Source organism: Lissotriton vulgaris, chromosome 9 (assembly GCF_964263255.1).
Source record: "Lissotriton vulgaris chromosome 9, aLisVul1.2, whole genome shotgun sequence".
NCBI lineage: Eukaryota > Metazoa > Chordata > Amphibia > Caudata > Salamandridae > Lissotriton > Lissotriton vulgaris.
In genome coordinates, this window is record NC_141697.1 from 51,074,009 (window position 1) to 51,146,097 (window position 72,089).

The window sequence follows — 72,089 nt, forward strand, 5'->3', positions numbered from 1 at the left end:
CCCTAGTTCTCTTGCAGATAAATTCATTCCCGCATCTCTCAGCGATTTCTCCGCTCACAATCTAAATACCTGCTCACAGTGCTTAGAATCAAATGAGCCAGACAAGGTAGGAAGGACCTATCTTATTTGGGCCCCTGCCACTGGAACAAGCTCCCTGTACAACTAAGACAATGTACGGAACATCTCCTCTTCCGGAAACCGCTTAAGACCTTTCCGTTTACCTCTGATCCTTAGTTGTTGGGTCTTCCCTCACGTGGCCCGTGTAGAGCACAGAAATCCCCTGTCGGGGGTCGTTTCTGGTGCTTTATAAATAAATAAAAGCATTCCAGTGAAGTTTGGTTCTTTCTATTCCCATAAATGTGAGTAAGTAGGACAGAGTCCATACCAAGGGGGCAGAAATACCTATTGGTAATATTTCCCCTACTCCATTACAGATTGCTAGAGAAATTATAGATTAAAAGCGCTTGGAGGCAAAGAGAAAAATATGAGAGGAGTAGGAGGGTGATGTGAGGAGATTGTCTTGTTAAGAGTTCTAGAGTATGAAGGGGTGCGAGTAAGAGACAATTATAAACCTGAAGGGCTGGTTTATCGGTCAGAATAGGGACTGACAGAGAGATGAGCGTAAGCAGAGGAAGTAGAGATTAGGGATATGAGATGAGTTGAAAAGTGTGTGCAGTCAGCAGGAGGGAGTATGCAATTGGAAGTGAGCAATAGCCAGGCAGAGTGCAGTGTTATATAAAGGCATGGATGGGGAAACAAGGAGAAAAGGGAGAGAGGAAGATGAGCTAGGAGGTGGGAGAAAAGGTAAGAGATTTGGTGTAAAGATTGGCTTGGGAAAGGAGGAGTGAGTACAGTGGTAACAGGGCACCTGGCGAGTTAAGAGGCATGGTGAGGTAGGTATAAAAGAAAGGTTGCTCTTTTACCCAACAGTCTGGCAGATGCATCAAAGTAAATACCGGGAGCAAATGGGCAGATTCTCAGAATCTGCACCTTTGCTCCCGGTATTTTTGCATTTGGGATGCATCATCCCAAATGCAAAAATAGCAATTTAAGGAATCTCTAAATTGAGATTCCTTAAATTGCAATTGCATTTAAGGAATCCCAAATTAAGATTCCTTAAATGCAATGCATGAAAGTAAAAAAAAGAGCGAATTCGCTAATGGGGGGAGCAAATTACCATGAAGTTGGACTTCATGGTAATTTGCTAAAACTTTGAAAAAAGCACTTTTGTGCATTTTTCGAAGTTTCATGTTGCGCACACACATGCCCTTAGAGCATGTGTGTGTGCAACATATGTGCATAGATCAATTTCAGGGGTGCAACAGGGTGTCATTTTGACACCCTTGCACCCTTGAAATTGCATGAGCAATTTGCGAATTCCTACTGGTACTCACTAATTGCTCATGCAATCTCCAATACATTCCTATGGGCCTGTAGGCCCATATGAATGAATGGGACAGCATTCCTTAATTGCGACTAGTAATTTGCGAGTAGCATTTAAGGAATGTTAAGGAATCGCTATTTTAATAGCGATTTCTACATGCATAGGCTTTTACTATTCCTAAATAGCGATTCCTTAAAAATCGCTATTTAGGAATAGCAAAAGGCTACGTTGATGCATCTGCCAGATAGTCAGTGGGAATGCTGGATTGTTGTTTTAGCATATTTATGTTTGGATATTGTCATGGGTGCACTAGCTAAATCAGGTCCAGCGGAAAATGGGTGTGAATGTCTTTGGTGGGTGTCTAGACTAACTTGTTAAGGGGAGGTTGGATCACGGGCAGCAGAAGCTCGACTACTAAAATCACTGATGTTTTGTTAAATTCAGTGAAGGCTAAAACTTAAGATACAGGAAAAGTTAATAAGTTTTGAGTCTTTGGAGCTGCACTACCAGAGACCCTTATAGACTGACAAGGCAGCAGTCTGGTAGTTTGAATTCTAGAGACAGTATTTTTTTAAAGAAGATTCTGCATCGTGAGTGGCCAAATCCAACTTTGAGGTGGTTCTGGGTGTGGGTTCAGACCTTCAGCACTCATGTGATAGTTAGATCTGAAACAGTGGAACCAGTGGCATGACCAAATGTGAGAGGGGCCCCCTGTAAAATATCCTGAAGGGTAGGAGGGGGGCGTGACACTCACATTCGTAGGGGCTGAGCCTGAGGGACCCCCTCCAGTATGGGTATGCGCTGCCCCCTGCCCCAACCCCGCCACCGTGCGGGCCTTTGTAAGTCCCCAAGTTACCAAGCCATATGGAGATTTGAATTTATGACTATCTTAGCTCTGAAGTGCTCGAAGGCTGGTTACCGGACACAGCTAAAGCACCAGCTGTGTTACATGAGGACACATTAATTTTTTGTTAAGCACCGGGAGATTAAGTGATTTCCCAGAATCACAGGATGTTCGGCGTCAAGATGGAATTAAGATGGAAGCACCTTAATTCCGCAAGGTTTCTCCGCAGCACACCACAAATTCTGTGGAAACCAGGTCCAGTTGTGGTTTCCATGGTTCAAGAAAACTCTTCTCTCTGGGTGTCAGCTGCCCCAATCACATGCTTTGGGATCCATTCTCCACAAAAGCATAGTTTAAGTGCCCTTCTGATAGTGTGAAGGGACATAGGTGCAGAAAATGCCATTTAATCACATCACCTTACTGCAAACCTTTGAAGCCAGACATTGGGCAATGTTTGGAGAGATTAGCAGGAAAGCGGGCCAATTAGATTCCAGGACACCTTCGGTTCTGCTAGGGGTGGACGATTCGCTGTTAAATAACTCTAATTAAAATAATACACGTAATAAGATATTTTAAAAACCGGCAAGGAGTGCCCATTACCAAAATCCAATGTTTCTATTGATGTTGTCATACTTATTTCCACAATGAGAATTTGAAGTTTAAAATATTTTCATAACAAAAGTTAGAAAAAGAGGGTTGAGGCCAAAATGTTGCCCTCTGCACCCTGTACCTAAACAGGACAGGATATAAGCACAGAACCTTTTTACAGATAAGGAAACACCTTCGGCTTATATCGCTGACCATTATGCAGCTGTTTAAAACCTTTGTACACATTTACAGTTGAGTTACCAATCTATCAATGTAAACTCCAAACCATTTATTATTTTAGGACAGAGGATATGCATCAGATAGCTGACTAGCACACCCCAACTGCTGGAGAGGTAACAATAGTTAGAATTCTGAGGGAACTATAGCAAAAGTACAGATTTCCTACAAGGAGTAAGTTGAGGTTGCACTCAAAACAGGATGATGATCCGTGTTTTGTCAGTATATATATATATATATATGTAACTAGAGTGCAAATGCTAGGACTGTTTTTGCCAAAGGTTCAATATATAAAACATAAATACTTGAGTAGATCTAAGTCATAGGGAGGCGCATGGTACTCTGCGTAAGTGAGCGGAGCGAGTGTGAAAATGATTCAGACATCTAACCTTCAAAGGCACTTAAAAAATGCAAAACCGTGTCAATGAAACCAGTTAACTTTACCCTATTCAGTGGGACATGAGGTTACTGCTATCAAATGCCTCAGAGAAGTCCAACAGGGTTCGGGCGCTTACACGGTTATCACTAAGGGACCTGTAAAGATCACCTGAAACCAACACCAGATTTCATGTGGTCCCACGATCAGAGCGGGAATCAACTGGAGATGAGGACCTCCAAATAGGTCTCAGCAGCAGGTAGACAAGGGAGTCTAAGAATTTAATGACATCAATGTGATGGGAAATAAGCTGGAAGTTGGACACAACTTTAAAATATGCAGTAGGGTTTTTGCAGCAGAGTTGTTGTTGAGTCTTATCGGATACTGTTTGCCTTGTGAACCAGAGTCAGCAGCCTTTAGAGCCTGGCTCACACAGGCTTCTGATGGGAGTAAAAGGTGGATGAACAGTGCAACCTGTGAGCCATAATTAGTACAGAAGTGTCCTATTTTCTTTCCATGAGACTTGAGGCCTTATGAGAAACTGCTGGTCATGTTCTCACAAAGTTCTTGAGAAGGGACATTGGAGTTGAGACCCTCTGCAGATGGACCAGGCATATGTTTCATTGCTGTGCTTAATAAAGTATCTCTCTCAGGACCCTTTCATTCATCTGTAAACATGATGCACAATCTTCCATTCCAGAGTGGTCATAACTTACAGCAAAGGCGCACAGGACATGTGATCCCAATTCTGACCAGAGGATGTTTTCTGAGAACAATGTGTAGGTTTGGTTTACTTTGCCAAACCCTATCAAAGCTAAAGGGAAGTCATTTTCAAAAGTTAGAGTACACTTCTCTACAGATGGCGAGCAGTGTCCTAGGACAAATGGCAGAGAGACATACACGTTTGGAAAAATATCTAAAATACCACTGCATGTACAAAGTGAAGGACAGACAAATACTTAAATAATATCCACATAATCAGACGAGCGCGTCAGGAAAAGTACTGCTTCCAATTTGGAGCAAGGCCAGCAGAAATTCAAACCATGAATGCGCTCCCAGCGCATGCACAGGTCTGTCATATATGGAGTCAAAACAAGAGACGTCAGGCAATCAAGGAAGATTTTAGTTGGCCTGGACTTTGAAGCTCCACATGTTAAAGTCAGCAGCCTGTATTATTGTAAAAAGTTATGTGCACATTTGAAACGTTTAGTCTGTCTTCGTGTAACCCTAACCTGCTACTACCATGTTTTCTAGTTCATGCTAACAGTGCCCCAGGATGTGCCAGCTGCTAAAATTGCAGAATCCTCTGTTTTGGAATTCAAGATGTGAAGTTGTAAGGAAGCTCACTCAGCCAGATGCTGTTTTCATTTTTGTTATTCGTGTAGGTCATTTTGTAGTTCTACTCAGCTCTGCTAAAGTGCTTGCTTGTATACATGGACAGAATTCAGTCCTGTGATCGACACTAGTGACCCAAGTGTATTAGAGTATAAACGTGGGCCCTGCCTTTGTTTTTGGGGAGCTTATCGCCACTTTTGATATCAGGGGATCAAATGGTCAGTTTAATCTGTGATTCGCAGACCAAATATTTTTCTTCGGTCAATAAACACTTAGGACGCAACTAAAACAGGACGTAAAGCTTTAGTCGACAAAACTTGGTACAACTGCTGGCAGTCGTCAAGACGTGACCAGAAGTGGTGACCGGAGCTGGATTAGAAGTGCACTCAACAAGCCCAGGCTCTAAGGTAAAATGAAAAATTTTCAGATGGTCTGAAGACAACCCGGTGTTCACCCAGAAGTTCAGACAATCTAGTGTGACTGGGGAGGAACAACAACGGTTCCCTATGCCTCGGTGCAGAACCTAGTATTAGAACTAGGTACTCTAGTGCTGCTGAGCCAGACCTTCTGCAAGCCTCCTCAGGCTATGACTGAAGGTATGTCGACTGCAAAGGGGTCAAGGGACAAGTGTGAACCTACATTCCTACCTCCCTCCAGGAAGGTGGTGCAGAAGAGTGGTCAGGCCCTACCTCTCTCACCCTGCTCTCCCACCTCTTCCACAGGTATGAGCTGTGGCGAAAGGCAGCAGACTACCTAAAGTGAAAGTGTAGTAAGAAAAAGGTGATCCAGAGAATCTAAATGAGGCAAGGCCCACCTAGATGGACTTCCACCTATATTATGTACTACCCACATAGGAAGAGCATGTGCAAGTTTATAGAGAAGTGGTCAAAGTGAAATGATGAAGATGGCAAATTTAACGTAGACAACTCGTATAAGCTTAAGAAAGAATTAAAGGAATTCTAACATAAACATACATCAGATCAATGGCTGGCCTTTCTAAGATGGTGCGGAGAAACTACTGAGAAGCTGAAGACGTGGCTTTCTGAATAGTCCCACTAGCACCTATGTGTACCTAGACTCACACCTGCTCAGCGCCAGAATACCCTCCTAGGTGATACTGCTCTCTACAAATTTGCATAACATAACAAGTACTGAGTCCAGCACAAAGCCCCGTTATCACCCAGGATAGTCTAAGGCCATAGGGAAAGCAAAGAGCTCGACACCCTGAACGTACGCCCTGCCAGTAGCTGAGCTCTGTACCCTGCATTCCTCAGAACCTGGGTACAGTGATCTGTATTTGATGAAACATTCTTATGAAACTATTAGAAATACATTACACGAAATCTAGAGGGTCAAAAACATTCTCCCAATAATCATTCCTATAAGCCAATAAGCATAAAATATTGAATAGGTCACATTTTATTAAGAATAAAATATAGATGAGGAAATTCGAAAGGTACTCCTGTGAAATAACGCTAGCTGTCAACAAAGTGAAACAAAGTTAACTAACAACTCCAAATAAAATAAAGGTCCAATGGTTGCAATATCCCTTATTCATATTATAGGATGATGATGTTGCTCATTAGTCATCCTTATATAGACTAATATAGAAGTTTTTGTTCACTGCACACATATACTACGTCGCCACACTTTTTCGGTGGAGCACCTTTTAAACTTTCTCATCTATATATATATATTTTTAAATGTGATAAGTCAATATTCACTGAATATCTGCTGGACTTTGGACTGATTGACATCTGGGAATGATTACAAGCAGACGATTTATTTGGACTCTCTAGAATTGTTGTGATGTATTTCTAAATGCCCCAGTAAGGACAATGGTTCATATAACCATTGCAATTACCAGCAGATAATGCTGCTCTGGTTGCTGCCAGGGATGCTCTGGTCAAGGTTATTAAAGTTTGTCTGACTAAAACTGATTGTATCAAGATTAATAATTGCAAGCAAAAGAAGGGGACAATCCTGGTGGACTTCCTCTGTCATTTGGAAGATGGATTACATTGTTCTTCTTGCATTATAAATACCTCAAGAGGAAGGGGGAGCTGCTTTCATTCAGGGGATGGTGCCAACGGTACAAGAACAACTGAGAACTATTTGCATTGGCTGGCAGAACACACATTTGTCTGAGCTGTTTTATTAGTGAATCGCTGAGTGGTGATTCAAGAACAAAAGAAAGTGTCTACTGAATCTAAACAGTCATTGCAAAAACAATCCTTTCTGAAGGACAGTTAAGAGGAGCATTTGCTTCACTGCACATCATCAGTAAGGTTACTGTGAGGCTGATGAACTGAGCCTTCATCTTCTTCGGATTGAATACACGGCTTGGATATGGACTCAGAAAATTACTTAATTCCCCCATTTTGAACCAAGGATTAAATGGACCGGGATTTATTCCCGCTTGTGTACTTCACCCAGGTCAGGAGTACCTTTTTGCGAATTCACTCGCTTCAAACTGAACACCGAGGATCCATTACCTAAAAATTTATATATCTGCCTGCGATTAATTCTTGCTCCCTTACTCCATCCTGGCTAGGAGGAGTACAGCGTTGTGAATACATTCACCTTGGCTGTCTGCAGGTTGCATACAAGTCCTGAGGAAGACCCCTCGTGACACAAATCCTGGGTCGAAATGTCAATGCTTAATCCATCCATGTCCTGAAGTCACTTCACCTTATAAATCATTGTCAAAATCAAGACAGGGTGCAAACTGAATGCACTACACTTATTGTAATAGGACAGATTCTTAAAAAAATATGCCTTGTCTTGATATGTCTATTTGTTAGTTTTTGTGAATATGCACTGAAAAGTGTCACTCCACGTCATTCCACGGTATAACGGTCTGTGTTTTCTGTCCAGTGATTTAACTGTGTTACAGCCATATATTTCATGAGGCATTTAAATGATATATAAATAATACACGTTAAGTATGTCCTTTGTTTGGTGGATGTATGCTAGTCCAAAGAACTCCCTCTATGTCCCTGTGATGAAATATCTATACAATCGAATATACATGTTCTATTTTTTTGTAAATTCTATACGCTGCCTCGTAGAAAACTGATTGTCCCCATTTTAAAGGAAATGAATGTGAACAGATGTCGCCTAGCATATTTAGTACTGCAAAAAATGGACAATGTTTTTACTGTGGCTTCATTAATTGAGTATTTCAAACTGGTTTTTAAATTTAGGAAGTCGCTTTGCTTGAATGAACTGTAATAGTCCAAACACTATGTAATATTGTGCAATGTAAATGAAATATGATTGTTGTTGCTTTTATGGTTATACCTTTTTAGCCGAATAAAGTACTTTTTGACTTTGACTTTGAGTATCCCCACGGCTGAATACTTGAGTCCGTCTGCTGCATCTGAACCAGCTCAAGGCACATTCTGCTGCCACACAAAACCATAGCAGATTGGCTCACTGAGGAGCTTCTACAGCCTACTTTCTTCGGCTCTGCCCTCACCGGACTGCAGCCCCCCTCCTTCCCACAGGTACCACCTCCAGCGAGGAACGTTGAAGTCTCCATCTACTTGATGGCTCTGGCTAGCCTTCTTTGCTGAAAGCCTTGTTCCCAGTCTGGCTCTGTTTAGAGAGTGCAGGTGGTGGTTGCCCAGAGATCCAGATTGCCTTGCCTCCCACCCACCCTTGTGACCAGTCATCGTTCTATAAAAAGACCACAATTTGCACTTTTTAGAGCAATACTGATACTTATTACTTAGAACTTCCTCCAGGAGTCCTTTACTTCACAGCCGCTCTCAAAAGCAACCTGGTAGTTACTTCGTAAGCAAAAGCATGCCTACACCTGGCCACCCATGAACTGGCCTGTATCCGGTTATTCTGCTTACGTCATCCCCACCATTCGGCACGCTCCTGCTAAGTCCCTGCACCAAAACCGACTACACAGGGAAAATATCTGGAACTGCCTTTTTCTTTCTTATCATCTTCCCTATGTATGGGATATGACTGACAACCCATGATGCTCAAACTGTAGCTAAGGTTTTAGAAAAAGTTGCCACTACCAAAGCCTTAGGGTTCATTTGGTATCAATTGAAAGCCAAAAGACTGTTCTTCTGCAAAACTGAAATGTGCTTTATTTTGTCCTGGCTGCCAAGCGCGCAGTATATGTCATTGTAGAATCTAAACGCTGCCCGGTCACACCAAATGTTTCATTAAACATACACGACCAGACAGATCGCATCCATAATCATGTTAAGATGTTATACAGAATCAACGGTGGCCTTAAACTTGACGGATGCTGTGCATGGTCACGAATAAATGGCATATTTGGGAGAGTCGAAATAAACATACTGGAGACAGCTTGGCCATTTTTCATTTTATCTTCATCTTTCTCCATATATTCATCAGGGTTCGCATGGGTTCTATTAACGGCTTTACAGGGAACGAAGTTTTCGCCTTCTTTCCCCTTTACTTTACCAGAAATCGATGATGATGTATATGAAAATAATCATTATGGATTAAAGGGTCTAATGGTGATCAGATGTCTCAAGAAGCAAACAGACTTATTAAAACTGATATTCTTTGAAAATTGCAGTATAAAATAGTGCAAAAGGGAGGGATTGTGGAATTTAGAAATATTGCAGCCATGCTCTGGTTCACGGTTAGGCCAATGATACTAAGTTGTGTCTGTCTTTTAACATGTAGAGCATCTCCTCGTGTGTCTGGCATTGTAGAAGAGAATTCCTGAATTGCTTGCTCAGCTCTGAAAAGTCTGAATGTGGAGTGTGTACTATACCACAATTTCAGTTTCTGCATTTTTATAGCCCTTCACTCTCTCCCGAAGCTGTGTAAGAAAATATGTAGATTTGTGTTCTATTTGTGTGTGCTTAGCTTTTATACTCAAGGGAGGCCAGACCATCCCTTTGTGGCCCAGGTCTATGATTAACAGATTATTTACATATTTTTAAGTAAATATATAGCGCGAAGATGTTCCAGTGTTGCAATTGGTGACAATAAATCTTCTCGGACAACAAACCCAGCATGTGTCAGCCTGTTTTTTAACAAAAGCGGGATTGGAGGTGAGATAGCAAGCGGAAGGTCGGTTCCGCAGTACTGGCACGCCTCTTGATCAGGTGCTCCGCATTTCACCGACGAACCTTTGGACTACGTGCAAGCACTGCACAAATGCGGCGCCCCCCCAGCCAGGACTGTTTAAGGCAATGGGGAAAGAGTAACAGTTGGACTGTTATGGATTTGTTCCGAGAGATGTACTTCACCAAGTCCCATTCAGCTAACGAGGAGCGGGACAAGCTGAAAACTGACTGTGTCAGAGCACAACTGTGTGTGTGTGGGAAGGTCACTGTACCTAACTCACAGAATTCAGAAGTCTGCGGTTCCTGTAAATGAGTGGGATTACACACTGTGAGTCGTCTTGGGCCAGAGGGAGGGGAAAGAACAGAGGACCTCCCCCAGTGATGTCATCAAGTTTTGCCCAATGAAAAGACTCACCTGGTAACTTTACCTGCCCGCAAACATCCGTTTGAACTGTGTCTCTTCAGCGTACCCGGCATTGAAAAAGGCATTACGCCGAAACCGGTCTGCCTAAGCTGCAAAGACGAGAAAGCGCGAAGATGTTCCAGTGTTGCAATTGGTGACAATAAATCTTCTCGGACAACAAACCCAGCATGTGTCAGCCTGTTTTTTAACAAAAGCGGGATTGGAGGTGAGATAGCAAGCGGAAGGTCGGTTCCGCAGTACTGGCACGCCTCTTGATCAGGTGCTCCGCATTTCACCGACGAACCTTTGGACTACGTGCAAGCACTGCACAAATGCGGCGCCCCCCCAGCCAGGACTGTTTAAGGCAATGGGGAAAGAGTAACAGTTGGACTGTTATGGATTTGTTCCGAGAGATGTACTTCACCAAGTCCCATTCAGCTAACGAGGAGCGGGACAAGCTGAAAACTGACTGTGTCAGAGCACAACTGTGTGTGTGTGGGAAGGTCACTGTACCTAACTCACAGAATTCAGAAGTCTGCGGTTCCTGTAAATGAGTGGGATTACACACTGTGAGTCGTCTTGGGCCAGAGGGAGGGGAAAGAACAGAGGACCTCCCCCAGTGATGTCATCAAGTTTTGCCCAATGAAAAGACTCACCTGGTAACTTTACCTGCCTGCAAACATCCGTTTGAACTGTGTCTCTTCAGCGTACCCGGCATTGAAAAAGGCATTACGCCGAAACCGGTCTGCCTAAGCTGCAAAGACGAGAAAGCGCGAAGATGTTCCAGTGTTGCAATTGGTGACAATAAATCTTCTCGGACAACAAACCCAGCATGTGTCAGCCTGTTTTTTAACAAAAGCGGGATTGGAGGTGATATATATATATATATATATATATGTGCATCCGGGTCTGTTGAGGCTAGAATGAACTTGGCTTATGAAAGTGCAGTATAAGACTCTCCTATAGATATGGGTATCCAGCCTGCGAGGGAGGGTAGGGAGTTACTGTACACCAAAGGTGACCTTGCTGTAATCATTGTAGTCACTATTTTTATTTTCAGCATGACACTAACGCAAGAGATGGTCTAAGAGGCCTTGTAGACTGGTTTTTCAACAGTGGCTATTTCCCTGGATTCTAGATGTAAATGTGTTACAAACTGTTCAGGTTTTATATTTGTTTTAGTAAATGATGTCCATTTTGTACACTGTGTCCCAATTTATACACAGTACACAATGATGAATCCTGCTTTGCCCACTTCTTCTGTACACTCGCTATAGTCATTGGCCTTAATCAATAAGAATCGAACCTGTTTATGCCACAGAATGCCCACCACCAGCAGACTTGAATCTGCAGTCCAAATACTCCTGGCTCCGATTCCATCTCGTCACCTGTTGCGCCACCATAGCAAAACTAATTAGAATTTTCCCCGCACATTCATATAAAACGCTGTGCACATACCTGAATGGGCGTTAACACAATCAACACGTGCCCAGTTCATTGCAAACTTCGTTTACACTGTAATTTCTTTTAACATAAAAAAGGATTAAAAACATAAATTCTTGGTGTCCAGTCATAAGTGCATGTAGTTCTACTGACGTAGAATTAAGCATCTTTTCCTACTGATTTTATTCCATATTGTATCTCAAAATAAAAGCTTTTTAGAGGTCTGCTAAAAACGAGCAACTCCCACAGGGCATTTAAGTGCTTTTTAAACAAGAAACTCAGAACTGAGAGAAAATGAAATTTAAATTTGAGTTTGGTGGTGAACAATACTGCAGACTTTAAGAGCTGAATCATCTATTCAACCCCATCGCTACTCTCCACAAAAATGGACCAAAAACCACCGCAAGTACCACATTTACTAGCAAAAATAAATACTAGAGGGGAATGAATAAGCTTGTTTCAAACAAACTTCATCTCACATCGCTACACAAACTTAGACTGGCAAAGCATAAGATGAAACAATGCTGATGCCAACTTTAAGCGTGGAAACATTTCAACATATCATACAAATATATCAAGGCCAGGACCAATTAATTTTAAAATGCATAGAGAAGTATAGAGTGGCAGAATGCGTGAAGTTCTCACAATGAATAAGTGCAAGCAAATGGAGGCACTCCGGGCGAAGGGGTATCACACATTTGTACAAGAGACAGAAGGGCATAGAGGCAGCATAAAAACATGGCCATTTGAAATAGCACGTGGAAGCAGCATCTCACTGAAAAGAGGTGGCTACTGAGCTAACCTTACCCTGACCCAAGCAGCTGACCTACTGTTGGGCTAGCTGCAGGGTCAGGCATTTACTGACAGTGCGATGCCTGTCCTGTCACCAGGTCCAAACACATTGTATCCTCCTGTGGCCAATTTAGTACCTTTAACAAACACAGTCAAAAATACAAAACAATATATTTTCTCTATTCGTCTGGAGGACATTCGATCCGGTGCCTTAAAGTACCACGAAATCTAGGTGACCTCAACCGAAAGCTGGCTTACCATACCCAGGTCTACCGTTTTGTCCAAAAAACACTCACTCTTTACAAAATCATCTAGGAAATCAAAATGACTCCTTTGAATGTGTGACTGCATGTCTTTTCAGATGGGGCAACTGCCTGAATGTTTTTTCACAAAGGGAACATTTAAAAGGCTTCTGTCCTGCATGCACGAGATGATGGCGGTCAAGCTTGGATGGAGATTTAAAAAGTTTAAAGCAAACACCACACTCGTAGCTCTTCCTTGCGCCTCTGTTCCTCTCTGTGATTGAAGGGATATCATTCCAGGGGCCATCAGCTTGGTACTGCTCATCAGGGAAGAAGGGACAGTCATTCTCCAAGGACTGTACATCATCTATGTTCTCTTCCAGAATGGATTCTGCTTCCACCTCCACCTTAATTTCAGCAATCGACTCGGAGGACATGTCATCGAAGTCCGGTGATCGTCTGGGTGAAGAGATGTTGTGGTAAGGGGACCCAAGCTGCATGGCATCAGGCTCATGACTAAACAACTGATTGAGATTTCTGAATTCTGCCTGATACGTTAAAGCATCCAGATGGGGGCCCTTCTCTTTGTGGGTCACCTGATGCCGCTTTAGGTGAGCAGACTGACGAAAACACTTTCCACACAGGGCACAGGCAAAGGGCTTCTGTCCAGTGTGAGTAAGATAATGCCGTCGAAGCTTGGACAAGGATGGGAACGTTTTCTCACACATGTCGCATTTACTCAGGATTTTGAGCCGGCGGCGTCTTTGCCGAGGAGGGCCACGGCAGACGGTTACAGGCACCTCAGAGATGTCACATTCCTCGCCCGAAGAGACATAAATAGCTTCATCTCTGCCACCAGAATTCTGCTCATCCAGTTGGTTTTCACCTGGCAGCACACTGTTCATATTGATACCAAGTTCACAACTTAGAACCTGTTTGGGAAGGCTGAACGGTTTAGGCCACTGACTTTGCCCCATTTCTCGTTTAAACATTTTCCTTTTTGTACCCAGAGTCTTGGGTGCCCCCAGCTTCCTCACACTAGTCGCCTTAACTGCAGAACCATGATCTTTCCCAGTTTGGTCCACTGGCACCAGCTGCTGGTGGCTAGTGGCATGGTATTTCCTTTTTTTCCTAGTACCTGGCTGTATCTCTGGCCACCTACTCCCTGCCACTTTCAAGTGCATTGAAGGCCTCCCCCTTCTGCCCTTAGTCCTGGGGATCAGGTTCATTTGATTAGTGTTCAACCCGTTTCCTTTTCCATCTTCAGCAATGAAGCAGGTGTGCGCCTGCAGGATCTGCTCTGTTTCGAAGCTCTGCTCACACCCCATGCACTGGAATGGGACCACATAGACCGAGCACATCTCACCTGTATCCTGGTTGCAAGGCCTGGATACATAACCCTCCTCAAATGCCTCGTCGTCATCGATTATGATAGGACCAGATGCTTCAGCGACTTTGGCACCCCACCCTCTACGAGCCAACTTTGGTAACAATGCCTTTCGCACATGGACCTGCCTGTGCTTGAACAGTTTACTCTGGACCTTAAAGCTCCTATGGCAAAATCCACACTCAAAGGGCTTGTCTTCCATATGGGTGATCTGGTGGATTTTCAGATGAATCTTCTGGCGGAACGTCTTGTCGCATAGGAGACAAGCAAATGGTCTCTGACCTGTGTGAATGAGTACATGGCGCTCAAGTTTGGAGCGTGAAGGGAAGGGTTTGAGGCAGAAGTCACACTTGAGCACGTTCAGCCTTCTTCCTTGGCTGCGAGGGGGGCGCGACGAAGGGATGCACTCATGGAGCACCCATCTATCTTCTGTTGAGAAAGACTTCTCACAGACGGAACAGTGAACTGGCCCGCTAGCAGTTCGCTGCCGATTGTGGAACACAGACCTTCTGAATGACTTCATCGTGCTCTGGACACTTTCACCATGTAGCTGCTGATGCTTCAAAAAGGTAACTAGACTCTTGAAACTCCTGTGGCACATGCCACACTGAAAGGGCAGCAAATGTGTCTGCTGGTGTCTCTCAAGGTGAACAAGTTGTCTGAATGTTTTCGGACACGTGTGACAGCGGTATGGCTTCTGGCCTGTGTGGATGAGGTAATGTCTTGACAATTTTGAAGGGGTTTCAAACTGTTTGAAGCAAGCGTTGCAGATGTACGGCCTCCTCCTTGGAACTTTATGAGCAGTTGAAATCTGCTGACTTTTTAACATTTTTCACTCCAGTTTCTAGCCCCTTCAACCTCAAAATTGTTTTGCTGTTTGTATCAAGTTTTTCTCCCAAGGCCAGGGATCAGTTGGTACAACATCAATCTTCCTGGAAACACATCAGTTAATGCATGAAAACAGCAAATATTCTAGAGGCAATAGACACATAGTTGATCCCAGAGTGGGACTATTTGTCCCTTATGTGGGTTCCTGTAAAAACATAAAGAGAGATATATGAGACATTGCTAATATCTTGCTTTGTGCTAAACATCCCCTACTCTAGAATGAATAAACTACTGAATCAATACATTCAGAGAGCACCTCTAGTGGTTTGTACTCTTGCAAGAATTGTCCCTAACAAACACAAAAAACACCCAAACCTCGACATAACATTCTAAAATATTGTTTGAGAAAATTCTGAAATTTGTGCAATGTACAGAGGAGATTTTGCTGAACATTTTGCAATAATATTCAAGGATTCAGCATGTTGTGCAATTCTTCTACAAGTCAATGTTGTAGGAAAGAGATCTTCTCCTTTTCTCTGTAGCCCAAATTCAAGAAGACAATTAAAATGGATTCTATCTAGAAGTAGGGTTCACATGAAGATCAAATTGTAGTGGGCTTGTGTTTCACAGGATAACCAAAGTTGTGTATCAGAGCAATGTTAGACTACGCAAGACCTCCTGTACTCCGTGATCTTTTTTTATATTTAGCCATAGTATAGCTCATTACATCACAAAGCAAAAAAACACAAATAATTACAATTAACACAATCCAACATAAATGTAAAAAAGCAAAGCGGACAAAAGCTTAAAATGCACAAACAATCAAAATTAAGCATGAATTAAATTTGTTAACAATAAATAAACACAAGCAATAATCCCATTGAATACAAGACAACACACGTTAGAATTTTAGCCAAGAACGTGGGCCTCCAGCTTTGGTAAGTGCCATCTCCATTTCAGATATGTCTCTCAGCAAGACCCAAAAATCTTTAATACTAGGGCTGTTAGTTTCAATCCAGGTTCGAGCAATACACAAACGAGCACAAATAATTATAATTGAAACCAATAGCCTAGTAAGACAGCCTTGTTCTTCAATTGCTCTCAAATTGATATCCCTTTCAGTCATCTGAATATCATGACCGACTAACGAAGACAAAACATGGTTAATACCAACCCAAAGGTACTCAGCCTTGAACAACTAATAAACATGTGTCTTAAGTCAGCAGCGTACTTCTGACATTTCGGACAGTATGACTTAGGCAAGGGTGGCTGATTCACCGCCCAATTAGAAATAATTTCCGGAGGGTAATATAGTATAAATATGACCCGATGCTGTTGCAATTTCAAACTCACAGATGCCACTGCAACATCTATCGTCTCCAGTGATTCCTGTATATCTTCTTTAATTATAACTGTATGGAAAATCCGGCTTAACTTCAGCGCAATTTGCAACCCATTGTCACTTACATTAGCAAGCAATGCCTGATATATTTCACCTATTTGCCCTCGTCCTATAATCTGCAAGAATGCAGACAAGACTTCAGATGAAAAGGGCATCTGTAATAAACAAAGACCCCGAATAAAATAGTCTCTAATTTGCAAATACTTGTAAAATGTATTGTCCGAAATTCAAAACTCTTCTTTTAAGGCAATAAACGTCCAAAACCCTTGCCCATCGTACAACTGCCCAAGCTGCGTTAACCCCCTACTGTGTCACCTTTTCCCAACAACGTTGTGAAATATCTCTGGTAGTATGGGATTACCCCACAGCCTAGTAAGCACATGTAATTTAGGAATAGAATATGCCCTAGCAACATCCTGCTGAATCCTAACAATGTCCCTGACTACCTTAAAACGAACCCTCTTATAGTAGTAATGGTCAGCTGTTTTATATAACAAAAACCCTGTATCAGGGCAACAGGCTACCTGATACGAAAACCAAGTTACCCCCAAAACAGGTCCTTGAAGTAGGCTTTGGATTCGATCCGCAAATTTGGCCAAAAATACGATTTAAAATCTGGTAGTTTAAAAACCCACTGCTGATATGGCAGCTTAATATACTGTAGTGCTCTCCGTCCACACCGATAACTCCAAATAAAACTACCTACTGCGCTGTCAAGACCTTTAAAAAATGCCATTGGGACCCTCAACTGGATTGCCCGAAATAAATACAAACATTTTGGAAGAATATTCATTTTAATGACATTACACCTACCAATCATACTAAGGGGTAGACAATGCCAGCTAAGCTAATTAGTAACCACTTTCTTGAGCAGCGGTTCAGAAGTAAGTTTAATCACTTCCTCTACGCAGCTGCTAATACATACTCCTAAGTAAGTTGCTGTCTGTGTATTGCCTAATGCAGCTGGAGCCGAGTCAGTATGATAATTCAATATTGTCTGGGTTTTTTTAAGTTTAGTTTATAACCTGAAAAGAACCCAAACCGTTGGGCTTCGAGTGTACTCTCAATGATCGCGTCTTCAGGCGTAGAGGTGTAGACCGCTATATCATCTGCATATGCGGTTAATTTCAGGTTAAGCCCATTAAATGAAACTGGAGAAATCCTAGCGTTTTGCATTAAATGTTGAATAAAAGGCTCAATATATAGGGCAAACAATAACGGGGATAAAGGACAACCTTGACAAGTCCCCCTTTGAACCGAAAAAAATTATGACGAGAGGCAATTGAGCTTAACAGAGGATATGGGATTAATATAAAGTTTCTGTACCACTGGAATAAACTTCTGCCTAAACCAACTACTGTCATTGTTGACAATAAACACCCCCAGTCGACGCAATCGAAAGCCTTTTCGACATCTAGCATCAGCATTCCAATCCGGGATTTTAACTGCCCAGCAACATCAAACATAGCAATAGCGGTGTTAATGTGGGCAGCCGCGTCTCTCTCAGGCACAAAGCCATGCTGCAGCTTTGAAACTAAAACATGTATGACAGGAGCCAGCCGAGATGCTAACATTTCCAAAAAATGTTTAGCATCTGAATGGATCAGTGATATTGGCCTATATGAAGTCATCGTTTCTACAGATTTCCCCTTTTGTAGAATACAATAATATTGATAATGTTCCAGGAGGACGGGGCATTTTCCCCAGCTATGATAGCATTACATAACTCCAAGAAAATCGGTACTAGAATGTCCTTAAAAATCTTATAAAATTCCAAAGGAATTGTACGCTCTCCTGCTGCTTTACCAGTAGGCAATGTACTAATTGCTTACTCGATTTCCTCAATTTCAACATCTCTTTGCAGTGGCTCAGAGAGAAATGGATTCAGACTAGGCATAGCACTTTCCTGAATACACTCCATTGCCATTTGCTGATTAAACAAGCAGAGTCGCCATATAAAGTAGCATAATATTGTTTAAATTGTTCTACTATATCTTTGGATCTAGTATAGTCCGACCCATCTATCCCCTTGATTAACTTAATATTAGACCTAGCTCTTGAATCGGCTATCTGATTAGCCAGTAACCGACCGACCTTTTCCCCATACTCATACTGTTTAGCCTTGAACTTGTGGTAACTGTTTACAACTTTGTCCCTCACATTTCTTTTAAGTTTGGCTCTTGCTTCATTAACCAACTGATATACCTGGTGTTCGCCAGGATCTTTTATAGCAATAGCAGTAGCATGTTTTTGTTCCGAATCTAAATAAAGCCTATACTCCTGTTCCCGTTGACGAAACCCCAGCCGATTGAGCTTTATAATGTATTGCAAAGTAATCCCCCTAACAAAAGCCTTCATGCTGTCCCAAACTATCACTATGGGTGCCGTGCCTAAGTTCATTTCAAAATATTCCCCTAGTATTCCTTGCATATGTCTCACATATTCTGGATTACCCAGCAGGTGCCTTGGGAATGTAAATACTCGCCCTACACCTTTGTTCCCAGTATGAGACCGTATTGTCAACATCACTGGATTGTGATCGGATGTTATTTTGGGGCAATCTCAATATATGCATTTTCAAGAGCCCTACTGTTTATAAAAATCATATCTATTTTAGTATATGTTTTATGTGGGTTGGGAATAAAATGTGTAAACCGGAACAGTGGGGTTTAATTTTCTCCAGGAATCTTCCAATTGGTTAATACGCAACAGATCCATAATGGCAGCCCTAGTCCTACTCATTCTGCCACGGGATAAAGCATTAGTTGTATCTAACTTTTTTTATCTAAGATACAATTAAAGTCCCCCATACAATCAGCTTCCCAGCCCAATCCAATATCTCAGAGCACAAATACACAAAAATATCAGGTCAATCAATATTAGGCCCATAAACTGCACATATTTTGAATTTACGTCCATAAACCAAAATCTGCGATAGCGCCCACCTCCCTTCTGAGTCAGCCTTTGTTTGGAGCACCATAATGTGACATTTTCTCAATTTCAGAATAGCCACCCCTCGGATAGAAGTTGATTGTGAGGTACACACAATCGTGTCATATCCCAGCTGTTCAAAATATTTTCCGTCCTTAAAAGCAAGATGTGTTTCAGACAACCCCAGTATATGTGGCTTAAACACCCGAAGCTCCTCTGCTACCAAACAACGTTTGCCTGTATTATTAAGCCCAGATACATTCCAACACATACATTATAAATCCGACATTTAATAATATTATAAAGCCACACTGGCTGCATCTCCTTTTTTTTACCCCTCCCTTAACTCAACCTTGTGCTCAACCAATTCTACCTTAAATATACTATGGCTATTTATACCCCACCCACCCTGCCCCTCTACCCACCGGTCAGAGGAAGCAGTTATCCAGTACCGGCCAATGAAACTCATCTGACCCTCTCTCTCCCACTCAACCCACCCCCCTGTGCCTACGGAAAGGAATCGCCCCCCTTCTCTGCTGTCCCAAGTTGGCAGCATAGGGAGAGCGCTCCCTCCCCACACCCCTGTAAGATCCGCACGCCACCGTCCCCCACCCTCCCGCCTGTACTTTCCAAAAGGGAAGGGAAAAAAAAAGAAAGAGAAGAATTTTCACGACACTTAATAACAATAAGTAACAGCACTTAAGATCCCAAACTCTGCAAGTATTATACTATTGTAAAATAAGCTTCCCTGTGCAAAACCGGGCGGAAATAATTTCTCTCTATTAGCCCAAGAAGAAGAATTAAAAAAAACCGCTTTTTTTTGTTTGTTATATACTTCTTATTAATGTCTTTAGTCTACAGGCCTATTCTGCCCTCTCTTAACGGCGGCTTGCCATTCTGATAGAGCTTGCTGAGCTTCACTCTCCTCTGAAAAGTAATGTAGTTGTCCATCTTTTAGAATCTTTAACAGCGCAGGCTCTTGTAAAAAGATTTGTGAGCACACTTCCTTAAATGGGTCCATCAATTGGCGTAACTGCCATAGTATATCCATGATTTGTTTACATAAATCAGATTGCAAAAATATTGACATTGTATCCACCTTAACAGGAGCAGATGGACGCGCTTTTAAGTATATTGCTTGTCGCACCGAAATTTTGCCCAAAAACCCAAAATCGGCCTTGCAAAATTGGACCGTGATTTGATTTGCCTGAGATATGAACAATGGTAGCCTGTGTGCTCACTGAACCAGAGAGTCCATGTCCCAGTCAGCCAAATCGGGAAAAGCTCTCTGAAAAAGACTCACAGTAAACGCCCGAGGGTCTGATCCTCCACTCCCTCCCGGGATTCCAACAACCCTTAGATTTTGTTTTGTCACCGTTGACGATTTTCCGAATCTTCAAGCTTAGCTTGTATGATCCTCATTTGAGAGTCCTGTGATTTTGCTATATTAACTGTAAATGTATTAGCCTCCTCGACTGCAGCGACACCCCAATGTAGCTCCGTGACCTCAGTAGATCAATGCAGTTGTCAGGCTAAGAATTACGACTCTTCGTTAGGACTATCTGTTAACACGTTTTTAGGTCGAGCCTAGAGCCAGCGCGCATGCGCTGCTCTATGAGGCTTATTGTAGAGGAGTAGGTGAATAGAAGCACCGCATACTCTCCGCCCATATTTGTGATTGGCGTGTGTCAGTGTCCGTCATAAATGCTGGCTTCTGATTCGTCGATAGGCTTGTTAGTCTCTCATTAGTACCGCCTCTTGTTCATTTGTCACTTCCCATGGCGACTGGTCCCTTTACTTCAAATGTCATACGGTGCTGTTAATTAGATTGCCAGCACTATTTTCGTTAATGAGGTTCGCTTAATGCGGGCATGACATGCTTTGGTGCCTTCTACCCCCCACCAACCTCCCGTTGTCTATGCCTTCTCCACTCCATAGTCCGTGTCTTCTCCCCCCACCTCACCCCCGTTGTCCGTGCCTTCAAAATCACTCCACCCTCCCCAGTTGTCCGTGCCTTTTCCACCCTGCCCGCCCTCCCGATGTCCCGCCCTCCCTCCCATTGTCGTGATGCTAATCATTTTCAATGCAATAGGTCTCGAGTAAATGCAAGACCTATTGCATTGCAAATGCTTGCCTTTTTTAGCGAACGCTCATGCCCTATTAACAGGAGCACGTTCTCGAAGTAACGTCCGATATCAGTTACAGGCGGAGCCGCAAAAGTGAAATAGGGCAGTCACGCAGCAACCCTCGCTGCCAATCCCCAACTGTGGCTTAGCACTGTCTCCTCCCTGGCAGTTCCCCCACACGAGCAAGTGCGTAAATCACAAGCCACCTCTTAGGATTTTGACCTGCCTCTCCATCTCCACCTTAACTCAATGCCCTGCCCTTTGTAACTTAGTTAAGTTTATAACCCGGGCAGTGAGTGTGGGCAGCCTTTGAGCCACTGGTTTGTTTACTCAGGCTGTGCTGGCTTTCTCGGGAGACACAGTTGCTTCTTTATTGCTTTCCTGGGCGCCTTTGATCACGAAACGTCGCAATACAGAGGAGTACACACGTGAACACATTTGTAATAATATATACATGTTGAGAAGTGTGGCTCAATGCTTAGAACGGCAGACCCTGATGCAGAGGTCTGGCCCGGGACCAGGGTTCAATTCCCACCTCGGCGGGTCTTGGGCTCAATTTCCTCGGACCTGATAATTCTCGCCTCGGTGCCTATTCTAATCATGGGTCCCCATCTGTGACTCTGGGCAATAGCTTGCTTAATCTCGACAACGGCCCCAACAGCGCTGGGATGCCAGGCTTCACCTTGGGGGTGCCCAGGAGTGGACATTTCACAGGGAAAAGCCAGGAAGGGTTCCACAGCGGTATGCGTACAGCGCCAGGAAACCCCGGTTGGGGTATAAGTGCACTTTACAAGTACAAATTCATTTCATTTCATTTCATGCCTCGCTTGTTTCTACTTTTTGAAGTTGTATGTAGCGCGAACCTGACCCAAGAACCTGACAAAGTTATCAGAGCGCTTTACATAAGTACTGGCTGCATTACAGACGGACGTATTCATTTTTAGGCATGGAGAGATTGAGTGATTTGACAACCGCCTTTCCGCACCGTTCTGCAAGATTCTCCCGTCACCTGCAATTACGTTATTCCAGCCTTTGTTAAGATAAAAACAAGCAGACACTGACCTGCTCTTTATAAAGGAGGAAGAAAATAATTACATTTTGTCTGAAAGAAAAATGTAAGCAGCGTCTGCTAACTGTAATCATTATTTAGACTTGAAAAATGTATTTATAGTATCTTGTTCTACTATCTTGTATTTATTATTCTTGCTTGCGTGGGACATTTATAGTGTTCAGCATTTGTTTTTAGCAGTAAAAGCTACTGCTGCCGCCACAGGATATTTAGAAAATACAGCTTTTGTTTTTACTGGGTTGTACAAATTGTTCCTTAAGCTATATACACTGCTGTTTTTGAAACATACATTTTAAATAACATTTTATAGTTTCTGTTATTTGGAAAACGTGTGACGCATACAGGCCTTAGTAAACATGTAAACCCTAGGCGCATTTCTTTGAAGGTTCCAAAAATGTGATATATGTAAACACCCATTTTTGAACTATTAACAAGCACCTTCGCTGCTCCCGTGGGACCTTTCTAACCTTCACCCTTTCTTTTAATAGCAGTTAAATCTGTTATCCGGTACAGTCGGCGTGACTGCATACATTTATACACGTTTGTGCTCAGCCCCTGCAGTCCAAAGGGGTATTTTTATTTTGGTGCCCCATAGACTGACTGTTCTCTCCCTCGTGGCACTTTACACATACTTTTATTAATCGCAAATACCGTCCCCGTGTCCTCCCTCGGTGTGTGTTTGACCAGTGCACGGCCGGGAGATACAGGCTGCAGTGGGGACGCTGCCCTGGCACTATATCCAGGCATGACTCGTGCTTTTTAATCTAGGATCCAAACCTGCTTGTTTTATTATCTTTCGTCCAGGAGGGATGCTTTTGGGCACCTATCTTCTGCAAAAAAAAGGGCCTGGTAAGTTTTAACTGATGCTGCCAGTGAGAGTCATGTCCGAAGAATCCCACATTTAGACCCCATTCCCCTTAGAATGAATATTAGAAATGAGAATTATAGCCCCATCATTAACTAAAGACAGCTGACTAACAGGCATGGGAGCTCCTTCTGATACTGCACAGTCTCGTTAGTAGATACCAGATTAAGAAAACACAATGTCGGCCTACCCCACATGAAGACATTGACAGGAGACATTCTTTTATTAATGATGGACTTCAGCCAATTCTATAGAAAGCGTCACAAACCTAACTTGCCACATGAAATGCACATCTCGCTACCAAGGGCACAGTCTTATTCCAGGGCATTCTCAGTGGTCTGTAGTGATTTCTGTGATGTTTAAATATAGAGTTTCTCTTCACACATAAGCTTTTAGCCCACAGCTGATAAATATCACACATGTGGCTCTTGGACCTCGAGATCTTCGTGACAGTGAATAGTAGCTTCTGTTCCAAGACGGCCAGGACCTGCTTACTATGTGCAGTGGGAAAGAAACAAGCATTTGCAATGCATGAGGTATCCAATTTGTGAGAGTTTGAGCTATTGGCATTGTAAATGACAATGGCTTTTATTTATGCGTTTTGAAAACCTGCAAGCGATGCTTGAACACCCACTTTGCACCTATAGTAGTTGCTTATGAGAAGCAAGATTGACAGTAACTGCACCTCTTTTACTGCCAGCCTTGCTTCTTGTAAAACAGTCAACATGTTTCTGCCTTAGCCCTCTCGTCAGGTGTACAGGCATTCATCAGGGCCAAAAGTAATAAGAGAACAAGTAATAAAAGAACAACCTGGACTGTGCTGATAAGATGCCTCATTGGGTGGTATTAAAGACCTGCATTGGTTAGAGGGAAACAAGTGAAAAATGCATAGGATATAGAAATACACAACTTCCAAATGTCCACTGAGCATGGTTTAATAAAGAAAACACAACATACTTGACACAATGTCGAATGTATAGAAATAACCGATACAAATGTGGATTCCTGCATAAATTCTCACCTTAAGGAGGTGAGGGTCAGAGTAGCAGTCAACATCATGCAAAGAAAGGAAGTAAACATCATGTTAACAATAAAAAAAATCATCAAAACATTACCTAGAGTTCTGGTCTGGCTGTCACAGGGGTCAATATAAAAGGATCTTCCAGGAGTCTTTACGGTGTGTTCTCAAGTGTTAGCTAATGTTGCCTATTGTAATTCATCATTCAGGACAAGTTTATGTGCAGGAAGTCTAAAAACTCTTTGGCGTTCTTTATGCAGTAGATAACAACTGGAATAATAGGTAGCACCAGAACATCTGGGCGATTCTATCTCAGTCAATTTGATATGATTCCCATGATGACCCATTGTAGAAAATGAGTTTATCATTCCACATTGCTAGTGTCTTTTTGCATGTGGAAGTAGTCCGAAGATTAGTTTATGTAGAGTTTGAAGTGCCTCTCGTCTGGTATGTACAAGGAGAAGTGAATTCTGATCTGTGGCTTTTCAAAATAGTTCAGTCGCTAAAGAGCCACTGTCAGGATAGATCAGGTCTAAAAAGGGGGCCGGTTCTTTGGTAAACTGACAGGTAAATTTGAGAAGCACATGCTGGTGTTGAGCCAATAGAAAACTTCATTAACAGAGTCAAAGTCACCCTCCCAGATGATCAGAATGTCATCTTTATAGTGCTTCCACATCCTAATCTTGCGAGAGAATGGATTGCTTGTGAAGATAAATGACATCTCACAAATATGCAAGTAAAGATTAGCCATGCTGGGGACAAAGGTGTTCCTCATCGAAGTCCCGGATACTTGTAGAAAAAAAAATATTCCTTAAACAGGAAGAAACCTTCTGACATGGCCAATGAGGCGCACTTCAGAATGAAATGGAAATGATGGACTGAGTCAAATTGAGTGGAACAGAGTAAAGTCAATACCATGCCCAAGCACGTGAAATGCTGGTGTAGAGTAATTCCGCAATGAGTCCAATCAAAAAATGTTTTTCAAAGTCAAATCTAATGGTCTCTACGAGGTTTACAACATCCTTAGTATGCTGAAGGAATTTTCGACACGAGTGGTCTCAAAAAGTAGTTCATGAATTATGAGAGTGGTTCGAAAATATACCCAATCCCTGAAACAACGGTCATCCTGGCTTCCCCCTTTGAATATAATCCTTTTTAAGTTGAGCCCTGAGCCAGCGCGCAAGCGCTGCTCTGAGGTTGATCTGTGGTAGTTTACTACGTGAAGGAAGCCCAGCCCACTCCCCCACCCATCTTTTTCATTGGCTTGTGTCCTTGTCCTTCCTAAATGCTGCCTTCAGATTGGTTTATAGGCTTGTTAGTCCCTCCTTATGATGGCCATGTCGTCATTTGTATCCTTCCATGGCTACTGGCCCCTTTACTTCCGAGTATTGCACGGTATGTGCTATTTAGATTGTCAGCACTATTTTCTTTAACCCCTTCACTGCGGCGGCTATTCCGCCTGTAATGGCTGCCTTTTTGCTGGCTCTTTGGAGAAGGAGAATGATGGAGAGTGACTCCAGCCTATCACCCCCATAGCATAGGGATTAGGACTATAGATAGGGACCCTGTCTTACATATATTAGGGCATTTTCGTGCCATTTTCCTTAAAGTAAGGCTTATGAATTTAAGTTAGGGGATAGATATATAAGTATTAGTTATGATTTGCTCATTTGCTAACATGCTGGGCTATTTTCCATGGAGCTATGCATATTGTGGGCTCCGTAGGCCTTAAACGAGACAGACTCCATTTTGCTTTCTGCCCGGTAGCCGAGAAGGCTTTCTAGGTCAAATGTAGTGTTTTAGTTTCAAGCTGTTGTTCGCTTGGAGAGAACCGGTTCAGGCTGACCCTTATCGAAGGAATGTATTTTTCTCCACTCCGAAGACACAACTTCAGGCCGGCCGGCTGGAAAAGTGTCCTTGGTACGGGGAGGTACAAGAATTTGGTGGGCGGCAGGTTACTGGCCGTGAATTTCCATGAAGGAACGGGCTTTGATATTAGCGAAGGTGTTAGTCAGTTTGTCAGTTAGTCCGTAGGCGGCATCTAGCCGTTAGCATCTCTGCCATTATTCATCTTATGGTGGACAAGTCGCCATCTTTGAAGTCTGAGAAAGATTTAAGACCGAAACTCTCTGAGAAAGACTGAACGAGAAGCAGCGTGGAGCGCACTGATACAGAGAGAGAGAGAGACGGTAGCTAATAATCAGCAAGGTTCCGGTGTCCTGAAGGGAAGCAGACGAGGTTGAGCCTAGCGGTGCAGACGTGTACTTGTGACGGCTGGGGGTGACTGCAAGGCGAGCCAGGATACAGAGACGAGAAGGGAACCTAGATGACTGCCGAGTCCAGACTTCCCACTAATCAGGTGACCTCCGCCTAACTCTAATAGAATGTGCACTCTAATCTTTACCTTTTCTTTGCAGAAGTTATGTTGCATAGTAATGTGATTTGTGTCTATTGTTAATAAATATCCTAATTCTTATGGAATTATCGTGTGCCTCGTGTTCATGTTCAATCTTGGTAAATGTATCTCCTAGCCGAGCGTTGTTTATGTGAGCGGATGTGAAATCCCGATCAGGTAAATAGTGATCGAACAAAGAGGGAGTGAGTGGACCTTTGATGCCAAGAATAGGAGGTACACCATATAATTTGGGAACCATATCAAACGTCATTATTATAGTTTTATCCCGAGTAGGTAACTGAGATATTATCCTGATGAGTGTTCATAGGAATGTGGTCGTCGTTGATATGCGGCATTAGTGAGAACACTGGGGAGGATTACCAGTGCCGATACCCACAGGATTGTGGCTTGAATAAGTGAGAGCGTTAGGAGGTCGAACTAGCGTGTAGTTTCGCAGGATTGCGAACGGTTTGGAAAAGGGAGCATTGGGTTCTGCAGGCCCATGTGTAGACGCACCGGATTGTGTGTCAGATCTGCCCTAGGGTAGACCGGTCTGGGTCAGGGTGGCCGCGAGACCAACTGATGTGAATAAGATATTGTAGAAAATCTATGTATATTCCCCATCCTTAGGTACGACCTATATATATATATATATATATCCGTACATCTATCCATTGTGAATACTGTCTAAGGAGGGAAGGTGAGTACGTTTTGGCTGGGTCATAGGGGCCCCTGGGGGCTGATCCCCTTTCAACGGAAAATCCAGCCATAACATCTGGCGTCACGAACTGTTTACGAAGCCTGTGTGCATTGTGTTGATTTTATCTTGTTGGTTTGCGCTCGGCTTATAAGTTTTGAATTTTGTTTATAAATTGTGTATATAAATTTTTGGTGTTAATATGTTTGCGAAAAAATCATCGTCGGTTTTTAAACTGCCGATTCAAATTCCCGGCTGGGAGTCTACGCCTTATGAGGCTTTGGCCCGTGAGTGGGCTGATTCTACTGATTTGAGTGAAAATTGGTCTTCATGCTTGGAGCAGGCGGAGCCTGCCGATGTGGTATCGTGCTTGCAGAAAGCGCCAGTAGTGAAGGGTGATGAGCTTCCTATTTTAGGACGCAGAGGTTGGATTGTTCTTAATGCATATAGAATACTGCATGAGAGGTTTGTACAGCTACAAAAGCAATTTAAGGACATGGAGGGACAGTGTGTTGAGTTGCAAAATGCGCATACTCTTTTACGTTGTCAAAATAAATTGCTTGCCGATAAACTTGAAACATATCAGACCATTGCCGAAAGAGCTGCGGTCCGTATTGCACGATATAAGTATAAACATCGTCGTGGTCGTGTATCTACACGCAAAGTGTGTATGGTTGTAGCAAAAGCTGGAATGGATTGGAACCCCGATGAGTGGGACGGTAATATCTGGGATTCTCATACTTCTGACTCCTCGGCGGAGGAGGGTGACAAGCGCGAGTCTTCTCGCTCCGGACGTGATTGTAAATCTGCTTCATGTACTGATCTAGGTCCTGTTAGTGACCGTGCTCGTTCTTCCCGTTCGGATGACGTAGCTTGCCCTGATTGTGCTGCTAAATCTAAGATGCGGGCTTCCTCGGAAGCTCTTCCTGCAGTTTCTGCTCACCCGATTTTTCGACGAAAATTACAACAGGCCCCTGGTAATCCGGGTGGTATAGCTCTTGATTGTATTGAAGACTTTACTCAGCAGGAGGTTAGTGATATTTTACAACGATTTCGACAACGGCCTGGTGAGGCCTTGCTTACCTGGATGGTGCGTCTTTATGAACTTGGCGCTGCCGGTATTATGCTCGATGCTGTTGATTGCTTACGATTTTGCTCTTTGAGTTCTGATTCTACGATTCAGGATCATTTTCTGAACTATAATGGTGCTGGTCAAATTTCTTTGCTCCAGCTTGCGTCTGACGGTTGTAATCATAAATATCCAACTGAATCTGATTGGCCTATTGATGAGAAACCATGGTACACTTTGCGAGATGCGTCGCAACGTTTAAAAGAGGAAGTCATGAAAACGGCTATCTTCCTTAGTACTGCTGACAAGTTATTGGATGGTCTTTTAACATCTTCTGTGCGCAATCGCATTATCCGTTCTTCTCCTGTTGCTTACAAGCAGGTCATGATGACATTATTGATTAACCAAACTGGCAATCCTTTGTCTGTTGTGCTTGAGTCTGTTCGTCAGCTTGGTGAGCTGGGTGAATGGTTTAAACCTGAAAGACAATCTCGACCTGAGGGTCGTACTGGTGGGGACTATAAGTTCTCTAGACGTGACATGTTTCTTGCTCTCATTGCTGATGGTGTTAAAAGGGAAGACATTGACGGTGAGCCTAATAATCGCCTATGGGACATGTTTCGTAAGCGTGGTTTGGATCGGAAGGAGGGTGCCCGTCGTGTGCGAAAGAATGAGTATGATCGTGGTTCGGATGATAGTGGTGATGAGAAGCGACGTGTAAATTCTGATCGCAATGATGATCGGCGTTATGAACGTGATGGATCCCCTCATCGTAACGACGGGAGGGGGAGAGAGGATGATCGTGAGAGGGGGAGAGATGAGCGTGTTTCTAACAGACGAAAAGATGAAAGGAGTTATTCCCCTGACATGAGAAAGAGAGAGGATCGTAACAGACTTTCTGACCGTAATTCACAATTTTTTTAACATGACACTAATCCGTTTCGTACTGGAGACGGATATGAACAAGAAATATTGATACCAAAGAAAACAGAGCATTTACCCTGATTTGTCTTGGTTGACAGACCGCAGGAAAAATGACTAGGAAATAGGTCAAGCTCCGGTACGCAAGTGGGCCCACAGAGATTACAGACCATATGTAGATATTGAGATTTTTTGGAAACATCGTAATATCCAAAGGGCCCGAGCGTTAGTTGATACTGGGGCGGAGGCCACTTTAATTCATGGTAAGTCGAGAAAATTTCAGGGACAGTCTTTTACGATTACTGGTTTGGGTGGTAAAGAGACACCCGCAGTTCAAACTGCACTCGAAATTAAAATTGGTAGGATTCCTCGTAGAGAATACTCTGTGTTGGTTGTGCCACTTTTGGAATACATTATTGGAATTGACATTTTGAAAGGTATGACTTTGCATTTGGATGATGGATACTATCAATTTGGTACACGACAGTACATTTCGACCAGACCCGTACGGGTTGGCCGTTTACGCATGCCACCTATTAAAATACCTTTAGCAACGAAAGTGATTTCTCAAAAGCAATATCGCATCCCAGGTGGTCATGAAGAAATTACCGCTACGATTCAGGATTTGGTTGACGCGGGAGTCATAACTCCGGTCACATCTGCTTGGAATAATCCCGTTTGGCCCGTGCGCAAAAGTGATAATTCTTGGCGCATGACTGTTGATTATCGAGAATTGAATAAAAATACACCTAAATTGACTGTTGCAGTGCCTGACATTGTCACACTGATTCAGAGAATTCAAAAGCATACGATTCAGGATTTGGTTGACGCGGGAGTCATAACTCCGGTCACATCTGCTTGGAATAATCCCGTTTGGCCCGTGCGCAAAAGTGATAATTCTTGGCGCATGACTGTTGATTATCGAGAATTGAATAAAAATACACCTAAATTGACTGTTGCAGTGCCTGACATTGTCACACTGATTCAGAGAATTCAAAAGCATCCAGGTACGTGGTATGCTTCCATTGATATTGCTAATGCATTCTTTTCAATTCCGATTGCCCCCGAATGTCAGGAACAATTCAGTTTTACATGGAATGGACGTCAAATGACGTTCCGGTGTCTTCCTCAAGGCTATGTACATAGTCCTACGATCTGTCACCGGCTGGTGGCGGAACATTTGTCTGAAGTGCCCACGAATCCACAAGTTCAGGTTTGTCATTATATTGACGACATTTTGATTCAAGGTGAAACGCAAGACCAGGTACAGTCCCATTTAGATCAGATCATTGACTGTTTGCGAGCGAAAGGCTGGGAAATTAATCCTGACAAATTACAAACTCCATCCCAAGCTGTGAAATTTTTAGGAATTAATTGGCATGAGGGTCACAGAGAGGTGATTCCACAGGTTAAACGAAAAATACTTGATTTTGCTGTTCCCAGAAACAGGAAAGAAGCTCAATGCTTTATTGGTTTGTTTGGATTTTGGCGTCAGCATATTCCCCATTTGAGTCAAATCTTAGCTCCACTGTATCGAGTCACTCGTAAAAAGAATGCGTTTGAATGGGGTGAACCTCAACAGACTGCTTTTAATTTGGCTAAAGAAGCTATTCAGTATGCTTTGGATTTGTGGCCCGTGAGTGAAGGTGATGTGGATTTGAATGTGTCCGTGGAAGGCCTGTATGCAAATTGGAGTTTGTGGCAAAAGCAGGGCAGACAAAAAGTGCCATTAGGTTTTTGGACCAAAAAGTTACCTGAGGCTGGTGAGCGCTACTCACCTTTTGAAAAACAGTTGCTTGCTTGTTATTGGGCTCTGGTGGATACCGAGCAATTGACCTTAGGCCATGCTGTGATTTTGAGGCCTGAAATTCCCATTATGCAGTGGGTTTTGAGTTCACCAAAGTCCCATCGAATTGGACATGCTCAGGAGGCTAGAGTGATTAAATGGAAATGGTACATTCAGGACAGGGCACGTGTGGGTCCGAAAGGTGTGGCGGTTTTACATGAGCGAGTGGCGCTGGCGCCCTCCAATGAGATTGAAAGTGAGTGTTCGGTTCCCGTAGTGCAGGAGTCTCCCGTGAAGTGGGGTAAATCATTTGATGATCTGTCCGCGGAGGATAGAAAACATGTGTGGTTTACGGATGGTTCTGCGAAATTCATTGGTGACAAAAGACATTGGAAAGCTGTTTCATATAACCCGATTACACAGAAATTGTTGAGCACAACTGGAGATGGTAAGAGTAGCCAATATGCTGAACTCTATGCAGTTTACCAAGTTTTGAAACAGGAACTACCAGGCACATGTCATATTTTCACTGATTCCTGGTCCACTGCGAATGGACTAGCGGTGTGGTTGCCAACATGGCATTCTCATAATTGGGAATTGCATTCAAAGGAACTGTGGGGCAGGGAACTGTGGCAAGAAATTTGGGAATTGCTCCCGCAGAGTACTGTAACAATCTTTCACGTGGATGCTCATACTCCAATTGACTCCCTTGACAAATTTTTCCATAATATTGCAGATGAACAGTCTAAAATTTCTGAGGCAGTGGTGGACATGCAGGATTCTGATTTGGCGGGATTGGCGAAGTGGGCCCATCAAAAAGCAGGACATTTTGGAGAGAAAGCCACTAGCAGGTGGGCTGCCGATAGAGGAATTCATATTCCCTTTTCTTTAATAAAAGATGTCATTCTACATTGTCCCATTTGTCAGCATTCTAGGAAAAAAGAGGTGCCCCAGATTGTTCGAGGTCACTTGCATCGAGGTAAATTGCCCGCCCAAATTTGGCAGATTGATTATATTGGTCCGCTCCCTATGAGCAGAAATTGTCAATATATTTGCACAGTGGTTGATACTTATAGTGGCCTTTTGGTCGCTTTCCCTTGCAAGAACGCTACCCAAGTGAATACAATTAAAACCCTGGAGCTGATTATTCTGTACTATGGTGTCCCTTTTCAAATTCAATCAGATAACGCATCCCACTTTCGTGGAAGATTGGTGCAGGAATTCTGTACGGAAAATAATATTGATTGGGTGTTTCATATTCCATATTATCCACAGGCTTCAGGACTGATTGAGAGAATGAATGGCTTGTTGAAAGAACAGTTGCGCAAGTTGACTGATGATCGTTACAGCCAATGGAGAGATGTCCTACTTCAAGCTTTATTAATTTTAAATAATCGCCCTTTGTTACATGCTGAATCTCCTTTAATGCGTTTGTTTCCTCCAAATGTTGATGCAAAACCAAATTCTGTATCGAACACTGTCATGTATTGGGAAATTACCCCCGGTGCTTTGGCTCCATGTAGAGCGACCCCAGGTTCCGCAGGCCTCGACCTGCATGCTTTAAATGATGCTAAATTTCCAGGAAAGGATCGAATCATTGTTGAAACTGGCATTGGTGTCTGTATACCTGCCGGTAGCCTTGGATTAATTGCCCCTAGATCTGGCCTGGCCCTGAAAGGTGTACAAGTGCTCGGAGGAGTAATTGACAGTGATTATCAGGGAGAGATTAAAGTTCTCCTGCTTAATAGCAGTGAGACGGATTTGTTCATCAAAAAGTCTGACCATGTTGCTCAGTTACTGATTATGCCTGTCTTCAGTGGTGAGATCAAAAAAGGCTCTGCCCCAACGTTGCTAACTGTGCGAGGACAAAAAGGCTTCGGATCGTCTGATCTTCCTGGAGCTAAAATATGGGTGCAATCGCCTAAAAATCCTCCTGAACAGGCTGATATTATTGCGACCGGTCATGACAACACCGTTTTGGTGATGAAGCCAGGGAAAGATGGCTGGGAAGCTGTCCCAGCTGATAAATGTTACTTACGAGAATGATTAAGGTCTGTGTTTGTATTCTTTCAGATCATTCTTTGGATTGCTGCTGCAGGATGTGTCGGCGCTGGACTCCTTTTGGCCTGCTACGCCGGGAGAGGAGAGGATCCACCGACGCCGGTTGATGGGATAATTCGAGCCCCGCGGTCTGCGTGGGCAACTTCGACTAATTTTTGGATTACACTCGCAAAGCGGGTGACGAACTCTCCACATTTCTGTCTCACGCCCATGAAATCTGTCACTGACATTTTAGCGACCTGTTTGGTTGCTGTCCCTGCATCCACTGAGACTTTACGTCATATTTTTAATATATCTAATGCCCGACCTAATGTTATTCTGGGTGATTTTGCGGCCCATGAATTTTGTCCCTCATGTACTGCTCTTCCAGACCTTGATGTCCCTATTCATTCCTGCATTACTACTTTTAATATTACCCCTGGAGACCTATGTTTCATTATGACTTGTGACCCTAAAGCTATTACTGAGTGCTTGAAGCTGAAGCTCCAAGCCGCTACTTCCTTTTCGGCTCATCAACGTTTGTTATGTTCAAAGAGACTTCCGAATTCATGTCTTTCAGTTAAAAATAATATGACCTGTAAACGTTTATTAGTAGCCACTAGCCATTATCGTTCAATGCTATTGCCAGCTGGATGGCTCTTTTCTTGTGGGAATTCGTCTTGGCCCTATATTCCTGCGAATATTTCTGGTGGCCCATGTGCCATCACTAGATTGAGTTTGCTAATGTTTACCTCACATCCTACTTCACATTCCCGTATTGTACGTGATTCTATGTCATTGCATGAAGATTGTGATTCCTCTGTTCATCTCTATTCCAGATCAGAATATCTTGGTTTAGCTTTTTTTATTATTGGAGTGCCTGCATTGGCCGTTTATAATGCCAAAACAATCGGCAAAATGGCCTACTGGATGGTTAAGTCCATTAACCAAACATCTACTGTTTTATCTGATCTCTTATTAGATGCCCAAAGTGAACGTAGAGCTATTTTGCAGAACAGGGCCGCTATTGATTATCTTTTGTTGAAACATGGACATGAATGTTCTGATTTTGAAGGTCTGTGCTGTTTTAATTTGTCTGACCATTATAAAGCTATCCAATCCCATATTGACAAACTCCACGACTTGACTGCAGAAATTAGACAACATATAGATCAGGGTTTCTTTGACTGGCTTTTTAATTGGCTGCCTGACTTGCATTCCTTACGACAGATTTTAGGGGGGGTTATTGTCGCTATTTGTGTCCTGATAGCTATTTGTTGCTTTATTCAATGCATCCCTTCCCTGCTCCAATTTTTTAGACTTAGTAAGGGTCGTAGATCAGTTAGTTTTGTTTCATATTATTCTTCTACTGATGTTAGCTCCATTTAGTTTGTGGTTAATAGACTGGAGTCAAGGGGTGTAATGTAATGGCTGCCTTTTTGCTGGCTCTTTGGAGAAGGAGAATGATGGAGAGTGACTCCAGCCTATCACCCCCATAGCATAGGGATTAGGACTATAGATAGGGACCCTGTCTTAAATATATTAGGGCATTTTCGTGCCATTTTCCTTAAAGTAAGGCTTATGAATTTAAGTTAGGGGATAGATATATAAGTATTAGTTATGATTTGCTCATTTGCTAACATGCTGGGCTATTTTCCATGGAGCTATGCATATTGTGGGCTCCGTAGGCCTTAAACGAGACAGACTCCATTTTGCTTTCTGCCCGGTAGCCGAGAAGGCTTTCTAGGTCAAATGTAGTGTTTTAGTTTCAAGCTGTTGTTCGCTTGGAGAGAACCGGTTCAGGCTGACCCTTATCGAAGGAATGTATTTTTCTCCACTCCGAAGACACAACTTCAGGCCGGCCGGCTGGGAAAGTGTCCTTGGTACGGGGAGGTACAAGAATTTGGTGGGCGGCAGGTTACTGGCCGTGAATTTCCATGAAGGAACGGGCTTTGATATTAGCGAAGGTGTTAGTCAGTTTGTCAGTTAGTCCGTAGGCGGCATCTAGCCGTTAGCATCTCTGCCATTATTCATCTTATGGTGGACAAGTCGCCATCTTTGAAGTCTGAGAAAGATTTAAGACCGAAACTCTCTGAGAAAGACTGAACGAGAAGCAGCGTGGAGCGCACTGATACAGAGAGAGAGAGAGACGGTAGCTAATAATCAGCAAGGTTCCGGTGTCCTGAAGGGAAGCAGACGAGGTTGAGCCTAGCGGTGCAGACGTGTACTTGTGACGGCTGGGGGTGACTGCAAGGCGAGCCAGGATACAGAGACGAGAAGGGAACCTAGATGACTGCCGAGTCCAGACTTCCCACTAATCAGGTGACCTCCGCCTAACTCTAATAGAATGTGCACTCTAATCTTTACCTTTTCTTTGCAGAAGTTATGTTGCATAGTAATGTGATTTGTGTCTATTGTTAATAAATATCCTAATTCTTATGGAATTATCGTGTGCCTCGTGTTCATGTTCAATCTTGGTAAATGTATCTCCTAGCCGAGCGTTGTTTATGTGAGCGGATATGAAATCCCGATCAGGTAAATAGTGATCGAACAAAGAGGGAGTGAGTGGACCTTTGATGCCAAGAATAGGAGGTACACCATATAATTTGGGAACCATATCAAACGTCATTATTATAGTTTTATCCCGAGTAGGTAACTGAGATATTATCCTGATGAGTGTTCATAGGAATGTGGTCGTCGTTGATATGCGGCGTTAGTGAGAACACTGGGGAGGATTACCAGTGCCGATACCCACAGGATTGTGGCTTGAATAAGTGAGAGCGTTAGGAGGTCGAACTAGCGTGTAGTTTCGCAGGATTGCGAACGGTTTGGAAAAGGGAGCATTGGGTTCTGCAGGCCCATGTGTAAACGCACCGGATTGTGTGTCAGATCTGCCCTAGGGTAGACCGGTCTGGGTCAGGGTGGCCGCGAGACCAACTGATGTGAATAAGATATTGTAGAAAATCTATGTATATTCCCCATCCTTAGGTACGACCTATATATATATATATATATATATCCGTACATCTATCCATTGTGAATACTGTCTAAGGAGGGAAGGTGAGTACGTTTTGGCTGGGTCATAGGGGCCCCTGGGGGCTGATCCCATTTCAACGGAAAATCCAGCCATAACACCGCCGCAGTGCTAAGGGGGCGGGGCGGCCGCATGCTGGTGACGGAACCGCTCCGTCACTAGCCTCGGTTGAGCTGTGCTCATGACGGAGCGGTTCCGTCATGGCCCGCCCCGTTCAATGGAACGTCCAGCGCAGGCGCGGAATTCGCGCCGCGCAGGCGTTCCGAGCGGGCCATGACGGAACCGCTCCGTCATCAGCACAGCGCACCCGCAGCTGATGACGGAGTGGTTCCGTCATCAGCATCCAAGGTGTTAATGAGGTTCTCCTACTGCCCATGCCTTCCACCCTCTTCCGCAGTCCGTGTCCCGTCTGCACTCCCGTTGTTTGTGCCTTCTCGTCCTCCTGCCCCCCGCCCGCCTGCACTCCTGTTTGCATAGCAATAGGTCTCGCGTAAATGCAAGTCCTATTACATTGCAAATGCTTGTTACTATTGTTTCGGGATATCGAACGCTTTGGATCAGATTCTGGCCTTTTTTCCGGCAAATATTAGCACTTTTTCCCACATATTTTCTTTTGCAGATTTGAACTATCTCTAGTTAAGAAGGAGCCAGGTCAATCCATGCCACCGGTGAGCCACGGTATGCATGCCTGACTGTGGTGAGGTATTACATGTGACTCTCCTCTATCAAAAGAGGCTGCTTCTTTTAGGTAAAGTGAGACTGTTACCTGTAAGTTACCTGTATTCCAGCACAATAGGAAGGAAAATTGTGCTGATTGCACCATACGTGTTCTGTGGGACTAGTTGTGGCTTGTGTTGCATTCTGCCATGTCTTCTGTTGTGAATCTTGCAGCAATGCTCCCCATGCAGTGCTTGTTCCCTTGAGGGGTCTTATCCTTATAAGGCATTCCATGTGCTGTGGTTGTTCTGTGTGTGAGGGAAGCATGTCTTGCTGCTTTATATGTTCCGCTGTCTGCTATGTGGGAATAGGGAGAGAATTATCTTGCACTACTGCTGCCGATGTGGTACCTCTTCACACCATGTGCGAGGGAAGCTTGCACTGCTGATGCCCATGTATTAGCTATTGTCAATCAATTCGGACTTATAGAGCGCGGCTAATCATCTGATCGGGTATTCAGGTGCTGGGTATATGTGCAAAGAAAACTAGATTTCCTAATGTAGATGTTACCTGCTCTGTTGCATGGGAGGGAAACCTGCAATCTTTTTTTGCACTTCTGGTAACTGCTTAATGTGTATGGGAAAGGAGAGTGAGGGAAGCGTGCACAGCCGATGCCAGTGTCCTTCTTCTTCTACTTGTGCAAGGGAAGCCTGCTCTCCTAAAGCCCATGTGGTTCCTGTTAAGCATCTAAGTGAGAAAGTTTTACTTCTGATGACCTCATAGTACACATGGGTGTCTCTTAAAATGTTACTGCTTGAGCTTTACCTGTTCCATGCTTCATGTAGAGGGGAGGTTTGCACCACTCAGGACTTGACAATACCTGTTCTCTGTGGGACAACATGCACGGTTGTTAACGATGAGTACATCTGCTATGTGCAAGAGAAATGCGCAAACCCTTGTATCCTCTACCATATTTGAATACAATGCTTCTCGCGCCTACCAGTTGCAAGACAAGAGACCAGGGAGAGGAAGACAGGGCGAAAAGCATTTGCTGCAGCTACTATTATGACTCATGGGCATCACAGAAGACTTCAACATACAAGAAACTAAACAACTGTCATTGCGAGGCCCAGTTTTGAATGCTCTCTACCATGCAGGCCAAACTATTAGAGATTGACAAAGTAATTTATGAGCAGAGAGCCACCATGTTGTCACAGGCAGTACCTCGCCTATCTGACTAACCATCACCATCTTTTGGCACACCAGCAACGAGGATAACATAAGCCTGGAGACAAAGAAGTGCAAATGGGAAAACTAAGTTACAGGCCTCCTCCGTCTATACATCTAGAATCTGATATCTGAAATTTCATTCCTGTACACATCAGGAACATCCCTACCCTTCCTCTATTGAAAGAGCTGAAGATCAACCTCTTTAAAGAAGACTACATCACGAAACAACACAGTCCACCTTTCTTCTCAAAACACTGCACCCGCCCAGATTCACACGCATTGTACCACTGCATTCAACCATGGACAGTGCTTAGCTGCCTTGTGGCTAAGTTTTTGCGAGAGAAATACCACATACATACAGTGATTTAAAGTGCTCAGACAGAAACGCTTTACACATTTCGGTCACAGTACCTTCACCTCTCAATACACCTGTATGTTGGTAGTTTCTTTCCCATTAGATTATCAGATATAATCTAACTAAAAAAACAGAAGTAAAAGGATAAGTGTCTGCCCACCTAGTAGCCACTTTCTGGTCCTTGAACCAGCGGCACCGCATCACTGGCAGCATAAATTTCCATAAAATAGCATATATGCGTGTTTGTAAGAATTTATGTTTAGCAACAGGGTCATCTGCATAAATATACATGGTGAAGAGTGAGGGGCTGCCAAAAGTGACTGAAAATCTATATTTTGAGGGGGGTGGGGCTTTTGGCTGGGAAACAATGATGTATGGGGAGGGATGTGGTATATTATGGAGCATGTGTCCCTTTTAGATGGAAGTCTACCAGACAGCGCAGCTGTATGGTTTGCTAATGACATCTTGAAGACATTCAGAAAGCTTCCCAGTGAATCCCCCCATTGGTTACCATTGGCTTTGTGTCTCATCTCGCCCTGACTGGCCCACTGACTGGGAGGAAGCACATAGTGCCTTCAAGGGGTGGATTAACAACCCAGTTGACCACTGTATCCCTAAGAAACTGACCTGCGCCAAGCGTACGCAATCACACGCCTGGTATAATGAGACCTTGGAAATGGGAAAAAAACACTGCAAAACTCTGGAACACTCCTGGAGGCGCACCTACAACCCCAGAGCTAAAAAGACCTACATGCAGGCTTTAAAGCCTACCACAAACTGGTACAAAAATCTAAAGCCGCATTTTACATCAACTTGATAACAGCTAGTCCTAACCCTTCCAAAATCATCTTTTCTCTTAAAATGATATGGCAAAACCCCTGGTAGGAACTAACAATATCATATGTTCCAACCCGCACTGCGAATCTCTGGCACGCTACTTTATCAATAAAGTAGAGTGCATTTACAATACACTAGACTCCAGAACAGTCGCCTCTAAATCGTGGCCATCTAACTGCTCACTTGATCTTCCCTGCTCTCTTCAAGACTTACCATCTATGTCCTTTACAGACCTGGAAACTCTGGCAGCAAAAGTGAAATCCGGCTCTCCCGATGAGCCAGTGAAACCGGACACCTTTAGGAAATTCCAGGACTGTATCATGATCGAGCGTAGAGAATTGATCAATAGATCGCTCCAGTCGTCAGTTATTCCCAAATCTTAGAAACATGCCAAGGTTGTTCCCTTAATGCAAAAGCCATCACTGGATGCATCTCTACCGGAGAACTTTAAGCCAAGGTTATGGAATCCCATGTTAATATCATCCTGACCAAGTATTTGGAAGCTAAAGAGATCCTAGACAAGTCACAAAATGAAATCCGGCCTAAGCTTAGCACGGAATCTGCCCTGTTGGCAGTTACAGAGCAGCTGAGGGCATCGCTGGACATGGGCCATATCTTGGTACTGAATTAACTCGATCTAAGTGCGGCCTGCGACACAGTCTCCCATGAGATTTTGCTCCAACGACTTGGGGAGATCGGGGTCAGTGTAAAGGCCTTGGCCTGGTTTGCGTCTTTTCTATCCGATCGCTCCGTCCAGATCCACGCCCCTCCCTACCTGTCCTGTACCTATCCCCTGAGTAGTGGTGTCTCCCAAGGCTCCGCTCTGAGCCCCACGCTGTTTAACGTGTACATCCATCCTATAGCACTCTTGGCTAAAACCCGGAAGATCAATATGATATCATACGTGGACGACACGCAATTGATATTCACTCTCACCAATAACACAGCCCAAGACCAACTGAAATTCCATGAAGACGTCCTGGCCATCTCAGACTGGATGGTAGATGACTATCTTCAACTTGTTTCTTCGAAAACAGAGGTGCTTCTGCTAGGCCAGGATTCCCATAAATGGGACTACCAGTGGTGGCCTGCTGCACTGGGCACTCCTCCCCAAACAAAAAGTGCAGCTAAGAATCTGGGGGTCCTGCTAGATAACTCCCTCTCTTTCGAGCTTCACGCCAAAAAAGTGGCAGGCACATGCTTCGGCCACCTACGGGGTCTGAAACCATTCTTGGGGTTTTTTGACACTGTACCAACGATTGAATGATCACTTGTCGTGTGGAAGTCAAGTCTTGGCTACTGCAACGGACTGTTACTGGGCGTAAATAAAACTGTCACACAGAGATTTCAAAGGACACAGAATGCGGCTGCCCGCATTCTTTTTGCCCTCCCTAAGCACTGCAAAACCTGTCATCTTCTGTACCATCTACACTGGCTGTCTATCAAACAGAGAATTCAGTTCAAAACTCTCTGTACCACCCATAAGATCTTACACGGCCAGGGCCCCCAGATACTGTAGGGGCTCTGCATGCCATATGTTCCACCGCGAGCACTGCGTTCTGCAGACCTGCATCTGGCCTGCACCCCTAGGGTGCACAGGAACAGAGCCGGTGGGCGCTCGTTCTGGTCCCTGGCCCCAGCCCTATGGAACTCTATTCCTTTCGTGGCGTGCAGCACACACGATCACTGGGTATTCAGAAAGCAGATTACAACCTGGCTGTTTTCATCCATCTAACACTTGTTGTGTGTGCATGCTGCACTCCTGTTCCCTGGGCTTTTAGCAACAGACCATAACTGGCTGTCTTCCCATCTAGCTAGCATCACTTTCCCTGGTCACCCGTCCGCAAGCGTTGGGACGCCCCGTTGCTGGGGTAGCCATGCGCTATACAAGCATTCATAACATAACAAGACTTGATATTAACTTATTACATCTCCTATAAATTCAAAGACAGATGTCAAATGTCAGGGTCTGTCCTCCAAGGAAGGCTGGCGTTTACTTCTGTTTCTCTGACTTCAAAGTGTGAGGTTTTATGTGACAATTGTACTGGCTACTAGAGGTGTGCTGGAGAAAGGCTGCATGTTATTTCTTTTTCTACTACACAACAAAATATAAGTGTCTGTAAATGAACTGTGCAGATATTTCAGAATATATCAGAATTTGAAAAGCACAAATAAAGCACAGTTTTGGTAAGTCTGAAGTGTGGTGGAAAGAAATATTTTTATGAGAACCTTGACATGAAAGCCCACATTAATTCAATGGCGAAAAGCGCCCGCTACCATTTGAGCTACCTAAGAAAATTAAAACCATTCATTTCAGAGGCAGATCTAAAACTGGCTATACAATCTCTAGTTATATCAAGGATTGAATATGGTTGCTCCACATTAGCTGGCCTACCTAAAACATCCACAGCACCACTAAAAGCCTGTCTCAACGCAGCTGCAAGACTCATCACAGGATCTAGGAAATTTGATCATATATCTCCTCACTTGAAAGCACTAAACTGGCTTCCTTATGAGGCCAGAATTCAAATGAAGTTAGCATGTATTACCCACAAAGCGGTGCACTATAACACGCCAAGATACCTAGCCAAGAAAATCAAGCTATCGGGAGGAAACAGACCAACTAGAAGCGCCAAGGAGCTGCTGTTGCGGCCAGCCATCTTCCGAAAGAAAAAGTCTTATGACCGAACTTTCTCTGGAGCTGCCCCCAGAGTCTGGAATTCACTCCCTCCAAGTCTGAGGAAGATTCAAAATATTGTAACATTCAAACGGGAACTGAAGAGTCTTATGTTGAGTAAATACCTTACATAGGGAAGCAGGCGGATCGTGGGTTCGAATACTTATGTCAGCGGATGGAGGGCCCTCTCAAGAATATTATTCAAGAATGTTATCATTGATAAGGAACTAACTCCTAACACAAGCCCTGACTGTGTCCTGAACGTTACCACAGTCCTAGGCGAACTTATAAGTGTTTTCTAAAGCCAAAACTATATAACCTCTACCTCACCTTAGTTGTCGATATAGACATGGATATAAGCTAAGCCTCACCTACCTTTATTGCTAATTGCACATGCCTTTGGAATAGTTAGATTTAGGCACCCTCTCATAGCCACAGTTTCCTCTACCTCATATCTGTTTGTTTGTATAAATGATTCTGTATTGCCAATATGTAACCTACCTCGATGTTAAGCGCTCTGATACCCACGGGTCTTGTTTGCGCTATACAAAACACTATAATAAATAAATAAATAAATAATATCAAAACAAATCAATACACTAGGTGATGTTAGTCCACACATTATCGTTTGTGCACTGTATACTTTAATCCGTAAAACTGAATATCTGTGCAAATATAATGGTAATTTCAACTGAAGATGTGTTGCATGTAATGGCACTGTGCAACTACACCATGCATACTCCATCTTATCCCACTCCACACTGCTCTACACCTCTCCACGCCGCTGCACTGTACTCTGCATTACTCTACTCTATGCCAATGCACTCTACCCCATTATACTCTACCGTGCACCATGCCACTTTACACCACTTCACTCAACTCTGAAACATTCTACTCTGCACCACTTGCTCTAATCTACCGCAATCTATACCGAACCACTCCACTCAGCGCACTCTATTATACTCTGTTATACTCTACAGCACTGCACTCTACTTTAACCACTGCACTCTACACCACTTTACTCAAAACCAATGTACTTTACGCCACTGCACTCTACCCCAATCTGCTCTGCACCACTGAACTATATGCCAATCTATTCTACGACCCATTACATCTCTACACCATTGTACTCTACGTCACTGCACTCTATGCCACCCTGTACCACTGTACTCTACGCCACAGCTCTCTACGTCACTCTACTCTGTACCACTCTATTCCACTGCAATCTACCATGTGCCACTCTACACCACTATACCCTATGCCACTGCACTTTACATCACTCTATTCTACTCTGCACCACTGTACTATATGCCACTTTACTGCACAGCACTCTACAGCAATACACTTTAAACCACTTTACTCCTCTGAATTCTATGCCACTCTACTCTGCAAAACTACCCTCTCCGTCGCTGAACTCAACTCAACGTCACTATACTATGCACCACTGCACTCTATGCCACTGACCCACACCACTGCACTCTATGTAACTGCACTCTACACCCCTCTAATCTACTGTGCACCACTGCACTCTTCACCAGTGCACTCTACACTGCTCCAGTCTAGGCCATTCTACTCTATCCTGCACCACTCCAGGCCACTGCACTGTACACCACTGCAATCTATGTTATGCCACTCTACTCTATTCTGCACTACTCAACGCCATTCTACTCTAAACCACTGTGCTCTGTGCCAACGTACTCTAAGCCAACTACTCTGCACCATTGCACTCTACGCCACTACACTCTAACCTGTAACACTCTACACCACTGCTCATCATTGCGCTCTACGTCATTGCACTCTAAGCCACTCTAACCTACTCGGCACCACTGTTTTCTACAGCACTCTACGCTACAGCACTTTACGCTGCAGCACTCTACAACACTCTACTCTGTAGGACTGCACTCTCCACCACTGAACTCTACGCTACCCTACTCTGCAACACTGCACTCTACTCTGCACCACTCAACTCTACTGCACTCTATACCACTACACTCAACGCCACTCTACTCTGCATCACTGGACTCCTTGCTACTGTACTGTATCCTTCACCACTCCACTCTACAATCTTCTCTACGCCACTGTACTCTACACCTCTCTACTCCACAATGCGTCACTCCACTCTACACCATTGCACTCGTTGCCAGTGCAATCTACGCTGTGTCGCTCCACTCTATGCCACTACACTTTATGTAACTCTAAATCGCTGCACTCTAAGCCAAAGCACTCACACTTTACTCAAAACCAATGCACTCTACCGCAATCTACTCTGAACCACTGTATTTTACAACACTTCACTCAAGGTCACTCTACACTCCATAATTACTGCACTCTGAATGACACTATGACACTACTCCACTCTACGACGCTCTACGCAATTCCTTCTAAACCACTCTGTGACACTTTACTCCACAACACACTACCCCACTCCACTCTATGTTAATCCACAACACTCTTTTCCACTCTATGCCATTCAACTTTACTGCACTCTATGCAACTCCATTCCATAACAATCTACTTCGCTCAACACCACTCTACGTAACACTCTCTATGCCACTCGACTTGACACCACTCCACAACACTCTATGCCACTCCACTATGACACTCTAAGGCACTCAATTCTAAGACACTCTACACCCTTCCACTCTACTCCCTCCACAACACTTTAGCCACTCCACTCTACGCCACTCAACTCTACACCTCACGGCTCTCTATGCCACCTCATAACACTCCACTGTACTCCACCCACTCTCCTTTACGCTATTTTCTTTTAGCCATGCTGGACAGCGGTCACGCTGGTGTGCAACTGCAAAAGCCAACAGCTTTTGCATAGACGAAAACTATCAGCTTTCCCAATGCTTGTTGTCCTCAAGTAATGGTGATGAAAAGATGATTTTACACAGTTTCATGATTGCAGATTTTCCCCTGTAAGTAATCGCTTAGAAAAAAGGGCTATTTAGTAAATTGAATGCATTCGCAATGCAAGTGATGCGAGTACAAGATTATCACCCTTTGTAGGAGACATCAAATAAGTGGGGGCTGCCCCGATCGCTGCTGGTGCCACTGGAGCGGCGTTGATTGCTCCTGATCCCTGCCTCGGACCCAACATGGCAGCCGCCCGTTACCAGCCCGGGCTCAACAATGACGAGGAGGGGAGCCTAAGACGTCCTGCCGGGGGCGAGTCTGACAGGCGCTGGACACCTGAGCGGTACGTAGGGCTCTAGCCGCGTCCCCCGCTGCCACCCGCCGAGACTCTGCGGTATTCCAGGGGCACACCAGATCGTCACGCACCAGCTCTGGGGGCCATACCTCCGCTCTCCGCGACAGACGGGACTGGGCCCGAGGGCAGAGATGTGCCCCCCCCTTGCTGACCGCGCTGCTTCGCGCCAACGGTGCCTGACTCCAAGATGGCGCCCTTGGGGACACGCTTCCTACGACCGGCAGCCACAGGCTCCAGGGACACCAATGCATGCCAGGGCCGATGAACCCATACACAACTCTCTGGGAACCAGCGCGGCCGCATCCATAGCCTCAACACGGCCTTCACCCCACGCGCTCAACGCCACCACCCACATTGTGCTCAACTGGGCTCTGGTGAGAGGCCCCTCCTTCCCTTCAAACCTTTTTTCAAACTTGCTGCCTCCCATCTCTACCTGGGCGCCTGTGGCCTTTCTCCCCTGACCCTCTGGTCTCCGGATTGATCTCCTCTGCCCCAGCTCCTCTTGAACGATGAGGCTGCGACTTTGCTGCGGACTGCCCTTCTCCCCCTGGACCTGCTGGCTATGTCAGCCCTCTTCCTGGACTTTCGGACTTGGACCTTTGTGCTCCCCGCCATTTTCTCTGTATGACTCGCCACTTCTTCTACCTTTCTCCTCCGCCATTTTAGCGTTCTCTGATCTCCCCCTCTGTCCTTTCGACTTTCCTACTGTCTCTCCTGTTGCCTCTGACACACTCCTCACTGTCTTATTCACCACTATCTGCTTCCCTCTCTCGTTTATCTCACGTGCCTGCCCTTCTCTGTGACTCTTAGAGTATATCCAGTCCTATCCCTTCCCTATGTATATAGAGATAACTCTAATCACTAGTATATGCAGTAGACCTTTCTACTCTCTACCATTCCTATGTGACTCTTAAAGTATATCCATGTGTATCCTTACCCTATGTATATAGAGATAACTCTAATCACTAGTATATGCTGTAGCCTATGTGACTCTCCACCATTCCTATGTGACTCTTAGAGTATATCCAGTCATATCCCTTCCCTGTGGATATAGAGATAACTCTAACGACTAGTCTCCTAGGTGACTCTTAGAGTATATCCATGTGTATCCCTTCCCTATGTATATAGAGATAACTCCTACTAGTCTCCTATGTGACTGTTAGAGTATATCCATGTGTATCCGTTCCCTATGTATATAGAGTTAACTCTAACGACTAGTCTCCTATGTGACTTTTAGAGTATATCCATGTGTATCTCCTCCCTATGTTGATAGAGATATCACTAGTATAGGCCTAGAGTATATCCATTTGTATCTCCTCCTTGTGTGATTTTATCTCTTGTACATTTGCAATTGTTTCTGTTTATACCTTTTTTGTAACGCATGTAATCCTAAATCCGTATGCTTTCAACTGGTTCTTATGTAATGCAAACATTTGCAATCTTTTTACGCATGTAACCGTCAGTCCTTATGTTTTCAACTGGATCCTATGTAAAGCGCTCTGACACCTTCGGGTAAAGTTCGCGCTATATAAAATTGCACAAATAAATAAAATAAATATGTGATCCTGTGAAATAAATAATCCAGAAGGTATGCTGCAGGGGCGGACATGAAGAACAGTGCCTGGGAAGTAGACAGTGTGTGTCCATGTGAAATAAATGATCCACAAGGTATGCTGCAGAGGTGGACAAGAAGAACAGTGCCTGGGAAGTAGACAGTGTGTGTCCATGTGAAATAAATGATCCATAAGGTATGCTGCAGGGGTGGACAAGAAGAACAGTGCACCTCCTCCCACAAGAGTTGTCACCCAAAGAATGGCATACAACCTATAGACAACAGGCCCTGTGCAGGAGCTCTGTGCACACACTGCCTAAACACGCCTTGAGCCCCAGGACGCCCGGCCCCATCTCCCCTCAGCAGATGTAGAGTAGTGAGGGGACTGTGAGTACCACTGAAACCCCGCCCACCCTCCCTCAAGGATAAACACATGCGGTGCCACGCCCCCTTCCATCCCCAGGCACCACGTCTCACCTGTGCCTGCACCCCCACTTCCACCAGGTGCCCCGGGAATCCTCCCCCGCCTCCAGGCATGTCCGGGTAAAGGCTGCGGCTCTGCAGCGGGTCCGGCGGGGAACAAGAACCGCCTCTGTAAGGTTCCGATCACCTCTCTGGCTGACAGGAGGCGGGACATTCCGGCGGCTGCCATGGGGACAACGGATTGACCAATGAAACGTGATCTACGTTGGTGACGAACGTCATAAAAACCGGAACAACATACGGAATTGATGCCTATGGAAGACGTCGGAATCTAAAGTAATCCTTAACACTAGACTGCGCTTGCGGCATAACATCGGCCATGTTAGGTGTGGGGAATTCATAGGGCGTTTCATGAGCTGAGCATAGACTCACCCCAAACACACACGCATACAGATAAATTCCTACGTACTGCGAAACGTGGGTACCTTACAATTGAAAAGCGCAAAATTGATTATACAGCGGGTGGGCAAACCATCAAATTAATATAAAGAGGTCGGGCCTGGACCTAGGAGCCAAAAAAGGATGAGTCAAATTATCATGAAAATGTAGTTTATGCGGTGCAATCATAACCGTAAAGCTAACTGAATTACCAACACGTTAGATACTTTCAGTGCACAGGCAGAGAAAGATAAACCAGGTCCATTTTAAAATGCGTGTGATGTACAGTTGATTTATTTTTCAAAACATAGTTAGGCCTACTCATGTCAACTTATTGTACATCATTGTTATGATTAGTACAGTCCAAACACTTAAATGGCGTCTCATTAATGCTGATTTAAGTACATCATTGTAAGGTTGTCAATAACCACAGATACAGGCGTGTATAATGTTGTCACTTTTTCCCCACATGCAGCACACAGAGCCAGGGTATGTTGAACTGGTTTAATGTTAAAAGAACAATTATCGCTAAGACATAGAGTGCCGAGCGTCTGGGTTACAAGCGCTCCGGTCGCCAACTGCCGCTTTTCCCTTTCGCGCTCTTCTCCCCGTCTCCGCTGCGCATGCGCGCCTGTTCCGCTCTCGTCTGTGACGCGGCGCGTCATCGCGTATGCGTCCACAGACTAGAGCGCAACACCACATATCTCCCCCTTTTTTACCAATAAACATAAATAGCAATTATAGTCCAATGTCTATTTTCCACTCATTTCAAAGTCTTTATATCTTGCTGGCAATGTGACTCTTCTACCAGAGCGGGTACTTCTTACCAGTGTGCCTCCTCCAGCTTCTCTCTCACCACTCATCTCTTCATCGTCTTTAGTTTCCTCTCTCTGTCCACTTCTGGCAGGGGCACCTTGACCCCTCTCTACATCTGCAGTTTGAGTCTCACTTACTCCACTTTCTCCTCCGTCTTCATTGGCGCTAATCGTGCTTTCCTCAGGTGTGGGTATTTCTCCTCCATCACCACTGGGTATTTCTTCCTCCTCCGGTTTGGGCCACCTCACAATCCTGTTTACTCTCGCCATGCGGTCTTGGGACCACACCTTGCCGTCGCTTAGAAGGGCCGCTCTTCCTCTCACTTCTTTGACAAGTAACAGCCTGCTATACTTGCTCTCTCCCTTCTTTTGCAGTGTTGGGAGCTTGACTCGGACCCATTCTCCTTCTTCCAGTTCGGTCTCCTTGGTGTTGCGTCGCCTGTCGTACTGGGCGGCATATATCCTTTGGGCCTTCTCTAAGTTGTGCAAGACCACTGCTGGGGACCATTTGCTGGTTATGGTCTTTTCCCTCCACGCCACGTTGTCTCTGGTGAACGGGTATCGGCCTCTCAACACTTGGAAGGGGCTGTATCCTACCACCGTGGGGGTGATCCTATACGCCCACAGCATGCTCTGTATTTCAAGTTCCCAGTCCTTGCCTTTGCATGATGGCTGCCTGGATGGACCCCATCAAGATGCGGTTAAACCGCTCGACTTGGCCGTTGCATGCCGGGTGGTAGATAGCCGTGTGTTTCGACTCTATCCCGTTCCTTTTCATGAAACGCGACCATTTTTCTGAAACGAACTGCGGTCCGTTATCGCTCAGTATAGTTTTGGGTATTCCTTCTCTTAGAAACAAGGAAGTCAAGAACCTCAGAAACAGTTTCGGTGTCCATGGACTCTTGTATTTCGACTTCCGGCCATTTGGAATACTTGTCGATGACCACACATAAGAATTTGTTTACTCCTCTGTTATCCAGTACTGGCCCCAGGATGTCTATGGCAAGGTTCTCCCAAGGGTTGAGCGGGTTCTCGAATTTTCCTAGAGCTGGTCTGAGAGGTCAGAGTATTTTGTCTGCCCCTTGGCATTGCTCACACTCTCTCACTTGTCTTTCTATTTGGACATCCATGCCAGGCCACCAATACATAAGCTTCACTCGCGCTTTGGTCTTCACTATGCCCAGGTGCCCCTCGTGCAGTAGTTTTAGTAACGTGGGTACCAGGGTTTCGGGGGGAACCACCCTCTCTCCCCTGTATAGGAAGACCCCTGAGTCGCTCAAGGATAGTTCTTCTCTCATCTCGTAGAACCTCCGTACGCCCGCAGTGAGCCTCCTTTTGTCTGGCCAACCTGAGGTAAGGTGTCGCTTAACTTCTGTTTTCTCTGCATCCAGGTCATATGCGGCAGCCCACTCTTGCCTGCTAATGGTCATCTCAACGTCCTCTAGGCTCGCTACCATTTCCTCCGCTTCCGGAGAGCTTTCCGGAGCCTCCTCCATGGCTGAGGCCCTGCTGAGGTAGTCCGCCACCTTGTTTTGAGTGCCTGGCAAATATTCAACGTCATACGTGTAGTCCAACAATTTGAGCGTCATTTTTGCTATGCGTGGGGTTGCTGTGTCGTGCCCAGACAACGTTAGGACTTTAACCAAGGGTTTGTGATCCGTCTGGAGCTTGAACCTGGTGCCCCAGATGAGCTGTCGGAACTTGCCCATAGCCCAGGTGACCGCCAGCATTTCCTTTTCTATGACGCTGTATCTTTGTTCCGTCGGGGTGAGAGCCCGTGAGGCAAAGCTGATGGTTTCTTTGGACCCGTCTTCTCTCTCCTGTGCCAACACGGCTCCTAACCCCTTGTCGCTAGCATCTGTCGTCAAGATGGATTTGCCCGAGGGGACATACCCTTGCAAGGGAATGGCTTCACTGATACAGTTCTTCACTGTCTCAAATTCACTCTGCGCTTCATGGTCCCACTCGAACCTCGACTTGTCTCTGATGAGTTGACGCATCCTATATGTTTTGGTGGCAAAGTGTCTCACAAACTTGCTATAGTACTCGGCCATTCCGAGGAATGACCGTACTTCTTCCTTGGTCGTCGGGGCCTTGGCTTCTTTGATGGCTCTCACGTTCTGTTCCTTGGGGGATATGCCATGTTTACCTATCTCATGTCCCAGGTACGTGACAGATTTCCTTCCTATTTTGCATTTGCTCCATTCTGCGGTGAGGCCTTTATCATGTAATATTTCCAGGACTCTGGTTAGCTTTATGTCGTGATCTTCTTTGGTGGATCCCATTATCAGTATGTCGTCTTGGAAATACTGTACTCCTTGTACCTCCTTGAACAACTGATGCATCAACTTTTGAAATACCGCTGCTGCTGAGGCTAGCCCGAAGGGCATGCGGCGGAATTGATAGCACCCAAATGGTGTGATGAAGGCGGTGTATTTTCTACTCGAAGGATGCAAGTCTATTTGGTGGTATGCAGACGTGAGATCGATGGTTGAGAAATGGCTAATACCTTTAGTCCTCGCTAGCATCTCCTCTATCCTGGGAAGGGGGAACTTCTCTATGATGAGGCATTTGTTGAGTTCGCGGAGGTCCACGCAGAGACGGACCTTCCCATTTGGTTTCTTGGCAACCACAAGGGGAGACAACCATTCCGCGCTGTCCACTGGTTCTATGATGCCCTGTTTTTCCAGTTTCTGAAGTTCTTGTTGCACGGCTTCGCTGGTGGATATGGGAATGTTCCTGACCTTGTGGGTCACCGGTATCGCCCCCTCCTTGAGTACAATCTTGTGGACAAACTTGTCAAGTTTCCCCACTGTTCCACCGAATACTTTGGGGTAGTTGGCTTTCCAGTCTTCACCTTTGGGAATGGGCCATTCTTCCGTCAGAAGAATTTGTTCTTTGCCCCCAGGGTTGAGCACGATTCCCAAGTCGCCAGCATCTCTCCAACCTAGGACAGACGGACCCTTTTCAGCTACGTACAATGTGCAGGTGGCAGATCTCCCTCTGAACTTGAATTTGAAGTTTCGGCAGCCCACCATGGGAATGGCGTTCTCCGTGTACGAAACAGCTCGGATGTCCGGCGGCCACAGTTCATGCCCCACCACGGGAGCGAAATCCTCCTCCCATATGGATTTTTGTACTATTGTCCAGGGGGAACCCGAGTCCACGGCTACGTGTACCTTCACACCCCCAATGAGCATATCCGTGCGGGGTTTGTCCCTGCGTTTTCCTGCTACGTCCAGGACTTGGTCTTCAATGCACAGCACCATCTCGCCATCCTCTTGATCCTCTTCTTCACTGAGTTCAGCCGTTGTAGATTCTACGCACTTGACTGTGGACTTGTTACCTTTCTTGCGGCACACTTTCTCAAAATGGCCGACCAGGCCCCAGAACGCGCATCTGGCGCGAAATGCCGGACAACGTTTATCCTGAGCTGAGTGCGCAGTGCTGCCACACCTATAACACGAGAATTTTCTGTCCCCAGTCGTGCGAACAGGTTGTTTCCCTGACCACTTGGCTTCACGTTTCTGGTCTCCATACGAACTTTTTTGTTTGATGGTAGCAGGGGCTTCGTCAATTTTGTTGACCATTTGCTTAGGAGTGCTTTCACGTTTGGCTGCATCCGCACACCGTTTCGACATCTCCGCCTTTTTCACCATGGCTATTACGTCTTTGAGCGATGTTTCGTTCTGTGCCCACAGTTTGTCTTGCACTGATCTGTTGGTGGTATGCATGACTATCTGGTCCTTTATATACTCGTCTTGCAGTGTTCCGTATTGGCACGTGATGGCCAGACGACGCAGTGCAGCCACATAGTCATCTATGGTTTCTCCAGTTTCTTGCTTCCTTTGCTGGAAATTGTAACGGTCTATGGAAACACATACTGCTGGGCGGAAATGGTTGTTCAGGTCATCTAGTGCGTTTTTAAATACGTCGGTTTCTGTCGCTTCTCGTTCTTTGGGTACGATATTTTTGAACACCCGCACCCCTTCAGGACCTAGGTTGTGGAGCAACAGTCTCTTTTTACTTGCAGGCGTGTACTCTTCTCCATTTTCATCTTCTAGCGCTTCTATGTAGTTACCAAAATACTCCCTCCAATCCTCCCATTTCATTTGGGGTTCCCATGGCCTGGGTAGGAACGGAATGGGGGCCATCAGCGCTGAGGCTTGGTTTGCCATCTTGGCTTCACCTCTGGGAGCTTCTGTTTCGGCTCTGAGTTTGCGGGATACACTGGGGGTCTCTGCTCCTACTGCAGTGTCTCCTTGGCTCCTGGGACTGCCAGGGGTGTTGTCCACTATCCCTTGCGTAGGGTCAGTAGTTTGTGCCCCCTCCTCTGGCTTATGGCTGTCGCTTTTAGCTGCCAGCTTGCTGGGTTAATGGCTTCTTGCCCCTGGGGTTGCACTGACCTGCGTCACGCTAATGTTGTGTCTCTTGTCGCGTGTTAAGGGTACGCTGCTGTCACGCTCTATGCCTCTGCGTTCTGGCTGCTTGGTTGTCTGGTTCTTCGAGCCCGGAGCGGAGATGGTTCCAGGATCAGCGTTCTCTGTGGCTGTGCTTGGACGGTGGGTGGATCCCAGCCTCGTGGCCAATATAATGTTGTCACTTTGTCCCCACATGCAGCACACAGAGCCAGGGTATGTTGAACTGGTTTAATGCTGAAAGAACAATTATCGCTAAGACATAGAGCGCCGAGCGTCTGGGTTACAAGCGCTCCGGTCGCCAACTGCCGCTTTTCCCTTTCGCACTCTTCTCCCCGTCTCCGCTGCGCATGTGCGCCTGTTCCGCTCTCGTCTGTGACGCGGCGCGTCATCGCGTATGCGTCCACAGACTAGAGCGCAACACCACAGCGTGCTGGAAACTGCTCTTTATTTCATGTAAATTAGTTCTATCGAGGAGCGCCGGCCGGCGCTGCCGTCTACATTCACTTCTCAGCGCGCAATGCGGGATGCGCGCGCATCCCGCCAACATGGCTGCTGCACGTCACGTACTACGTGACGTGCATAAACTAGAACACCCACTACATATCTCCCCCTTTTACTGAACCTTTAAGCAGGCACTTAGGAGTCATTGTCTAATTCAAAGTCTCTGAATCTGGAGGGCCTTACCACCTGCCTTCCGCTCCTGGTAACCCTGGGGGGGTTCCCTTGAGTCCCAAAATTTTGCACTTCAGCTCCTTCCGTTTCTTCGCTCGCCATTCCATCATCATGCGTGCTTCTCCCTGGCCAGTCTCTCTCTGTTCCCTGACTCTCGCTCGCTCCTTCACCTTCTCGCGCCATCTCTGTACTTGCTCCATCACCTTGCTCACTTACTCTTTGTCCTTTCCCAGTGTTTACATCGTCCACATCTTTCCATTCCATTCCGGATTGCTCCCAGCTCAATACCTTATTGCACCGGGCCATGCGGTCCTGGGACCACACGTTTCCGTCGCTCAGCAAGGCCGCTCGATCATACACTTCTTTAACTTGCAACAGTTTGCTATATTTACTGTCCCCTTTCTTCTGTAGGGTGGCCAGCTTGACTCTCACCCACTCGCCCTTCTCCAGGCCTGTTTCTTTCACATTTCTTCGTTTGTTGTAATGGTTGGTGTAGATGGATTGTGCTCTTTCCAGGTTGGCTCTGACCACTGCAGGGGACCATTCGCTAGTGATGACCTTTTCCTTCCAAACTCTATTGTCATGCGTAAAGGGTTCTCGCCCCCTCAATATTTGGAATGGGCTGTACCCCGTGCCAGTGGGGGTTATTCTGTAGGCCCATATCATGTTCTCTAGTGCTTTCTTCCAGTCCTTGTTGCTGGATATGGCCGCTTGTATGGCTCCCATCACTACCCTGTTAAATCGTTCCACTAGGCCATTCCCAGCTGGATGGTAGATTGCCGTGTGTTTGATGGTGATACCATTTCTTTGCATGAACTTGTTCCACCTTTCCGACGTGAACTGGGGGCCATTATCGCTCAGAATGGACTTAGGGATCCCTTCCCTGGTGAAGGTCTCTGACAGAAACTGTAAGATGTTCTCTGTGTCCATGGACTCATCCACTTTCAACTCCGGCCACTTGGAATACCGATCCATGAGTACACACACATACTTCTGTGTGCCCTGGTCATCTAGGACAGGTCCCAAAATGTCTACAGACAGTTCTTCCCACGGATTTGAGGGGGGGTCAAACTTCCCTAGCGCTGGCCTCAATGGTTTTAGGGTCTTGTCCGCTCCTTGGCATTGGGGACACTCCCTGCCATGCCTCTCGGCCTTTATGTCCATGCCTGGCCACCAGTAGTTTTGTTTAGCTCTTGCCTTGAGCTTTCCTATGCCTAAGTGGCCCTCATGTAGTAGGTCCAAGAGTTTGGTGGTGAGGTTCCTTGGGGGGATCACTTTGTCTCCTCTGTAAATGAAGACCCCCTGGTCCCCTACTGACAGTTCTTCCCGCACTTCGTAATATGGCCTTAGGCTACCACTCACATTCCTTTTGTCTGGCCATCCTTGCACGACGTGCATCTTCACTTCCTTCATGTCGGCGTCCTCTTCGTATGCCTCTGTCCATTCTTGTTGGCTGATTAACTTCTCCTGGTCTTCTATGAGCGCCACTAACTCCCCCTTGCCTGCAGGGTCTTCCTCTCCAGGCTCCATGGCAGCTGCTCTACTCAGGTAGTCCGCTACTCGGTTCCGGTTTCCAGGGATATACTCCACGTCATACCTGCACTCAAGTAACTTTAGAGACATTTTTTATATCCTGGGTGTGGCGCTGGCATGTCCGCTTGAGGTTAGTACTTTTACCAACGGCTTGTGGTCCGTTTTGAGTAGGAACCGGGTACCCCACAGGAATTGCCGGAATCTCGCCATGGCCCATACCACCGCCAGCATCTCCTTCTCAATCACGCTGTATTTGCACTCGGTATCCGTCAATGCTCGGGATGCGAAACTGATAGTCTCCATTTCCCCCCTTCCTCGGTCCTGCATGAGCACAGCGCCCAGGCCCTTGTCGCTGGCGTCGGTCGTGAGCACGGTGGTGCCCTGTGGGTCATAACCTTTGAGCGGTACCGCTCCTGTGACGTCCTTTTTGATGGTTTCGAACTCTGCTTGGGCTTCCGGTGTCCACTGGAACGCAGTGCTCTCCCTGGTCAGTAACCTCATGTTGTGGGTCTTTGAGGCGAAGTGTACCACAAACTTGCTGTAATACTCCGCCATCCCCAAGAACGACCTGACCTCTTCTTTGTTCTTGGGGGGCGGTGCTTCAGCGATGGCTTTCACGTTCTCCGCCTTTGGTGTGATGCCCTGTTGTCCAATTTCGTGGCCTAGGTACGTTACCGATTGCAGGCCCAATCGGCACTTTGTCCACTCCGCTGTGAGGCCTTTGTTCTCCAACGTTTGTAGCACTTTTTCCAGCTTCTGATCATGATCCAGCCTGTCGCACCCCATTACCAGGATATCGTCCTGGAAATACTGGACACCCTTGCAGTCTCTGAACAGTTGGTGCATCATTTTCTGGAAGACTGCGGCCGCCGAGGCCAGCCCGAACGGCATGCGACAGAACTGGTAGCACCCAAACGGGGTGATGAAGGATGTGAGGCTTTTGCTGTCCGGATGTAGTGCTATTTGGTGGTAGGCCGAGGTCAAGTCGATAGTGGAGTACCACCTTACTCCTCTCGTCTTTGCCAGCATCTCCTCGATTCTGGGGAGGGGAAATTTCTCCACTACAATGTTTTTATTTAGTTCTCTCAGGTCCACGCAGAGCCTGACCTTCCCATTGGGCTTCATTACAACTACTAAGGGCGCCAGCCATTCGGCGCAGGTGATCGGCTCTATTATACCCCTTTTTTCCAACTCTTGGAGTTCCATCTGGACTGCCTCTCTTACCGCAATAGGTACATTCCTCACTTTGTGAGCCACTGGTACAGCTCCCTCCTTGAGCACGATCTTGTGTTGGAATTTCTCCATCTTTCCCACCGTGCCTCCAAACACCTTTGGGTAGTTCTCTTTCCATTTCTTCAGATCGGGCCATTCTTCCAGCTCTGTGAGTAGTATTTGCTCCTTTCCTCCTGGATCCAGCTTTATTCCCAGGTCGCCCTGGTCTAGCCATCCTAGAACGAAGGGTCCTCTCTCTGCAATGTACAGCTTGCACCAAGCTGATCGGCCCCTAAATTCGAACAACAGGCGTCGGAATACCACCATTGGAATGCGGTCGCCGTTGTAAGTGACCGGCCGAATGTCTAGTTTCTCCAACTCTGGCCCCAACTTGGGTTTGAACGCTTCTTCCCATACTTCCCGTTGTACAATGGTGAATGGAGATCCAGTGTCTGCCACCACTGTGATGGTGATCCCGCCCATTGACATGTCCAGGACAGGTTTGGTTGACCTCTTCCCTTCCACACTCAATACCTGGTCGTATATGCATAAGACGGTGACCACCTCTTCCTCTGCGACCTCCTCCTGGTCTTCTTCGCCTTGGTCGACATATTTCACCACGTCCTTAGGCTGTTTCTTACGACACACCTTCTCATAGTGGCCCAAGATGCCACAGTGTAGGCACTTGGCTCGAAACGCCGGACATCTTCTATCATGTGCTTCATGGGACCAACTTCCACACCTGTAGCACGTTTTCTTGCCCTCACTGCCAGTCTGCTTCCCTTGCCATCTGTTGGTTCCTTTGGTCGTCGGATTCTTGCCTCTCTGGTCTTTGCGGTGGTGTTCCTCTTGTATTCTGTTCACCATGGTTGGGGTGGCCATGTCCTTCTTGGTCGCGTCTGCGCACCTCCGTGCGAGTTCTGCCCTCTTTACAATGACCGAGAATCAAGAAGGGCCTTGACTCATTACTCAGGATGGCTGAGTCCAACTAATACTATTAAACAAAACAAGAGCCAAAACTGGAATGTCAATTTTGAAGACTAGTAAATTTAAGGCGCAAGCTGCTTTGATTGAAGCAAAAACAACCTATATTCCTTTAACCACAAACAAGTTTATTCTATATTGTTAATCATACTTTTTTTCTTTTTGAGCACACTGTTCGTCGTGCATGGAAAATACAAAATACAATAGGTATTATATACAAAATATACACACAAATAGATATACAGTTTTAGACACACTTGGCCATACATTCATACACCATGCATTCAAAACAACAGTAAATAGAGAAACAATGCGTCCGAGCATCGGTCAATCAGTTCAATGGAGAATATTTCCTTTCATGTTTTCACAATCTGTTATAGTTGTGATTGTCACAGTCTATCTTATTAAACCAAATAAATCCAACAACTGCTCCAACGTAAAATTGGTGACCAGATGCGGGACAGAAAGCTGGTCGACGCGTTTCGAACCCCTTTCAGTTAAGTGGGGGTTCTCCTCAGGACCGGAATGGTTCTGAAACAATAAAAAAGGGGTGGCTTAAGTAAATTTGTTCAGGGTTTCAATGAATAGAAAAAAGAGGGGGATCGACTCCCTGTGTTCAACAGCCGCTCCCTACCTTAATCCAATAGTATTAAGAACTCAAACAATGGCAGGCAGGTGAAAATCCAAAATGGAATTGTATTTCCCAATAGGCGTGATCAAAGCCGCTGTGTGAAGGGAAACAATACAGAAGACTACATTTACTACAGTGTCGACCCTTTCACAATGAATCATTCAGCTCGTGTGCGATGAGGGAAAAGGGGTAGGGGACATGAAAACGTACCCGTTAGTGAACAGCTTCGTGCTCGCTGTTCCGTCAGATGGTAACTGTGCGCCCGCTCCTTTGCTGCAAAGCGGAGCGAAAAAGGGTTGTTAGGTGGCTGGCGTTGTAAACGCGGGCATGTTGAATCAAATGAATGCGTGACAACATACCGATGCGGGAGCGAAGCGTAAGACCTTCTCCTTCGGTGGTGTCCGTGATTCACACTGCTCGAGTCGTCGAGTGGGAATGGTGCCTCGGTGCTTCCTGGTTGGAAATGGAGGCCTGGGGTTGCTGGGACTTGTAGTCTGTGTGCGCGGTTTTGCTGGAGAGCAAACCAAAAGCTGGCGTGGACTCGCTCAAGTATTGGGCTTATAAATTTCAGAAATTTCGTTTAGTCCCCGAACAGCGGTGTTAAATTTCATTATAAGCATAGCTTCACGTTGGGACAGTTTAGCTTCAGTGTCACCACCCCTGGGGTCTTTTTCAATTTTGGACAGAACTGTCCATCGCAAATCAATGTGTTCGTGCTTGCACTTGGTCCAATGGTTGACTAATGGGGCATTTTCCACCCCCCTGCGGATGCGCGATTTGTGTTGCGTAATCCTATTTCTGATTTCCTGTGTTGTTTTCCCAATGTAGACTAGAGGGCAAGGGCAAATGATTGCATGTACTACATTTTTAGATTTACAATTCGTAAAGGTGTCGTGTTTCCAATGAATATTGTCGAATGTAAAAACTGAATCCTCAATGGTCTCATTACAACACGTGCATGTCCCGCACTTATGGTGTCCTTTTGGTGGAGGTAATCCAAAGAGGCTGTGTAATGTGGGAGCCCTGGTGATTGGTAATGCTGCCCTAACAACATAGTTGGCCACACTTTTATCCTTTTTGTAAGCAAAAAGTGGTGGTGCTGTGAAATCCTCATGCAGGTTTTTTAATAAATGCCAGTTAGACATGATAAGCTTCTTATGTAAGTTAGCAGCTGGACCGAAGGTGGTGACACAAACCATCCTTTTGACATCTGGTTTCACTCTTTTTTCCAGCAACGTCTCTCGAGGGGTCCACCAAGCTCGTTTGAGGGAATTCTTTATTAGTTTTTTTGGGTACCCTCTCTGAATGAGTCGATTTTTCAATTGTTCAGCATGTATAAAGTATTCTTCTTTGCTAGAACAATTTCTGTGAATTCTCAAAAATTGCCCATAGGGCAAGTTCTGTCTTAAACTGCGAGGGTGATTGCTGGTAAAATGCAGCGCTTTGTTCCTATCGGAAGGTTTCCGGAATAATGTTGTACTCAAACCTCCCTCCGAAGGTTCCACTTTAACATCCAAGTAGTTGATAGATTCATTTGAAGCTGTGACTGAAAATTGGATGTCAGTCGTTCTCGAGTTCAGCCAGCATAAGAATTGATCCAAGTCATCATGTCCTCCTGTCCAGACCATGAATATGTCGTCAATGTATCGCATGTAGTGTGTAATGCTGCCGCCGAAAGGATTGGTTTGGTAAATGAATTTCTCCTCAAATAGCCCCATGAACATTATAGCTAGCTCCGGGGCAAAGGGGCAACCCATCGCCACCCCTTTAACTTGATAAAAAAATTCAGTACCAAACGTAAAAAAGTTCTTTTGCAATGCAAACCGTGCAAGGTCAAGGATAAACTTGGTCGGAACTCTTACTGGTCTTTCCCTTTTATCCAAGAACACAGTTAAGGTTTCCAACGCTTGTTCTTGGGGTATCTGGGTGTATAGAGACACCACATCCAGTGTAACTAGGAGTTGTCTGTTCTGATCAAATTTGATGGTGGAAATGCGGTTTAAGAAAGCAGTGGTATCTTGGAGATGAGCCGGGATGGTCTGAATGAAGGGTTTCAAGAAATAATCAATATACTTGGCTATAGGTTCAAACAGAGATTCGCACCCTGAAATAATTGGTCGTCCTGGAGGTTTTTTTTCGTCCTTGTGCAATTTGGGGAGCACATAGAAAACAGGCGTCCTAGGGTTTTTGTTTTGTAGGAATGCTAACTCCTTTGGTCCTATTAGTCCTTCATCAAAACCTTTTTGGATGATATCAAATAATTGATTCTTTAACTCTAATGTGGGGTCCTTTCCGATGCGTCTATAGCAGTTCTGGTCATTGAGCTGACGATGTACTTCTAATTTATATTTGTTAATGTCCCATAGGACCACAGCTCCGCCCTTATCGGCCTGTTTAACAACTATGGTGTTGTCATTCTTCATTGATATTAGTGCATCTTTTTCAGCTTTGGAAAGGATAAACTTCACAAATGACTTCTTTTTTTCAATTGACGAAATACCTGATAACACAGTGGTTTCGAATGTTGAGACTTCCTTTGGGATTTTGGGTCCTTTCGGACAAAACGTGGACTTTCTCTTAAGACCTGTAGTTTCCTCATGGGTGTTCTCGATGGCATCTTGAAAAAAGGTTTTTAACCGAATTTTTCGACAGAAGTCCAATGTCTCAAGTTTCATTCTTGTAAAATCCGTAGGTCTTGATGGTACAAAATTGAGTCCTTTGGTTAGGATAGATGTTTCTGCTGGTAAGAGCATCCTATCGGATAGATTGTAAATTGGTGAGGGTTCTAGTTGTTGTAGGATTTCTGGCGCGTCCTCATTTGCCATGGTTGTGTGTCCCGGGCTCGGCCTCTGGGTTTCGATTGACCCCGTCCTAAAAAAGGCTGCTGATTTTGGGCTTGTTGTTGGAACTGATTTGGTCGACTTCCTGCCCTATTTTGATTTGGTCGATTGCTATTATCAGGTTCACTTCCAGAGGAAGATGTTGTGTCTGAGAAAGTTTTCGACGTGATCGTCCTTGGTTATCCTGTAGGTAGCGTCGTGAATCAGAATGTGTGAAAAAATCCTTATTAAGGTATGGATAGATTGATTCTAATGAAAAGTTTTTTTTGTCCACTGGAAGTGAACCTGATAATAGCAATCGACCAAATCAAAATAGGGCAGGAAGTCGACCAAATCAGTTCCAACAACAAGCCCAAAATCAGCAGCCTTTTTTAGGACGGGGTCAATCGAAACCCAGAGGCCGAGCCCGGGACACACAACCATGGCAAATGAGGACGCGCCAGAAATCCTACAACAACTAGAACCCTCACCAATTTACAATCTATCCGATAGGATGCTCTCACCAGCAGAAACATCTATCCTAACCAAAGGACTCAATTTTGTACCATCAAGACCTACGGATTTTACAAGAATGAAACTTGAGACATTGGACTTCTGTCGAAAAATTCGGTTAAAAACCTTTTTTCAAGATGCCATCGAGAACACCCATGAGGAAACTACAGGTCTTAAGAGAAAGTCCACGTTTTGTCCGAAAGGACCCAAAATCCCAAAGGAAGTCTCAACATTCGAAACCACTGTGTTATCAGGTATTTCGTCAATTGAAAAAAAGAAGTCATTTGTGAAGTTTAACCTTTCCAAAGCTGAAAAAGATGCACTAATATCAATGAAGAATGACAACACCATAGTTGTTAAACAGGCCGATAAGGGCGGAGCTGTGGTCCTATGGGACATTAACAAATATAAATTAGAAGTACATCGTCAGCTCAATGACCAGAACTGCTATAGACGCATCGGAAAGGACCCCACATTAGAGTTAAAGAATCAATTATTTGATATCATCCAAAAAGGTTTTGATGAAGGACTAATAGGACCAAAGGAGTTAGCATTCCTACAAAACAAAAACCCTAGGACGCCTGTTTTCTATGTGCTCCCCAAATTGCACAAGGACGAAAAAAACCCTCCAGGACGACCAATTATTTCAGGGTGCGAATCTCTGTTTGAACCTATAGCCAAGTATATTGATTATTTCTTGAAACCCTTCATTCAGACCATCCCGGCTCATCTCCAAGATACCACTGCTTTCTTAAACCGCATTTCCACCATCAAATTTGATCAGAACAGACAACTCCTAGTTACACTGGATGTGGTGTCTCTATACACCCAGATACTCCAAGAACAAGCGTTGGAAACCTTAACTGTGTTCTTGGATAAAAGGGAAAGACCAGTAAGAGTTCCGACCAAGTTTATCCTTGACCTTGCACGGTTTGCATTGCAAAAGAACTTTTTTACGTTTGATACTGAATTTTTTTATCAAGTTAAAGGGGTGGCGATGGGTTGCCCCTTTGCACCGGAGCTAGCTATAATGTTCATGGGGCTATTTGAGGAGAAATTCATTTACCAAACCAATCCTTTCGGCGGCAGCATTACACACTACATGCGATACATTGACGACATATTCATGGTCTGGACAGGCGGACATGATGACTTGGATCAATTCGTATGCTGGCTGAACTCGAGAACGACTGACATCCAATTTTCAGTCACAGCTTCAAATGAATCTATCAACTACTTGGATGTTAAAGTGGAACCTTCAGAGGGAGGTTTAAGTACAACATTATTCCGGAAACCTTCCGATAGGAACAAAGCGCTGCATTTTACCAGCAATCACCCTCGCAGTTTAAGACAGAACTTGCCCTATGGGCAATTTTTGAGAATTCACAGAAATTGTTCTAGCAAAGAAGAATACTTTATACATGCTGAACAATTGAAAAATCGACTCATTCAGAGAGGGTACCCAAAAAAACTAATAAAGAATTCCCTCAAACGAGCTTGGTGGACCCCTCGAGAGACGTTGCTGGAAAAAAGAGTGAAACCAGATGTCAAAAGGATGGTTTGTGTCACCACCTTCGGTCCAGCTGCTAACTTACATAAGAAGCTTATCATGTCTAACTGGCATTTATTAAAAAACCTGCATGAGGATTTCACAGCACCACCACTTTTTGCTTACAAAAAGGATAAAAGTGTGGCCAACTATGTTGTTAGGGCAGCATTACCAATCACCAGGGCTCCCACATTACACAGCCTCTCTGGATTACCTCCACCAAAAGGACACCATAAGTGCGGGACATGCACTTGTTGTAATGAGACCATTGAGGATTCAGTTTTTACATTCGACAATATTCATTGGAAACACGACACCTTTACGAATTGTAAATCTAAAAATGTAGTATATGCAATCATTTGCCCTTGCTCTCTAGTCTACATTGGGAAAACAACACAGGAAATCAGAAATAGGATTACGCAACACAAATCGCGCATCCGCAGGGGGGTGGAAAATGCCCCATTAGTCAACCATTGGACCAAGTGCAAGCACGAACACATTGATTTGCGATGGACAGTTCTGTCCAAAATTGAAAAAGACCCCAGGGGTGGTGACACTGAAGCTAAACTGTCCCAACGTGAAGCTATGCTTATAATGAAATTTAACACCGCTGTTCGGGGACTAAACGAAATTTCTGAAATTTATAAGCCCAATACTTGAGCGAGTCCACGCCAGCTTTTGGTTTGCTCTCCAGCAAAACCGCGCACACAGACTACAAGTCCCAGCAACCCCAGGCCTCCATTTCCAACCAGGAAGCACCGAGGCACCATTCCCACTCGACGACTCGAGCAGTGTGAATCACAGACACCACCGAAGGAGAAGGTCTTACGCTTCGCTCCCGCATCGGTATGTTGTCACGCATTCATTTGATTCAGCATGCCCGCGTTTACAACGCCAGCCACCTAACAACCCTTTTTCGCTCCGCTTTGCAGCAAAGGAGCGGGCGCACAGTTACCATCTGACGGAACAGCGAGCACGAAGCTGTTCACTAACGGGTAAGTTTTCATGTCCCCTACCCCTTTTCCCTCATCGCACACGAGCTGAATGATTCATTGTGAAAGGGTCGACACTTTAGTAAATGTAGTCTTCTGTATTGTTTCCCTTTACACAGCGGCTTTGATCACGCCTATTGGGAAATACAATTCCATTTTGGATTTTCACCTGCCTGCCATTGTTTGAGTTCTTAATACTATTGGATTAAGGTAGGGAGCGGCTGTTGAACACAGGGAGTCGATCCCCCTCTTTTTTCTATTCATTGAAACCCTGAACAAATTTACTTAAGCCACCCCTTTTTTATTGTTTCAGAACCATTCCGGTCCTGAAGAGAACCCCCACTTAACTGAAAGGGGTTCGAAACGCGTCGACCAGCTTTCTGTCCCGCATCTGGTCACCAATTTTACGTTGGAGCAGTTGTTGGATTTATTTGGTTTAATAAGATAGACTGTGACAATCACAACTATAACAGATTGTTAAAACATGAAAGCAAATATTCTCCATTGAACTGATTGACCGATGCTCGGACGCATTGTTTCTCTATTTACTGTTGTTTTGAATGCATGGTGTATGAATGTATGGCCAAGTGTGTCTGAAACTGTATATCTATTTGTGTGTATATTTTGTATATAATACCTATTGTATTTTGTATTTTCCATGCACGACGAACAGTGTGCTCAAAAAGAAAAAAAGTATGATTAACAATATAGAATAAACTTGTTTGTGGTTAAAGGAATATAGGTTGTTTTTGCTTCAATCAAAGCAGCTTGCGCCTTAAATTTACTAGTCTTCAAAATTGACATTCCAGTTTTGGCTCTTGTTTTGTTTAATACTCTTTACAATGACCAGCACATCTTTGAGTGTGGTGTCGCCACTTGCCCACAGCTTGTCTTGAACATTTGTGCTCGTGGTATGCATCACAATCTGATCCTTGATGAATTCGTCTTCCCACAGTGCGTATTTACACGTGGCCGCCAGCTTCCTCAAGGCCGCTACATATTCTTCTATGGATTCTCCCGCCCGTTGTTTCCTCTGCTGGAAATTAAATCTGTCCACTGATACACAAATGGTGGGACGGTAACGTTCATCAAGGTCTTCCACTGCATGGGTATATACGTCGTCGTCGGTGTCTTCTCTCTTTTTGGGCACCAGACTCTTTTAAATTCTGAGTCCTTCCGGTCCTAAGTTCAGTAGTAGGATGCGTTTTTTTCTTTGTGGGGTGAATTTTTCTTCGTTTTCATCCTCCAGGACCACTATGAAATTATCTATATATTCCTTCCAATCCTCCCACTTCATCAGTGGGTCTCCAGGCTTCGGTAGGAATTGCACAGGTGCGATTGCATATCCTGCCGGTGTGCTCATTCTCACCTCCCTGGTCACTGATGCCTTGATGTCTTTGCCGGTGGGGCTACCTGGAGTGCTGTCCTTTATCCCTGTGCTTGTCTCTGCTTGGGGACTCTCTGTGCTAGTCCCCACTACTTCCTCTTTGGTAGCCAGCGCTGTTCCTCTCTGCCTTATTTAGCGGGAATCTGATGCGCTTATACTGGCTGCTGTGGGGTATCTGCGCTTCTGCTCTGGCCTCTTCGCCGCCTCCGTGGGTGGCCTTGGCTCTGCCACGCTCCTCGAACTCGCCGTACCTGGGGTGTATCCTGACGTGTCCCTGTGGGCCTTCAAGGTGGCTGGATTGTTCAGGGTAGATGTTTGCCCGGGTCTGGATAGGCCTGCTTGCTTCCCCTGTTGCTGCCCACGTGGGAGGGTCCGTTTTTTTTCCGTTGTTTTATTCTGGATGGTGTCCTCTGGCTGGGCACATCCCGACCTCGTCGCCACTGTAAGGTTGTCAATAACCACAGATACAGGCGTGCTGGAAACTGCTCTTTATTTTATGTAAATTAGTTCTATCGAGGAGCGCCGGCCGGCGCTGCCGTCTACATTCACTTCTCAGCGCGCAATACGGGATGCGCGCGCATCCCGCCAACATGGCTGCTGCACGTCACGTACTACGTGACGTGCATAAACTAGAACACCCACTACAATCATTATTCATTTTAAAATGTGCTCCCAAGTGCCTTTTCACCAGGCTCGCATCTGGATGTGAATTATTAGGGAGAGTCGAGCCAGGTACCAGGCTTTGCTCTAAGAGCATGAGAAGTGTCATCAAAATATTTGGCTTGCAAATAGTGCAACAACCAACATGTAAAATCAAAATTAAGAAGTCTACACAGTTAAAAAAAGCGCATTTTTGTAAAATGACTGTGTTTCACTTTAGTTGATTATATCAATACAGTGAGGGTCTTTTGTTAGAGGGATCGTTTAAAAAAAAACCATTCATAATCGCCACCCCACGCGCTCTGATGATGAATCCATTAGCGAGGCAAGTCAGGTGTCAATTGCTCCCTATCTGTATTGTATTGTATTGTAATTGCATTTGTGGGAGGTGACCCCAGGTCACCCCCCACGCCGCACGGCTCCCCACGCCGCACTGCTCCGAGTGTCTGACCGAGTCTGCCCTCTGCTCCACCGCTGCCGAGGGCTCGCCCCTGGCATCCGGTATATGTGTTTTGTGGTTCCCCCATTGTACTTGTCTTTGTGGTTCCCCCACTGTACTTGCTGTGGTCTGTATTTTTCTTTCTACCCTTGTATTGTTTGTATTCTATTCTTAAGCGCTCCCTGCAGCCCTCTGTGACTCCCCCGCTCCCTGCTTCCCGCCGCTGGTCCCCCCCGGCCCGCCCCCCTTTCCCTTCTGGTTCCCCTGCCCTCGCCCATTGGCCGCCCGCTCCCGCCTCCCAGCTCCTCCTCCCTCCCACTTGGCCTCATATGGAGGACGTGCGGTGCAGGTGAGTGTGACCTGACCCCAGGTCACCCCCCACGCCGCACGGATCCTCGTGTCTGACCGAGTGTCTGCCCTCTGCTCCACTGCTGCCGAGGGCTCCCCCTGGCATCCGGTATCCGTGTTTTATGGTTCCCCCATTGTTGTTGTTTTTGTGGTTCCCCTATTGTACTTGCTGTGGTCTGTATTTTTCTTTCTACCCTTGTATTGTTTGTATTGTATTCTTAGGCGCTCCCTGCAGCCCTCTGTGTTCCCCCCCGCTCCCCGCCGCTGGTCCCCCGCGGCCCGCCCCCTTTCCCTTCTGGTTCCCCTGCCCTCGCCCATTGGCCACCCCGCTCCCGCCTCCCAGCTGCTCCTCCCTCCCACTTGGCCTCATATGGAGGACACGCAGCGCAGGTGAGTGTGACCTGACCCCAGGTCACCCCCCACGCCGCACGGCTCCTCGTGTCTGACCGAGTGTCTGCCCTCTGCTCCACCGCTGCCGAGGGCTCGCCCCTGGCGTCTGGTATCCGTGTTTTGTGGTTCCCCCATTGTACTTGTTTTTGTGGTTCCCCCACTGTACTTGCTGTGGTCTGTATTTTTCTTTCTACCCTTGTATTGTTTGTATTGTATTCTTAGGTGCTCCCTGCAGCCCTCTGTGCCACCCCCCCGCTCCCCGCTTCCTGCCGCTGGTCCCTCGCGGCCCCGCCCCCTTTCTCTTCTGGTTCCCCTGCCCTCGCCGATTGGCCGCCCCCCTCCCGCCTCCTAGCTGCTCCTCCCACCCACTTCGCCTCATATGGAGGACGCGTGGTGGCCGCGCAGCGGATGCGCACAGCGGGTACGTCTTAGGTGCGCCAAAGGCAAGCCCGTCTGCGCCCATCCGCGCCTGGACCGCGCCCAGCGCCAGAACACCTGGACCCCGCGCCCTCCGCTACGCCAGACTGCACTACGACTCCAGCACCCTCCGTGCACTCAACACCGGACAAGCCCACCCGAGCTACCGGGCCGCACCGAAGCGCACCCAAGGACCCTTCGCCTGCCGGAACTGCAGATACACCAGCATCAAGTCCTCCAAACCACCAACCAGAGAACCCAACCACCTCCGCTGCATCCTCCCCAACACCCGCTCCGCTCGCAAGCACGCCATCGAACTCTGGGACCTCCTACACTCCACCGCCCCGGCGTCGCCTTCCTGACGGAGACCTTGCTGAATGCCACCTCAGCACCAGACATCACCATAGCCATCCCACAGGGCTACAAGATCTCCCGCAGAGACCGAACCAACGGAATGGGAGGTGGAATCCCCATCATCCAAGACTCCATCAGAATCTCAACTAACACCGACGACACCTTCACCACCGCCGAGCACATGCACTTCCAGATCCACACCGACCCCAACACGACCCTCAGAGGAACACTCATCTACAGACCTCCTGGACCCCGACCACAGTTCAGCGACACCATCGCCGACCTCATCAGCACCCACGCCATCGCCTCCACGGACTACATCCTTTTCGGGGACCTGAGCTTCCACCTGTAGAACAACAATGACACCAACTCTACCGCCCTGATCGACAATCTCGCCAACCTCGGACTCAAACAGCTCGTGACAACACCCACCCACGCCGCTGGACACACACTTGACCCCATCTTCTCCGCAAGCCCCCCACGTCTCCTTCAACCACACCCCTAAACCCCACTGGATCGACCACAGATGCGTCCACTTCACCTACAGGAAACCCACCACACACCACCGCACCCAACAGCTGCTGCGCCGATGCTGGGGCAAGGTCACCGAGGACCAACTGACTACCACCATCGCCCTGAGACCACCCACCAACCCCACCAACCCAGACACCGCTGCAACCAACCTCACACAGTGGATCAACATCTGCACCAACACCCTCGCCCCTCTCAAGATCCCCGCAACCAACCACACCAACAAGAAAGCCGCCTGGTTCACCGAAGACCTCTGGATCTACAAGCACACTGGTCGGAAGCTGGAGAAGAAATGGCTCCATGACCGAACACCAGACAGCCACACAGCCCTCAAGAGCACCACCCGCAGACACCACCAAGTCATCAGGACCGCCAAGAGGATCGCCTTCAAGGACCGCCTAGACAACAACGCACACAACACCAAAGAGCTCTTCAGCAACGTGAAAGAACTCTCCAACCCCAGCTCCAACACCAACAACATCCCACCTTCACAAGACCTGTGCGACTCCCTGGCTACCTTCTTTCACCGCAAGATCACAGACATCCACGACAGCTTCAACTCCGACCCCCCTGCACCCACCACCGAGCCCACCACCTCTGCGACTACCACCCGCACCAGTCGCCTGACCACCTGGTCCAGCATCAGCGACGAAGACACCATCAAAACCATGAACTCCATCCACTACGGATCCCCATCGGGACCCTGCCCTCACCACGTCTTCAACAAAGCCAGCACAACCATCGCGCCCCACCTCCGGAAAACTATCAACTGCTCCTTCGAGACAGCCACCTTCCCGGAAAGCTGGAAGCACGCCGAGATCAACGCCCTTCTGAAGAAGCCCAAGGCAGACCCCAAGGACCTCAAAAACTTCCGGCCCATCTCCCTGCTCCCATTCCCGGCAAAGGTGACTGAGAAGATTATCAACAAACAGCTAACCCGCTACCTCGAAGACAAAAATATCCTGGACCCTTCCCAATCCGGCTTTCACAGCAACCACAGCACCGAGACCGCCCTCATCGCCGCCACTGACGACATCAGGACCCTGATGGACAAAGGAGAAACAGCCGCCCTCATCCTCCTGGACCTATCAGCTACCTTTGACACAGTCTGCCACCGCACCCTCTCAGCACGCCTCCATGACGCCGGTATTCAAGAGAAGGCCCTGGCCTGGACCACATCCTTCCTCTCCGGCAGAACGCAGAGCGTCCGCCTACCACCCTTTCACTCAAAATCCACCGAGATCATCTGCGGGATCCCACAGGGATCCTCCCTCAGCCCGATGCTGTTCAACATCTACATGGCACCTCTCACCCATGTCGCATGACAACATAACCTCAACATCATCTCCTATGCCGACGACACCCAGCTGATCATACCTCACCGAAGACCCCCACACCGCCAAAGCCAATCTCCACAGAGGAATGAGGGCCTTAGCCGACTGGATGATGGAGACCAGACTGAAGCTGAACTCAGACAAGACGGAAGTCCTCTTTCTCGGACCCGCCCCATCAGCCTGGGACGACTCCTGGTGGCCCAAATCTCTAGGCACAGCCCCGGAACCCACGGACCACGCACGCAACCTGGGGGTCATCCTCGACTCCACCCTCTCCATGACCAGGCAAGTCAACGCCGTCTCCCCATCCTGCTTTAACACCCCCCGAATGCTCCGCAGAATCTTCAAATGGATCTCCATCGACACTAGAAAAACCGTCACCCAGGCCCTCATCACCAGCAGACTAGACTACGGGAACGCCCTCTACTCAGGAACAACAAACAAGCTCCTGAGACGACTACAACGAATCCAGAACGCCTCGGCACGACTGATCCTCGACGTACCCTGCCGCAGCCACATCACACCCCACCTGAGAGGCCTGCACTGGCTCCCCGTCAACAGGAGGATCACCTTCAAACTCCTCATCCATGCACACAAAGCACTGCACAACACCGGACCTACCTACCTCAGCAACCGGCTCAGCTTCCACACCCCCACACAAAGCCTCCGCTCAGCCAACCTCGCCCACGCCACAGTCCCTCGCATCCAGAAAACCACAGCCCCGGCGGAAGATCCTTCTCCTACCTCGCCGCCAAGACCTGGAACACTCTCCCAACAGCCTACGACAGACTCAGGACCTGCTGGCCTTCAGAAGACTCCTCAAGACCTGGATCTTCGATCAGTAGACTTCCCCCCCCCCCCCCCCCCCCCCCCCCCCCCCCAGCGCCTTCAGACCCTCCCGGGTACGTAGTGCGCTTTACAAATGCTAGGATTGATTGATTTGTATAGCGCTTACTACCCTTGACGAGGCGTCAAAGTGCTTTTTCGGCGAGTAGCATGCTACTCCGGGACCCATAGAGGATTAGTATTGAATTAGTATAGTGAAACATGCAAGTAAATTTTAAGTGGTAGATATGTTAGTCAGTTATTTGGATTCAGAAGGATAGAAGAGGAAAGAAGGTTTGTATTAATATAGCGCTTCTAACCCCTGATGGGGTATTGAAGCGCTTTTTTTGGCAAGTAGCTCACTACTCCGGAAACCCATAAAGGATTAGTAGTGAATTATGAAAGTAATTTGAGTGGTGGATATTAGTCAGTTATTTGGAGTGAGAAGGATAGCGGAGGGATAGAGGGGAAAGAAAGGTTTGCATTCATATAGCACCTTTTACCCTGATGGGGTATTGAAGCGCTTTTCTGGCGTGTAGCAGGCTACTCCGGAACCCATAAAGGATTAGTGTTGAAAATTAGTATAGTGAAATATGAAGTGATTTGAGTGGTGGATAGGTTAGTCAGTAATTTGGATTGAGAAGGGTTGGGGAGGGGTAAAAAAGGAAAAAAGGTTTGCATTTATATAGAGCTTGTAACCCTGATGAAGTGTTGAATAGAGTAGTAGAAGTTTGAGATGAGTCAGAAAGTTGGGCTAGAAGATATATTGAGAGAAGTATAGGCTGCTAAATAAATAATAATCTGATGGATTCCATATTCCTTACCAGAGACTGAAATAAATTAAAACATAGACGTTAGTAGGGTTGCATAAAATTAACAGGGCATTCCAACTGTGCGAATGCTGACTACTACCTCTAGCCCCGGTATGCAGATATGCAAAAAAGTGGCAAAATAAGGAAATTGCTATTAGTCGAGCCCTGTTATTGTATTGGATCTGCCATAATCAGGGAGGCTATCATCAGATCTATTATAATGAATGTTCTGCCATAATTTGTTGTTGCAGTACATGGTACTAAAGGAAGAAGTAGATTTTTTCTTTTTTTTACAGGTCAAGTAGATTAACCCGTTGGCTGCTTCCGCTTTTTTGCGGCAGTGCGGCCGTTTAAAAAAACGGGCGCGGTTGCATCGGCCATTGGCCGACGGCAGCACCAGCGAGGTAGTGCTGCCGTCGGCCAATGGCTGACGGCAGCAGCCAACGGGTTAAAGAAGTAAAGGTCCTATGGACAACTAGATATTTTCTTACATTCCACACCCCTACTTGTGTTGATAGAGCCAACATCCATGCCATTTTTGTAAGCAACACATGTAAGAAAACAGCAGAGAAGTCTACAGCATGGAAATCTACTACACTGAGTGTCACTTGGTGAGAAGATTGATATTTGTCAGTTCAGCTGGGACAAGGCAATTAGATATTTTAGGAAAACAAGCACTGGCATAGCCAATAGGTCTCGCCTTTGGGACCTTACAAGTGTTTAGTTATCCAGTACAATATCCTTGGTGCAACATCAAGTGTTGCATGGCTAAACACTTATAACG

General features: G+C 45.8%; 1 protein-coding gene across 1 annotated transcript; it reads right to left on the bottom strand.

Annotated features, from left to right (window-relative positions):
- Positions 1 to 11,800: 11,800 nt before the first annotated feature.
- On the bottom strand, positions 11,801 to 47,446 carry ZNF770 (zinc finger protein 770). The gene is made up of 2 exons (XM_086937003.1): positions 47,284 to 47,446; positions 11,801 to 15,133 (listed from the first exon to the last, which is right to left on the bottom strand). Exon 2 carries the CDS (start codon positions 14,927 to 14,929, stop codon positions 12,791 to 12,793), a length of 2,139 nt encoding a protein of 712 aa, XP_086793129.1. The 5' UTR covers positions 14,930 to 15,133; positions 47,284 to 47,446; the 3' UTR covers positions 11,801 to 12,790.
- Between the last annotated feature and the right edge of the window lie 24,643 nt (positions 47,447 to 72,089).

Excerpts from the sequence above, each read along its gene's own strand:
- ZNF770 (XM_086937003.1), bottom strand. The coding sequence starts at position 14,929 with ATGTTAAAAAGTCAGCAGATTTCAACTGCTCATAAAGTTCCAAGGAGG.